Source organism: Humulus lupulus, chromosome 4 (genome assembly GCF_963169125.1).
Source record: "Humulus lupulus chromosome 4, drHumLupu1.1, whole genome shotgun sequence".
Classification (NCBI taxonomy): Eukaryota; Viridiplantae; Streptophyta; class Magnoliopsida; order Rosales; family Cannabaceae; genus Humulus; species Humulus lupulus.
The window spans coordinates 221,579,686-221,651,774 of record NC_084796.1 but is presented as its reverse complement, the minus strand read 5'-3'; the positions used below and the strand labels follow the sequence as shown (position 1 = coordinate 221,651,774).

Sequence of the window (72,089 nt, the reverse complement as noted above, 5' to 3'; positions counted from 1 at the left end):
CGAGCTCCCACCTCCCCAAGAAGAAAACCCTGAGGCCATTGACGGGGAAGAACAAGAAGAAGTTAAGGTCCATCTTCTAAGGAAGAGGCGGGCTCCCGACGATGCCTGGGGCCCTGATCTAGAACAAGCTGCATCAGGGGCAGCCGCCGGTCCCTCTAGCCAAGGTAGCCCATATCCTTTTAGGGAATTAGACAGGGTTGTCGCCGATTTTAGGTAAGTTAGATTTAACCCCAACCAGCTCATTCACTGCCATCCTAGTAATCCAGATCGTAAACTAACCCTGCTCCAGTGTGTGGACCATCTAGTGTTACATTATGATATGGGTTATCCTAAGGGTACCGTTGTATTAAACAACACCTCAACCTTTAGGTCAGCTATTTTTGAGGAATATGGGACCAATCGTAGGTCGTGGCCTTCTTTGCTCCAAGGAATCTTTGCCCCTGGATTTAGGCAATATGTAGATGAGTCTAGCCCAGAGGTAGGACTTGAGCCTGTGTAACGCCCTACTTCCTTAGAGTCATTACTAAGTGAGTTTGAAATGTGCCAATCACTCGCTAGTCGAGGTTTTTGGTTAAAATGTGTAGCTAATTTAAATGCAACATGTTAAAATAAGGTTTTGGTATAAAAAGGTCAGTCGTTCTTTTAAATCATGAAAAAGGCTACATTGGGATCCCATATATATTATCTGAAAACATATTTACAACTCAAAAGATTACTTTACAGTCGGCCTAAGCGACAAAATCAATGTCCATAACCAGTTCCTCAAAATACCCCAGCCGTGGTGGCCAGTTAGGCCAAACATCTATGCACCACTCCATGCCTTCTAACTCATGGTTGATTAATCTTTTCCTTGCCCTTACCTATACCACAGAGCACCCGTGAGCCGAGGCCTAGCAAGAAAACCTTAAAGCACAACATACTATAATTTATCCCAGTAATTAAACACGTATTTAAACCGTTATTAGAATACCAAAGGCTCAGTAGCACGGCAACATCATACCATAGCAGAACAACATCACATAGGAACATAAACATAGCAGCATATTAACATATAAGCATCATAGCACAACATCTTAGCAGCATGATATCGTAGCAGTTTAGTAATACAACAACGCATAACGAAGTAGCCAACAAGCTAAACACATAGCGGCCATACCGTCCCAAGTGCTTTACCAAGCCCTGGGTCCGCTCTGGCAACTCGCACTCCGCATGCTAACGCTGCTCCCGGCCCCTTGTCGTTCTCGGCTTTTGCCACTCCCGGCTCTCGCCCCTTTCGGCTCTTGCCGATCCCGGCTCTTGCCTCTCCTGGCTTCTGCTGCTCCCGACTCTTGTCGATCAGTCACATTCACATATATGACATGGCAAACCACAAGCAATACACACAGTACAATACACCACATAGCTCTACGGGTACAAAAAATTCTCTTACCTGTGTCCCGAGCTTCCAAGTACCGATATTCCTAGTCACAACACATCAACAATATACATCCATCAAGGTCTAATCCATTAAATAACTTTAGGTTACCACTCTAATCCCTGGTTCCTTGAATTCTATCAATCCGGGTGATAAAATCCATTCCGAGCCTTAACAATTAGGTTCCCAAGCCAAGAACCCTCAAGTCACCCAGCATTTTGAACTAAGGTCGCGGCCCAACCCCTTAAGGGTCGCGGCTTGCCTCAAAACAGAGGCAAAACACATCCCTGGAAAGAGACATGGGTCGCGGCATGCTTAGCCAAGCGCCGCAGCGCGCCCTGAAATTAGAGGCTTCCCCCAGGCCTCGCATGCACGCGGGCCGCGGCATGCCCCTCCTAGGGCCACAACTCGACCTACAAACCCAGAAAAACCAACGTTTCTTTCACGTTTTCCCCGAGCTTAACCCTATATCTCACACCCCAAACTTCATAACTAAGCCCATAATTCATACTCATATGGCCTAAACATCCCAACAAGCTTATAAACTAATTCTTGAATCCATCACAAAACCAATCTTGAGAATCAAACAATGCAAACCTAAGTTCTAACACTCAACACCAGCAGAATTTCAGCTTGCTCATCAAGTTTAAAAGCTTACCTTTGAGCTTGATTAAATCCCTAAATTACTCCCCTAAGTTCCAACTTCTAGCCCCCAAAGTCCAGCTTTGAATTTCTCCTTTGTTCCCTATGAAAATCAGCTTCCTCCTCCCTTCTTCTCCTAGCTTATGCCTTCCTCTAGAGCTTTCAAAAACAATTAAGATATTTGCCTAAGTGAAGAGAACGTGGATGACTTCTCCTCAGCTAAGTTTATCCGTCCCCAAAGCCAAATTACCCTTTTGCCCCTTAAACCTAACCTTAACCCTTAAGTAACCCCAACGACAATTTAGTCATTTCCCAAATCCCGTTAAGTCCTCGAGGCCAACATAGTAAATTCCCCCGGTATTCCTTCCTAAGCATTCTAACCTCAAATATATCTCCAAATATTTATTTTTATAACCCTATATTCCCATAAAACGTCTAATGCCCAAAATACCACTCGACTCGCCCCGAGTCGGGTATTCGACCCCGTTGTGACCTTCTAGCCAAACAGCTCCCTAGGACTATCTCAGATCGTGCATCACAGATATATCACAATATTCACAATTATCACATTTATGCTCTCAATGGGCTAAAATCATAAACATGACCCTCACAACCAAATGGGGCCCATATGCATATTTAATTCACCTAAACATGCATCTCTAATCACATACTCATAAAAATTTACATATTATAATAATAAATCACTTATTGCCCTCCAGGCACGCTAATCAAGGCCCTAAGCCTTATTAGCAAATTTGGGTCGTTACAACTATCCCCTTCTTACAGAAATTTCATCCTCGAAATTTATTCAAACCTCCCAGGGTAATAATCCCAAGACCTTGGCTATGACCCAAAAACCAAATTCTCCACATTATCATTGCTTGCAATACTAACACCAAAAGAATGATCTAAGTTGTATGTTTCCATCTCTCGTGTCCAGAGTTTTACCAACTTTCTTTTGTACAACCAGTTCCTCTGAACCTCCAGGACCTCCTTGCCTGATCAGGGGTAGTGCTCACACTTCTCCTCTTAATTGGTACCGATAATATTTCATGAGTCTTTACTCTCCCATGTTGGAGTAAGGCTAGTTGTAGGCTCCTAACCCAACCCTTTCTCCAACCGAGGATCAAAATTTCTTCCTCCTTTCTCCAAACTCTTTTACCCTACTCAACTCATAATATTCTGTGAAGTACATAATCCTTAGTCTTGGAATCCTACGTTTCCATACTCAAATTTTCGAACTCTACATCCTTCGGTAAGATAAACACCCAAACCCTGAGTTATTCTTCCAAGTGAGCCACGTATAACTGTAACAGTTAATTCCATTTTTCCCTCATATACCCATCACTTTTTACGACTCTTTCCCAAACATGGGAACCCAAAAGTCTTAACCTAACATCTTCGACTTGGTGTCCAGTGGGGAGATATGATCTTCCTCTATACATACCCCCTCCTTGACATCTTGCTCACACCAACCATCGTGTGTCAATCCAATAAATCTGGTCATAGCTTTTCGCATTCAATCACCTTACTTACAAACTGAGGTGATTTACCTTTTACGGTCCATAACTATACTTCTTCATACTGACCTTAGGATATTCTAGAGTTATAATAACCCTTTCTGGCTTCTAATTATCACTTCCCTCTTACCAAAAGATCAAATCGTGGGCCTCCCAGTACTCGACTTCCTAGATACACTGGTTGTAAAGAGGTAACCCAACGCTCATTCCGTGTCTTATCTTCAATACCATCACCCACCGAATCATTCACCCAATTCACATATCCTAACTTATGTGTGCCACGACGATGAAGTTCTTAACCCTTTCTTACAAAATCTTCTTCCTGTGTTCAATTGTTCGCTCCTAAAGGTGTACCCTTTATTCATCGATCCTAGGCTTCGGGTCAATCTCACTCATTTCTCCCTCCTTACTGTGGCTAACCAACACCACTTGTCAACTTGACTTCCCATGTAGAACATCTAAGTCCTTACCCGTGCATCTATTATAGGTTCGGACAACTACTCCTTTAATGTGTACACTGGTGCACGCCCAGTCCTTGATGTACCATATTAACACCCCATGTTCCAGACAAGGATAGTGCCCACCATGCCGTCCCCATGTACTTGTCCGTCCTGTGCAAACCCTCATACCACGACGTGCAGATCAACCCCCTTATTCCCATCTCTGGAAGTCCATCACACCACCTTCCACACAAACAAATTCTAGATTTCTATATTACTTCTATCTTGGGTATAACCATTCCCAAGGATGTCTCAAACAGAAATCGTGGTGACTCACCGGTCCCACAGTATTCCTTTAACAATTGCCTTGCGGTCTTAATCCTGGCTGATTCATGTGTAACCCCATCATTTCCCATTAGATAATCTTAACTATCAACTAGAGAATTCAGATATTATCCTTTCTAATTTCACCTGCAATCTCTACTTTCCCATCCTCGGTGATGACAACCCAGAAATTCCCATATTATGTTCTTAACTGAAAGTAGTCCCCAAACCATTCCTGACAGTGTTACGTATAACTTACCTAAATAAAATCCTTTATTCTTAGCAGTGGATAACCGCTCCTAAAAATTACCTTATTTGGCTTCCACATACGGCGTATATTCCTGCAAACTTGACCTTCTTCTTCACCCATGACGTTGGCATGGCCTGTTGTAAAATGTTCTGTCTCATCACCTCTAAGTTAAGAAACTCCCTTGACTGAACCCTTAAGTTTAACTGTTCAATTAACGTCATTATTCACGATGTCTCTAGTGCTAGCTTTACTCTTGCCTTATTCCCGTAGTATGCTTTATACCCTAGTCATGACAACAATCTCGACGAACCCTTGCATACCCATTGAAATTCCACTGGCCCATCCAGTTCCCTTTGACCTCCCTAGCATAACCTTAGTGGTACCTTCTACTGCACTGGACACTCCAAAGTCACAGCCGAGTCCCTTTATCAGCCAACTGATTCAAACTTACGACTATACCAGGGCCATCGCATAACTATCCCAACCAGTTCTTACCACAAATTTTCTGTCTGCACCACTCTATTTTATTCCTCAGCAACTACCCACTTTTATCAGACACAAAATCTCAAGCCCCATAATATTATGTTCATTCTGTAGGTATTCCATGTCTATATCTCCATTAAAAGGTACGTAGCACCAAACTCAGTTATCATAATATAAAGAACAAGAACTAGAAAACCAACCTGTCATTTCTGAGGAACCAACTTTGGGCTCTGGCCGCTCCCAAGTAGACTCTCGAGCCGAGGTCAAGCTATCTGTACCTCTAGATTCTTCTGTCTTCGATTCTGGACAATGTTTCATGATGTTCCCAATTACTCCACACAGAAAACATGTCTTCGCTCGACACTTACCCAAATGGTGTCTCCTGCACCTGACGCACACTGGATAACTTTTCCAGACCTCATTGCCGCCCTGACGACTATTCTAATCATCATGTCTGACCGTGGTAGAATTATCAGAGGTCTTTATCTTCTAACTACTAGGTCCTCCGCCCCTACCTTCTCTTACGAATGGTGAAACCCTTGTTTGAGCTTCCTTCCCCACAGCACCCTCGCTCTGTATCACACCTCCTGCGTCTTCCATGGCAAGGGCCTTCCCTACCATCATAGCATAAGTGGAAACCTCATGAACTGGAGCGACCCTAACCCTATGGGCCACCCCAGGGTTTAGCCCTCGAATGAATCGTTCCTTTCGGGCTACATCTGTTGGCACCAAATCAAATGCGAACTTGGCTAACTCATCAAATTTATCAACATATTCTGCCACGGTCTTACTGCCTTAATAAACCAAGTTCATAAAATCATTGGTCTTCGCAATTCGGACTGCGTCACCATAGTACCTCTCGTTGAACAATTGTTGGAACTCCTCCCAACCCATCATAACAACATTTTGGGTCTGTGATACCACCTCCCACCATGTTCGGGCATCCTTTCGAAGCATGTGCGTGGCACAAACCACTCTATCATTGCCTCATGCTCCTATATAGTCAAGGATGGAGCTAACCATGCCCATCCACCGCTCAGCTCCGAACGGATCTAAGCTTCCTTCAAAAATTGGAGGATCAAGCCTTTGGAACCTTTCATACATCATTTTCCACCTGCCTCTACTCTCAGGCTGAACCAAAACTGATGTTAAAGTCGTAGAAACACATGGAACAACATTTCTAGGTGGAACCCACTGTCTCAACCACCTAATCTCTTCCTCCTGCTTTTGTAACCTAGCCTGCATATCAATGAACACCTGCTGCCAACCCCCAGGAACAGATGGAGGATTCTAGTCCCGAATACTATCTGCAATCCCAGTATTAACAATGCTTGCACCCGTGGACTATCTCTGATGCATAATTTCTAGATCTGTCTGCAGTCAATGACTCAATCCATCAGATATGATCATCCATTCCGGAACCACTCCCGAGCATGGCTAGGTAAACAAAAAGAATAACAAACACAAATATATATTTCTCATGCTCCCTACATTAATAAGCAGATAAAGTCATTTTATTAACCAATTAGACAAATATTTCGTTCAATACCAACCGACCCTGAGTCGAGCTTGTCTTTGGCAACGAGCGCGTACATGTTCAGTCAATTTTCCAGGAACTATAAACCTTGGCTCGCTCTAATACCAAGTTGTAATGCCCTACTTCCTTAGAGTCATTACTAAGTGAGTTTGAAACGTGCCAATCACTCGCTAATCGAGGTTTTTGGTTAAAATGTGTAGCTAATTTAAATGCAACATGTTAAACTAAGGTTTTGGTATAAAAAGGTCAATTGTTCTTTTAGATCATGAAAAGGGTTACATTGGGATCCCATATATATTATCTGAAAACATATTTATAACTCAAAAGATTACTTTACAGTCGGCCTAAGCGACAAAATCAATGTTCATAACCAATTCCTCAAAATACCCCAGTCGTGGCGGCCAGTTAGGCCAAACATGTACGCACCGCTCCATGCCCTCTAACTCATGGTTGATTAATCTTTTCCTTGCCCTTACCTGCACCATAGAGCACCCATGAGCCGAGGCCCAGCAAGAGAACCTTAAAGCACAACATACAATAATTTATCCCAGTAATTAAACACTTATTTAAATCGTTATTAGAATACGAAAGGCTCAGTAGCATAGCAACATCATACCATAGCAGAACAACATCACATAGGAACATAAACATAGCATCATAGCAGCATATTAACATATAAGCATCATAGCACAACATCTTAGCAGCATGATATCGTAGCAGTTTAGTAATACAACAACGCATAACGAAGCAGCCAACAAGCTAAACACATAGCGGCCATACCGTCCCAAGTGCTTTACCAAGCCCTGGGTCCGGGTCTACACCGTGAGGATATCCCAGGTATCCTTTAGGGTCTCGCTCTGGCAACTCACACTCCGCATGCTAACAATGCTCCCGGCCCCTTACCGTTCTCGGCTCTTGCCTCTCCCGGCTTTTGCCACTCCCAGCTCTTGCCCCTTCCGGCTCTTGCCGATTCCGACTCTTGCCTTTCCCGGCTTCTGCTGCTCCCGGCTCTTGCCGATCAGTCACATTCACATATATGACATGGCAAACCACAAGCAATGCACACAGTACAACACACCACATAGCTCTACAGGTACAAATAGTTCTCTTACCTGTGTCCTGAGCTTCCAAGTACCGATATCCCGATCACAATCCCCTAGTCCGAGCCTCGCCAAAACCCTAGTCACAACACATCAACAATATCCATCCATCAAGGTCTAATCCATTAAATAACTTTAGGTTACCACTCTAATCCCTGGTTCCTTGAATTCTATCAATCCGGGTGATAAAATCCATTCCGAGCCTTAACAATTAGGTTCCCAAGCCAAGAACCCTCAAGTCACCCAGCATTTTGAACTAAGGTCGCGGCCCAACCCCTTAAGGGTCGCGGCTTGCCTCAAAACAGAGGCAAAACACATCCCTGGAAAGAGACATGGGTCGCGGCATGCTTAGCCAAGCGCCGCAGCGCGCCCTGAAATTAGAGGCTTCCCCCAGGCCTCGCATGCACGCGGGCCGCGGCATGCCCCTCCTAGGGCCACAACTCGACCTACAAACCCAGAAAAACCAACGTTTCTTTCACGTTTTCCCCGAGCTTAACCCTATATCTCACACCCCAAACTTCATAACTAAGCCCATAATTCATACTCATATGGCCTAAACATCCCAACAAGCTTATAAACTAATTCTTGAATCCATCACAAAACCAATCTTGAGAATCAAACAATGCAAACCTAAGTTCTAACACTCAACACCAGCAGAATTTCAGCTTGCTCATCAAGTTTAAAAGCTTACCTTTGAGCTTGATTAAATCCCTAAATTACTCCCCTAAGTTCCAACTTCTAGCCCCCAAAGTCCAGCTTTGAATTTCTCCTTTGTTCCCTATGAAAATCAGCTTCCTCCTCCCTTCTTCTCCTAGCTTATGCCTTCCTCTAGAGCTTTCAAAAACAATTAAGATATTTGCCTAAGTGAAGAGAACGTGGATGACTTCTCCTCAGCTAAGTTTATCCGTCCCCAAAGCCAAATTACCCTTTTGCCCCTTAAACCTAACCTTAACCCTTAAGTAACCCCAACGACAATTTAGTCATTTCCCAAATCCCGTTAAGTCCTCGAGGCCAACATAGTAAATTCCCCCGGTATTCCTTCCTAAGCATTCTAACCTCAAATATATCTCCAAATATTTATTTTTATAACCCTATATTCCCATAAAACGTCTAATGCCCAAAATACCACTCGACTCGCCCCGAGTCGGGTATTCGACCCCGTTGTGACCTTCTAGCCAAACAGCTCCCTAGGACTGTCTCAGATCGTGCATCACAGATATATCACAATATTCACAATTATCACATTTATGCCCTCAATGGGCTAAAATCACAAACATGCCCCTCACAACCAAATGGGGCCCATATGCATATTTAATTCACCTAAACATGCATCTCTAATCACATACTCATAAAAATTCACATATTATAATAATAAATCACTTATTACCCTCCAGGCAAGCTAATCAAGGCCCTAAGCCTTATTAGCAAATTTTGGTCGTTACAGCCTGAACCCTCATAATTCAAGAAATTGTAGACTTAGACTCCCCCTCTCCTCCAGCAGTCCCAAGGCCAGAGGTCGTGACAATAGACTCCTCCCCTAGCCCGGAGGGTAGGACCTTCATTTATTTCTTTTATGTAAATTGATGACTTTACTTGTATATTAACTTCCTTCTCATTCTTTTCAGGTGAAGAAATGGCACAACCAGGAACTCTCAACCTCCGCACGGTTTTCCAGGAGGGAAAAACCAGCTCAAGGCCTGTCATAAAGAAACCCCAGTACACAGGAAAGAAGACGCCCCTTGCGACAAGGAATACTTCCAAATCTCTGGCTAAGGGGAAAGGCACGAACTCGGTAGCTTTGAATCCCATCGTGATGGAGAAATGGGGTCCTCCTCCGCCTCCTCCTCGATTTCTACCTGCTCCTACTTGGGATCAGACAGTACAAGCTGATCCCCCAGCTCATATTGTCCCTACCACCAACTTGCACATCCCAGTCAATCCTCAAGATCTGGAGAAGATCCCCGAGACTTTTCGGGGGAATCTCTATGAGACGGCGAACCATGTGGTGGAGCATATATACAAATCCAACCTGAGGGACCTGAGGGCAATAGAATAGAGGAGCCCAGAGAATGTCCTAGAGTCCGCCTTGGGGATGACCCTCACAGTAGGATAGCTTTCCTCATTTGAACATATATATATATATATTATTTTTATTATTTTACCCCAGTATCCATCTAACTTGTTTCTTTATTTTTGCAGTTGATCCTAGCTCAGCACCGCAGTATAGCCCGGGTCAGGGCTAGGAATGAGGAGCTTCAGGCTGAGCTCCAGGGTTCCCAGACCGCCCTGACTGCTGCTTAGGAAAATGAGCGAGTTGCCAAAGCTGCCCTTGCAACTGCTCAAAAAGGCGACCTCGATGCCAAGGCTGCCCTTGCATCGTCTCAAGAAAGCGAGCAGGCTACAAAGGTTGCCTTGGCCGCTCTTCAAGTCGAGGTCACTGAGGCCAAAGCCAAGCAGATGGAGGTCGAGGTTCCTGTTAAAGAGGAAAAAGCGGCCTCGCTGTCCTCCAGGGAGAGCATGTTGTATCACTGTTGGGCCTCTAACCAAGATGGTAACTTCTCCTTCCTGGCTCCTGAAGTGTGGGATCCATACCTCGAGAAGTTCAAAGCCCAAATCCTACAAGAACAACCTGAGACAATGGATGCTTCCACTGCAGGCGAGCAGGAGACTGGAGAGGTTACATCCTCAGAGGGCCCTGGAGGAGCTTGATGAAGTTGTCCCTTCTTTTCTTTTTCTCTTTGTAAACATTCGCCTTTTGGCCTAGTTTGAGGTTATTTTTCCTCGAGACAATTTTTTTTTAATTCACATATATAACTTTTAATCTATTTGTCTTTTCCTTGATTGTCTCTCATGGTTATGCTTTTTTAGACTTGCACACTCAAAATCTTAGGAATCAATTTTTAGATTGGGATAGATATTTTGAATTTGGTTATATCCAAAATTAATGTGTTGATTTATATCATACCTATTACGTGTCAGGCCTTGGACCCGGTTATATCCATGGTTTGAAATATTTCAAACTTAGTTCTCATTAGGTTTATTGATATCTTGAGCTTCTATGGAAGCCATCGAATTTTCAATTGTTGCTAACTTCTAAGTTTAAGACCTGGTTGTATCCAGGGTTTTAAATGATTTAAACTTAGTTCGTGCTAGATTTATTGACACCTCATGTTTTTTTTAAAAAAAAACATTGGTTAATCAATTTTGCTAGCTTCTAAGTTCAGAACCTGGTTGTATCCAGGATTTTAAATGTTTCAAACTCATGCTCCTTTGGCAACCTTGTCTTGATCTATAACGGGTTCTATGCCCACCAAGTAACCAGAATGTGAACTTGCTTGGTTGCTTGTATAAATGCTATTACCCGAACTTATATATATATACACTTGAGAAAGGACAAAGCTTAAACTATATATAAAAAAAAAAGAAATACATGATGATCCCTTCATTTAGGTGAGAAAGGACAAAGCCTTGCATAGGATGGCATCATCATTGATAATACTTCTTTAGGTGCATGGCATTTCAGGTACGTGGGACTGTTTCTCCACTAGGTCGAGCTAATTTGAAAGTTCCTTCATGCATGACTTCCATGATCTAATAGGGTCCTTCCCAGTTCGGGCCTAAAGCACCGTCTTTAGGGTCCTTGTTTGCCAGAAAGACCCTTCGGAGGGCTAGATCGCCCAAACCAAAACTACACCTTCTAGCCTTAGAATTAAAATAACAAGTGATTCTTTGCTGGTAATGCGCAAGTTGTAGTTGTGAATCCTCATGTTTCTCATCGATCGGGTCCATAGAAGCATTAAGTAATTCATCATTCCGCTCCTGGCTAAATGTCTGTAGCCTGTGCATGGTCACTTTTGCTTCAATGGGAAGGACGACCTCACTTCCGAAATTCAGGGAGAAAGGGGTGTGCCCCGTAGAGGTCATGTGTTAAGTTTGGTATGCCCAAAGTACCTACGAGAGCTGCTCAGGCCAGACTCCCTTGGCCTCATCTAACCTTTTCTTCATACTCGCTTTAAGGGTTTTATTCATAGCCTAGACCTGTCCATTGGCCTGTGGGTACGCCACTGAAGAGAAACTTTGAATTATACCATGCTTTTCATAGAACTCGGTGAAGAGATCACTGTCAAATTGAGTTCCATTATCTGACACAATCTTCTTGGGTAGCCCAAACCGGCACACAATACTTTTTACCACAAAGTCGAGGACTCTTTTTGAGGTGATGGTTGCCAAAGGCTCAGCCTCTACCCACTTCGTGAAATAATCAATGGCCACCACCGCATAACAAACTCCTCTCTTTCCCATAGGTAGGGATCCTATTAAATCAATCCCCCATATTGCAAACGTCCATGGGGATGAAATCATCGTTACCTCTACCGGAGCAGCTCGCGCGACTGTGGCGAAGCGTTGGCATTTATTGCATTTTTGAACATGAGAGATGGAATCCTTTATTAAAGTGGGCTAAAAATAACCCTACCTCAATAATTTTAAGGCGAGGTTTTGCCCCCCAACATGATCCCGGCAGAACCCTTCATGCACCTCCTGCAGAATGGTTTTGGCCTCCTCCGGCAGAACACACCATAGAAGGGGTAAAGAATGGCCACGTCGGTACAACGTTCCATCCACAACTACATACCATGGGGCTTGATAGAGTATCCTTCTCGCTTCCTTTCTCTCTTCAGGTAGCTTTCTTATCATAAGATACTCCACTAAGGGGGTCATCCAGGTCGGCCTAGTGTCAATCATCTCTACCTCCATCGCGTTACCTGCCACGCTTGGGCTTTCCAAGAATTCCACTAGTACTACGTTCAAAGTCTCAGCTTCCTTGGAGGTGGCGAGCCTCGCCAAATCATCTGCGCTAGCATTCTGCTCGCGGGGGATCTGTTCGACGGCGCCATACTCAAATTTTGATAGTTCTTTCTTCACCTTGGCTAGATAAGCCGTCATCTTGGAACCCCACGCTTGGTATTCCCCTAACACTTGATTGACCACGAGCTGGGAGTCGCTATAACATTGGACAGCCCTGGCCTTCAATTCCTTTGCCACTCTAAGCCCAACTAACAAAGCCTCATACTCGGCTTCGTTGTTTGACGCTTCAAATTTGAATCGTAGTGTCGAATGGAATCGGTGCCCCTCTGGAGAGATCAAGATGATCTCAGCTCCGGATCTGTTCTAATTAGAGGCGCCGTCCATGAAGATTCTCCACAACTACTGCGCCGGTTCTTTCAAAGACTCTACTTGGAATCTGGTGCACTCAGCCATGAAATCAGCAAGGGCCTGTCTTTTAATCGAGGTCCGTGGTACGTACATTATTTTGAACTGGCTGAGTTCGATCGTCCATTTTAAGAGACGTCCCGACGCTTCAGTTTTTTGCAATACCTGCCTAAGCTTCTTGGAGGCTAATATCAGGCAGAATGCCATCTTTTCCATCAGGGGTACTATGATTCATCTCCGAGAAGTATTTTTCTTATATAATATACTGGTTTTTGAACTCGGTCTTCTTCCTGAACCAACACGGCACTGGCTGCATTTTTCGTCACAGCCAAATAAAGGAATATGGGCTCTCCTACCACTGGCTTAGCCAATACTAGGGGCTCGACCAAATGCGTTTTTAGATCGAGAAATTCCTATTCACACTCCACAGTCCATTCAAATCTCTTATTCCCTTGGAGCAAGTTATAGAATGGAAAGAATTTGTCAGTGGATTTTGAAATGAACCGATTAAGGGCTGCCACCCGTCCAGTCAGGCTCTAGAATTCTTTACGCGAGCTGGGTGAAGGCATTTCCAATAGTGACCTGATTTTATCTGGATTAACCTCTATCCCCCTTGTATTGACTATGAATCCTGGAAAATTTCCCAACGCCACTCTGAAAGTACACTTCTGGGGATTCAACCTCATGTTATATTTCCTCAGGATCTCAAAACATTCATTTAGGTCGAATACATGATTATTGACAGTCTTGGATTTGACTAGCATATCGTCGAAATACACTTCCATGTTTTTTCCAATCTAGCCAATGAACATTCTGTTAACTAACCGTTGGTAGGTAGCCCCGGCATTCTTTAGTCTGAAGGGCATAACTTTATAATAGTATACATTTGTTGGAGTCATGAAGCTAGTGTGCTCCTGGTTTTCAGGATTCATCGCGATCTGGTTATATCCAGAATACGCATCCATGAAGGACATGAGTTCGTGCCCCGCAGTGGCATCTACTAACTGATCAATTCTCGGCAATGGAAAGCAATCCTTAGGACAAGCTTTGTTCAGGTCGGAGAAATCGATGCAGGTCTGCCACTTTCCGTTTGGCTTCGGGAACAGGACAGGATTCGCGACCTAGATCGGATATTTTGCTTCACGAATAAACCCGCACTTTAATATCCGAGCTACCTCTTCTTCCAAGGCCTCAGCTCGGGTTGGTCCCAAACGTCTCTGTTTTTGGGATTTCGCAGGCATTCTTTTATCCAAGTTTAGGGTGTGCATGATCGCACTCGGGCTTATTCCCACCATGTCTTCATGGGACCAGGCGGAAACGTCTAGATTCCCTTCAATCTCCCATTCTTAACGACTAGATCAGCTCCGTTTTCCTCTCATCGTTAAGAATTTTCCCAATCTTAACGACTCTCGAAGCGTCTTTGGGATTGATATTTACCTCCTTGAGCTCTTCAATAGCTTGGAGCTCAGATTTATCCTCACCCACTCGCGGATCAATATCATCACTTGAGGCGATGCCTCTATCCTTGGCTTCCTGAGGTTCTTCCATTCCAGAAGCAGCTTCTACTTCCTGGGACTCCTCGCCTCTGTCATGTATGGTCATTGTTTGCTGCCCAGGTTGTGATTTTCCCTTCATGGAAATGCTATAGCATTCCCTGGCAGCGAGCTGATTGTCTTTGACAGTGCATATTCCCACAGAGGAGGGGAATTTGATTGCTAGGTGGCGGATAGAGGTTATGGCTTCAAATGCCATCGACGTAGGTCGGCCCAAGATCGCATTATAGGCTGCTGGACAATCAATGACTACAAAGTCCAGGAGTTTAGAGACAGTTCGTGGTCCTTCACCCAGTGTTACCACTAACTCAACTGTCCCGATGGCCGCTGACCTATCACTAGAGAATCCATATAGAATCAAGGAAGTTTCCTTCAGGTCTGTTACAGACAACCCCATTTATTCTAAGGTGGACCTAAAAAGTAGATTCACAGAACTTCTGTTATCTACTAGTGTCCTCCTAACTCTCTGGTTGGCGTGCTGAACCGTTACGACCAGAGGGTCGTTACGCGGGAATTGGACATGACTGGCGTCTTCCTCCGTAAAAGTGATTGGTCGCTTCTCAAATCGCTGAAGCTTTGATGATAGTAGCTCCAGAACAAATTCCACTCCATTGTGGGATTTTAGCTCGTTGATATACCTCTTCTGGGCACCCCTACTCGTGCCTGCCAGATGAGGACCTCCTGAAATGGTGATTATATCTCCTCCTGTTATCAGAGGAGGATTTTCTTGTTTCATCTAAGCTCCATTTTGGCTTATTGGAGCCTTCGGGGCCACTAGAATGTTTTGTACAGCGGGCTGCCTGGGGGTTACCCGATTTCGGGCATACTGGGCCAAAGGTCTTGCCCTGATGAGAGTCTCAATCTCATCTTTCAGCTGTCTGCAAACATCAGTGTTATGACCGATGTCATTGTAGAACTGGCATAATTTTGAGGGATCTTTCTTCGCCCTTTGATTCTTTAGCAGCTCGGGTTTTTTCCATGGAAGGCGACCAGAATTCACCAAGAAGATGTGCTTTCTAGTATCAGTGAGGTCGGTGTAAGTAGCATAGATCAGTTTAAACCTCTCCATGGATTTGTTTTTCTTTAATCCGCTCTGATCGCCCTCGCCATTTCCCTTTCTCTTATTACCCCCTTGGTTATTCAGAGCAACGCCCTGAGTTGTAGCCCCGGCCACATTTGTTGCTGCTCCAACGGGTTGAACAGGGACTTGACTGGTATTAGCAACTGAAGCTCGTGTCTCTTCCAGGTTAATCCACCTTTGAGCCCAGTTCAGGAACTCATCCATAGTGTTGACTCCCTTTCTTTGTAGTTCTTGCCATAGGTCGCCTCCAACAAGAATTCTCGTTCTCATTGCCATGAGCTTAGAACTTGCATCAACGTCTCTAGCTCATGCGGCAACGTTGGCAAACCTACTCAGATATGCTTTTAGAGGTTCTCCGGGCTACTACTTTACATTTGCGAGGGAGTCCACCTTGATACGAGCCGCCTGAGAAGCCCGAAAATCTCTCTTGAAATCAGCAGAGAAACTCTTACACGAGCTAATAGAGTGTTTTTTGTATTGTTTGAACCATTTTCTAGCTGGCCCGATTAGAGTCGAGGGGAATATCAGGCACCTTAGTTTGGGTCCAATGTTGTGGGCCATCATTAGGGTGTTGAACATCCCTATGTGGTCGGACGGGTCCCCATGTCCGTCAAATTTTGTAAATGGGGCATCCTAAAACCTGGCGGGTATGTCGTCGCCGCAATGCTCGGGGCGAACAGCTCAAGCTCATCCCCTGAATTGTACTCGCCCTTCTCCTTTTTCGATAGGAGTCTTTTCATCAGTTCCTCCATCTGGGCTAACCTTTCAAGGGTTTAGTCCTTGGTTCCTTGGTTGTTATGGGGTTGTTCAACAGCTCCCATCCTATCGTACGCGTTCGGTGGGTTATTGTCCCTCTAAGCTCGAGCTTGGTTTGGCGGGACATTCCCGTTATCGCGTACTTCAAAAGGACCTCCCTCTTGATGAGTGTAACTGACTCCATCATGGGCTGAATTTCTCCTCTATGAGTTTAGGCGATCTCGCAGATCAGTCTGTGGATCGACTCGAGGGCTCTGAGCCGAACTCAGACGATTTCTCAAATCTGTACCGGACCTACCACTTCGACAACTCTCAATCCAGTAACTCTTGTTAGTGAAACTCAGTGCTCACGGGTTGAGGTTGAGGATCTGGGACATTGCCATGCGCCCAGGGGACATGGTCAGTGGCAGCTGGAGGAGGATTTCTCCTGTTGTCCCCATAGGCAGGAACATTTCATGCAGAACGGGGTGGCATTGGATGTCTTATAGGTGACGGGGATGTCTGATTGGCGAGGTGATTCTCGTCCCATTAGGGCGGATTAAAATAGCCCGTGATCGTTCTGCTCCCCCACTTCTAGCTTTTTGCGTCTGGCGATCTGATCGTGACCCAGGGATGGAATATGTTGCCTCTGCAGGTTTCCTCTAGCCCTTCCCCGCAAATTGTCGTGAATATTCCCAGGCACATGCAACGATGGTATTGAACTTGGGGTCGAGGTTCTAACCGATCGGTTGTCTTGCCGACGATCCCTAGGAGGACCACCAGGTTGAGCATTTGGGCGATTTCTTGCTGTGGGCACAGAACTTGGGGTGGCAACTCTACCTGACCGATTTGGTTTGGACCAGTCATTCCTGTGGATCTTACGAGACCCACTTTGCCTCTTTCCGACATTAACGTCGGTTGAAAGAGGGGGTAACCGAGCCAAAATCTCATCGATTTGCTTGTTTGCCTTAGCCAGATGGCTTCTTAACTGCATGTTCTCCATCTCTACGGCGGTCAAGTAATCGAGGTTTGGATTTGGAGGCAGTGACGCCGAACTTCCGGTATCGCCATGACCCATTGGTTGTTTTCCCAATCACTGTTGAACTTCTGGGACATGCTCATCGAAGATAGCGGTATGGTGGGCCTCCTACCCACCAAGCTGTTCCATCTCATTGTCGTGCCTCGAGCGAGTGACCACCATGATGAACTTTGATTTGGACCTTTATAAAAGCACTAATCTTTTTCCTCTCAACGAAAGCACCAAACTGTTGACACGATTCTTCACCAACAGTGAATTAAGAATATATATATATATGGGATGAATTAGTGCTTAATGATGAACCATATTAAGAAACTGATTCTCAAGAACACTCGTCTTTTTACGTGGTTCAGTGGTTAAAATCCACCTAGTCCACGAGACTATATTATTACTGTTTTTCTCTCTCAAATTTGACAGATTTTTTGCATTACAAAAAATTATCTCTCTTTTCCATATCCAAGATCTTAGCATTTATAGAGAAAATCCTTGGCCAGGCCTTGGGGTCATCACGTGACTTGACCCCCAGTGTTACCTACCACACTAATTATAAATATTACAATTTTTGCTAAGGCATGGTCTGATCATTAAGTAAACTGATCTTGGAACCTCAGGGATACTCGGACATGCCATGCCTGACCATGCACGATTATGTAACGTGTCCGGGTTTTCAGGGATCCGCGGACATGACATGTCTGACCATGCACGTCTATATAACATATATGGGATTCTAGGGATCCAAGGATACGTTAGGTCTCTAGCGTACCCCGAGCTGAATGCACCGTGAGCTCGTGTCACGGATACTATGCCTTATAATCATTACAAGCTCATACTTATTGCTTTGTATTCCCCAGCTCGTGTTATTGACCTGGGGAACCGTGCTGCCTTTGTGGAGAAAATATAGACTTGTGGATTATCTATTACAGTCATTTACTCGCTAGCTGTACACGAGCTAAATTTTAGGATGCACAACATTTTTCCCCTAAAAAATTATATATATATATAAGTAAATATAAAACTTGTTCAATAATAATAGTTTAGAGTTACATTACATAAATTATCACAACGATGCCAACAATCTTTTAATATGTATTTATATATGTGCATTTGATGAAATTACACCATTTCCCTTTCAAAAAATATAAAAATAAAAATAAAAGTACACCATTTAATAAGTTTGGTCTTTCAAAAATAATTTAACAACCACCAATTTTTCTTATTTCAAATATCCATAATGTGACATGATCAGTGCATCTAATAATGTGAACGTGAAATCACTGCAAATACTATATGAGACATGAATAAATTAAAGTACACATCATCATCACATATAAGATTGCATTATGTAGTCAACTTAAACAAAGTTTTTAGTCCTAAACGAAAACCCACTAAAGCATATAAACGAAGAAAATGAATCCCTTGAAATTTAATGCAACTTTCACCAAGAACCCACTCACTCGGCTGCATGGTTTTCGAAAAAGATAAATGTTTTGTTTTTGTAATGGTCCATCATCCCACGAGTCAAATAGAATAATACTAAACACAAAGAAAAAGAAGAACAATGTTCCGACCATTATTGTAGTCAATATATATATATATATATATATAAAAATTATTAGAAATCATCTGCAACTTCTTTGATAAAGAAGAAAAGGCAAAGCTCATGGGTTACAGATAATATAATTAGGAATAGAACTTAAGTCATGAGGAGTTACAAACAATTACAATTCAAAGACCACTTAGCTAAATTGCCATTATTGTAGTCAATAAATATTGATATAATTAATTTATATGTAATATAATTGGATTACATTAGTTTACCTATACATAGTCAATAACATTTGATATAATGAATTTTTATGCATATAATTCAACTTAACACCTCTTTTTTCTTATTAGACTAAGTTGTGCCCTTGAAAAATGTGATTATTAGTCGTCCAAGATGCGATTAATTTCGTCAAATATTACAAATTGTGTCAACTACAGGATAATAATTTTTTTTGTATTAAATTTCAATGTGACATATATATAAACAATTGAGTCTTTAATCAATAATTATAATTAATTTAAAAGCTTTAAAAAGTTTAATATGATCAAACAACTCAACATTTAATATTAATAACAACGAATAAACATTAAAACTCGTCCATATATATAATTATATAACTCAATTATTTTAGGCACCCATATTTCGAAACCACCTCAACAAAATTATTTTAATAATAGATTGATTGTACAGTGTGCTTACAAATAAATATATATATTAAAAATATGTCACAATACATAAATTTATAAATAATTAAATACATATAAATACAAAATATATAGTGAAGACTTCTCAATTTAGTTACTTCTTCATGGTTGTTAAATTTTTTAAGACTTGGTATATAAAGTTACGATAAGTTGTTAATATATAAGTTTTTACTTTTTTCTTAAATAAAATTTTTATTTCTAAATATAGAAATTATTAAAATGGTAATTATGTGATTATAATTCCATAAAATTCTGCAAATAATCAATCCTGTTAATTTAAATTTTTAAGATTAGAAGTTCTTTTATTTTTTATGGCAAGATTAGAAGCTTAAGGAAAATATTTTAAGAATTTTAAATAAAAAAAGTTATAAGAGCATAAGAGCAACTCCAATGGTGGTTATCTCACCCGTTGCCTAAAATGTATAAATCATCTTAAAATATAATTTTTTATTTTCTCTTTCATCCACATTATTTTGACAACTTTTTCCATAAAAATACTTCATTGCTAAGCCACCCAAAATTTGTCAACTATGGTCCTACAACTATGGTCCTACACAAATATCTTCATACTAAATTTTTTTAATTCATATATTAATATAAATAAATTTAGAATATTGAAAATTTAAATTTTGGGGATTAGTAGAGGGTGTATTTTGAAAATTTTGATTGAAATGAGAATATTGAAATTTTTGATTTTTGGGGTTGGTATGTACATAAAATGATGAATTTTGAAAAACTTGAGAATATTGAAAATTTTGATTTCGAAATTGGTATTTGGAGAATTTGTAGAATTTTGGGAATCCATTAGTAAGAAAATAAATTTTGTGATAATGATAATTTGGAACTAGAGTGTATGAAATTGTGTGAAAATTGAATGAAATAGATGAGTATTTATAGAAAATAATAATAAATAAATTGTGCCAGACTTTAGAAAAAAGGGTAATAATTTGAACCGTTCTTTACAAAGAGAAATGTTACAATAATGATATGTGCACCCAAAATATGTACTCAAACATTACACACAGTTGCTAGTCACTGTTTTTTAAAATAGTGGGTCCCAGTTTTAATAAATGTGATTGGCTAGACTAAACTGCCACATCACTTTGGGTATATATTTTGGGTGCACATATCATTACTCATATATATATATATATATATATATATATAAAGACTATCCAATGACAAAACCACCTAACTTGTCAGACTTTAGTCAACAGGCTACTGGTTAGCAAAGGCATTGTTGTTGCTCTAATAGTATTAGTTGATATCATAAATAAATATATTGTTACGGACAACAAACAAGAACAAAATGCTATAAATGCTTGTAAATATTATAAGAGTTTGGAGAACTAGTGAATGCATCTTATTGGATGTGATGATGATTTTGCTCGGATGATTTTTTAGAATAAAATTGATTCTTCGGTATAATAATTATCTTCATTTTAATCTTAAATTAATTTTAAATTAGTTTTCTAATTTTAATGGTATAAAGATTCTCTTGTTTTGTTCTTGATATTTTCTAATTTTGTTTACAATAATAGACAAAGTAAACAAAATTAAGGGGATTTTTAAAAAATATGGTTTTTTAGCTATCAATGTGCAAAAATATGGGAGTTCAACTTTCTTTAATTTGTATGGGAAAATTTAATTAAGAAAACTTAGTTTATGGAAAACTAATCCCATATTGGAAATCAAAATTAATCAAAACAAATGAGCAAAAAGGAGGGGTACTATAGTAATTAACATAGCCAAAACTCCTTCAGCCAAGTCCATCTTCTCTTTCATTTTGCCCTAGCCGCCTCACCATCTCCACCATAGCCAAAACTCCTCCACTCGGCTGCCTCACCATCTCCACCATCATCTCCGGCCACCCACCCTCACTACCTACCAAGAACACCCTAGCCACACCTCCGTGAAACTCAGCCACTTCTCCACTCGGCTGCCTCACCATCTCCACCATCATCTCCGACCACCCCCTTACCACCTGCCAAGAACACCCCAGGTGCACCTCCGTGAAACCTAGCCACCTTCACCACCTTAGGCGTGCACCTCCATGAAACTCAGCCAAGAACACCCCAGTCGCACCATTGACGAACACAAACTCAATTCGCGCATCTCTGCGCGATTCCATTCGCGAGCCCCCAAATCCAAAACGACGAGGATAGGCTGAGGTGAGGGATGTTCTAGTGGTGGTCGGAGGCGAGGAAGAAGGGTGGCGCTTGGGCTGTGTGCGATTTGTGGTGCTCGGATCTGTGCAAAACAACGGGGATGGCTGGGTTTGCGACGGGGATTTGTGCATAAGGGATGGGGGTTTCTGGTGGTGGTCGGAGGTGAGGGAGGAGGTTGGTTCGTGATCAGATCTGGTTTTTTTTTTTTTTTTGTCTTGAGATCTGAGGTAACTGGTTACCTTCACGTTGTTTGTTTGTATATTTTAGGAGGTCACTGGTTACCTTCACATTCTGATGTGTGTGTATATTTCTGGGTTCTACATGGTAACTGGTTACCTAGGTTACTAAATCATACTTACTCTTTTTCTTTTTTTTTCCTTCAAATGTGATGTTTTTTTTTTTTCATTTCTAATATGAGTGACTCGTCAACCTCTTATGATAACTGGTTACCCCTCCTGATACATGTTATTTAGCCTCTAAGATTATTTTTTACATAAATATGAAAAAACACAAACAAGTAACTCGTTACCCCTCTAGATAAATGTTATTAAAGCTAGCTGTAGGATTTTTTTACATAACTTTGAAAAATTAAATAAGTAACTGGTTACCTTACCCAGGTTTTAAAAAAAACGTACAACCTAAAGAAAAGGAAAAAAATGTTTAAAATAAATAAAAATAATAATAAACACAATTCATATTACAAAAAAAAAAAAAAATTTGCAAAACAATCATGGAAAATTTTAATATAAAAATAGTTATATAAAATTAATATAAAAAAATAATCAAATAAGCTAAAAAAATAATCAAATTACAAACATACCCTTCAAAATTCATAAAACTTGATTAAGAGTGAAAATATGGCATAAACAAACTTTTATACAAAAATATGGGAAACTAAACCCATAAAGGTGAAATTAAAACAAAAAAAGCCATAGATTAACTTTTTTTGAAAAAAAGCCATATTTTTGCACAATTTATTAAAATTCCCATATAATATGTAATTTTCACCAAAATTAAAGCTCAAATAATCAGCTTGTATTTATAGACTAGTGTCTGAAGTAGTGTTTATGAGTATTCCCGGCGGTTCTTAAATGCATATTTAATGGAGTTTTATATTGGTGATATATTGTTAAAATATAACTTACTTAAGAAAATATTTACTCTAATAGTGTGCCAAAAATTGTGTGAAATTTGGCACATACTAAAAGTTGTGCTAAATTTAGCACACAATATAGCATAACATCATCATAAATGCTACACTTTTTTATTTACTTTATGTCATTTTTATTATTTTAATACTATCTTTATCTATTACCATTAAATACTAAACTTTTATCTTATTATTTTATTATTACTATCTTTAACTATCAACAATAAAATATAAAAGAAAATTATTACATTTTGTATATTTTCAATAAATATCAAATGAACATTAATGAAAGATTAATTTTTACATCAACTTTATTTATGCATTGAAGCATATTGCTAAAAATTGTGTTAAATATATCACATATTGATTTTTTTATACCAAATATAACACAATATTTACTTCTCCTATTACAGATGTTATTAGAGTGTTCGGGATTTTGTTAATTATTTGGTTATTATTTTTAGGTTTTTGATTCGTTTCTCTTTCTCGTATTATTACGGAATTCCCAACAATAGGAAGACTTAATATTGATTATTATTTGTCTTTACAAAGTTTTATCATAAGATTATTATGATTGGTGATTGGTGATTGGTGATTGGTGATTGGTGATTGGTGATTGGTTATAGGTTATTGGTGATTAGCTATTGGTCACTCACTGTGGGGGACTGATAGGAAAGATGATTTCTATCCTCCTCACTATAAGAAATAGAATCATTTTTTGAACTAGCACAAATATCCAAATGCATGCTTGAACTTTATAACATGCATATTCAAATTACTTGGGGGAAGAGAAAGAGCTACTTGGGGTTTTATAATGGATTTGCATATTATAGACTTGTATTTACATGTTCTAATCTAAACATGTTTGATCAAGTTTAAACTTTGGAAGCAAAATTAGAGTACTGGTCTACAGTGTGAATGGTGGTTACCAACACTTGTAAACAAATGAAATGAAACCCCTTTGAGCAAAAGCAGCCCATCATTTTGAAAAGCATTCCCCAAAAGGAATGAGATTCCAAACATAACCTAGAAAGTGGAATGGAAAAGCAGTGCCAAATGAAGGGCTATGGAGTAGTCAAAAAGCAAAGATATCTAAAACTTCTAAATAAAGAAAACACATACAAAGCAAATTAAGGAAAAGAATAATATATTGTGCAGATTTATAATGAAGCATCCATTATTTGATTTCCATTGATCATAATTCAATAACTCTTGTATTTAACACTTGCATTTTGTGGTGTTCATCATCTCAAGGCCTGTAAAAGAATCATTTTGTTGTGTTGTTTTAGTATCAAGAGGAGAGCTCAATATCAAAAGCAGAGATCATGAAGCCATTGATCTTCAAAGCTGGTATTCCTCTTGCTTTATCTGTGGCTGCTTTTGTATATGCCAGGATTGTGGCTAGGAGAAGTGTTTTCAAAGACACCATGTTAGAAAACACTAAGGTGAATTCCCTAGAGATTGGTTCTCAATTTGGAAGTGAGAAGAGTTTTCATAGCCTAAGTTCTACACGTTTGCCTTCTGTTGAATGTAATGAACCATTAGTTATTGAAACCAATTCCATGGAAAGTTCAGAAACTCAAAATAAACCTGATTTGGAAGAAGAGATTTTAGGCCTAAAAAGCCGACTAGATGATTTGCGAAATATAGAAGAGGAACTAGAGATGAAGTTCATTAGGTACAACAACATGAAAGAGCAAGAATCTGTGCTTATGCATCTTACGAACATGTTGTTACTGGAGATGGCTCAAATTGAGTTCTTGGATAGGGAAACTTCCTTAATAGAGGATGAGAGCCGAAGGCTTGAGAAGTTGTTGGTTGAATCTTTGAGACTTTTGGAGCAGCTTGAGTATTGGAAATCAGAAAATGGATTGCTTCAACGAAAGGTAAAGAGGCTTTTGAGGATTAAGAAAGTGCAATCTAGCCTCATAAAAGAGAAGGAACTGAAGATTAAAGCTAGAGAAAGAGAACTTTTGAAAACTCAGGAGGAATTAGAAACTAGAACTAGTCTAATCAAGGAATTGGAAGATGAAGTTAGAGAGCTGAGGATGGTTTTGCATCAAATGCAAGAAGACAAGAATGAGCTTATGCAAAAGTTGGTTTTGGAAGAAACTTTCACCTCATCATTATCCAAGGTTTAACAACTTTTTTCTCTCTATTTGAATATGATATATGTAATATGTTCTTAACTTGTGGCATTATTTGACCATTGTATGGATTTTCCATATTTCAGATTGCAGAAAACAAAGGAGTTTTGAGTGAACTCGAGCAGCTAAAGAAGGATCGAGCAACCGAAGTAGAGGAGATAATTTACTTGAGATGGAGTAATGCTTGCTTAAGGCACGAGTTGATGAAGAATCAAACACAATATCAAGACAAAAATCAGAACAAATATCAGTGGGAGCTTGATATTCAAGGAAATCTAGAGATGGGAAATTCTGGGTTGGAGCAAGAATTGGCTAGTATGGTTTTGGGACACAGTGAGAATGGATTTGGTGAGCAAGCCTCTACTTGTTCTAAAAGAAAGAAGTTAGTTCAGAAGCTTAAGAAATGGGTTGAAGGGAGTGAGAAGGGAAAAAGAAAACTAGATGAGAAAGTAAGGCATGAAATTAAGTGCTTTGGAAGGCACTCTGTTTCAGATGATAAAGAAGAACATCTTCAAGGAAGGAGATCTTGCTCCAGTGCATGACAATACAGCTAAAGATGGAGATTTTTATTTTTTCAGTAATCTCAAGATGGATTTTGAAACAAAATAAACTAGTAATAATACGGCATTCAGTCAGAAAAAATGTACAATTAAAGGCTGGAAAATCCATTTGTATCAGCATATTCTTCTAATTCTTGATGAACAATAATATATACATATAAATATATATGTATGTATATAAGAAGACTTCATTTATTTGTTTTATGATGTTTTTTCAGGGTTATTATATTAGAAAACAGGCATCATTCATAGATATATGGTCACTAACTTACAAAACACATGAATATATTAGAACTAGGAAATGATTCAACATTCATGAGCACAATGAAGGTAAAAATGAGTATCTAATATTAATAAAATTATCTTTTGTTTTCTCTTAAAATCAAATGGAGATTAAAACAGTCTAAATATAATTTGACATGTTTGAATGAAAAAAACTTCTCATACACATAGTTGTGGTGGAGCCCGGATTAAGAATTACAAGGGTTGAATGAAGGTCTGTTCTATTGTGCCACACGTTGTGATTTTGAGTCATTAAAGTTGTGGATGAAATTTAGGATGCTATCCTCTCCCTCTCTCTCCAAACCAACAAAAAGACTCCATTTTTCAGCCAAAATAAACAATGCAATGATATAACCAAATAGTTTTAATACTCTTTTTTAACGATCTTATTAGTTATTCCGCAGTACACCATGGGGCATCTCCTTCTTCCTTGCTACCAACACAACCCATCTCAACTGTACAAGCCCCTTCTCTCCATACCCATTACAAGTACTCTCTCTATTAATATATTTGTGTGTGTATATACATATATGTTTGGAATACATGTATTTGGGGTTCATTCAGGCTAAAGTGAACATTTTTATTTGAACCAACAGGAAAAAGACCGACTAGCAGGAATTCATATGTGTTGCCATGTCAATGCTCATTGTCTTCTTCCTCAGATGATGTTTCAAAAGAAACAAAGCAATTTTTTCAGTTTGAGGGAAGGAGGGCCTTGGTTGGTTCTCTCCTAGCCACAGGTTACGTTCACCCCTTTATCTTGCAAATGTACACAATTTGAACTTTTTTCTTTTCTCCAATTATGCATTTCCATTTTATCTGGGTTTCGAAAAATAAAATAAAATTGCAGTGAATGTGATTGTTTTGTATCAATTGAGTTTTGAAAATCTGGGATTGTTTCTCCTCCTTCCACCCCCTTAGCCAAAAATTGTATTTTCTTATATTAAATTTTTGTAATGGATCAGCTGCTGGAATGTATCTTTGTGATGTGGCTGAGGCAGTTAGCACAAGTAGAAGAGCAGTGAGTTGCTTCATTTTCGTTATCTAGTTCTTAGCTATATCTTTTGTACTAGTCTCTCAAATTAGCAAAACTATAAATTTGATCGTGGGAATTGTTCAAGAAAGACAATTTACAGTTTCTAATATATTTGTAAACTTATTTCTCTGCTCTGCAGCTTAGAGGAGCTAAAATACCTGAAGAGGAATTTACAACACTTCCTAATGGTTTGAAGTTAGTAATCACTAACTTATGTTTTCTCTACCTACTTGTTATAGTAATTTTGTTTTTGATTTTCTGGTTTTCTCTATGTTCCTTCATGATTGGTTAAACTTGGAAAATTGTAATTGTATGCTCAAATTTTGATGGAGTCATTCACTTTGGAATCTTTTATATCTCACCACATCCAAAGCCAAGAGAAAATTACGTTTAAAAAGATTGTCATATTTTTGTATGAAGAAAACTATTCTGACTTTGTCAAGTTTCTACCTTGGTTAGGATAACATAATACAGTCACAGATTCCAAGTGACTACTCTTATGTGCTAATTTGTTCGTTTGATAATTTATTTTCATTTGTAGAAACTTCATATATTTTCTTTGATATATCTTCACTAAAAGATTTGAGGGGTAATGTCCTTCAGGTACTATGATTTGAAGGTCGGGAATGGAACAAAGGCAGTGAAAGGATCCCGGGTTGCAGTACGATTGCAGTCCAGTTAAATTTCATTATTTTCAACTATATATATGCACAGATACAAGTGTTTTTCCAATTTACTTGGATTGAGCCATGTTAGACACTTTGAGCATATGATAGACTGCACTGAAATTCTGTGAGAAATTATTTCAAAAATTCTTTTTTTTGCTGAAAAGTATTTGAACTAGTTCACTTCCACCAGAAGATTTCTTGGATTCACGTGCCAATTTCTGACATCGTAGTTAGTTAAAATCGTTCTTGAAAAATCCAGGTATAATGAATGTAAGATGATCATGTTGTAGGTTCACTATGTTGCTAAGTGGAGGGGCATCACTTTTATGACCAGCAGACAAGGACTTGGTGTTGGTGGAGGAACTGTAAGATCAGAGTCTTGCTTTGATTCATATCTACTTAGTATAGACAAATCTATAGTAGTGAGAGTAACCCCACACATAAACAGATGAATTAAATTGCTTTGGATATATGTTTTAAAAATATTAATCATATATTATTTCTGACAATCAAGAAGAAGAGCTGTTTCAAGAACGAAAATGTAGTAGCTTTGTGTGTCTTAAGATTTTTTTCTTGTTTCCACAAAAGAACTTAAAGATTGATTCTTGCTTATTGTTTTCCTGCAGCCATATGGATTTGATGTCGGTCAATCTGAGAGGGGGTCAGTCCTTAAAGGACTGGATCTTGGCGTAGAAGGCATGCGGGTAGGAGGCCAGGTGAGACCATTAGTTCTTAGATGAAATTTTCTCATTTGTCTTGTAATCTGCCTTTTCAGCTAAGTTTAGATTCCATGATATCTGATTTTCATGTTCTTTTAATATCAGTAGGTAGTCTTGGAATTTCTTATTCTCTTTTCATAGTAGCATAGATTCACTTGAAACTGCATTTAGAGCATTTTGTTCTCTTCTTAAAAGCTTGTGTAACTGTTATTCTCCAGAGAGTACTAATTGTGCCTCCAGAGCTAGCTTATGGAAAGAAAGGAGTTCAAGAAATTCCTCCAAATGCTACAATAGAGGTAATTCATATAGTTACTCACTTCAAAACTCAGCATGATATAAAGGCTTTCCACATGTTTTATACTTTTATCTCCTTCCTTTTGATCATTCTGCCACCCTTTTCAATGGACTCTTTTCATTCTCCATGTTTACTGAGATGCATAAGCTTTGAATCTGCAGTTAGATGTTGAACTACTAGCCATCAAACAGAGTCCGTTCGGGTAAGTAATGGATACTGGAATCTGTAAAATTGTCTGACATTGTTTACAGATGATGATATGTTCTTTGTGACAGTTTACTTAAGTTATTACTATTCTGTTATGCAGATCTGCCGTAAAAATTGTTGAAGGCTAATGAAAATCAATGTCTTCCCACGGCTCGAATTGTCTTGTCTAGTTTCTGTGAATGAAAATTTTAAGCTCACATATGGTGGTAAAAAGGATTGCCTCTCTTTTCTGATCTTTATGTAAATAAACTGGCCACTTTGTTCCTGGGCTAGAAATATGTAACCTGCATAATACAAGACTAGTGTTTTTTTTAGTTATTTGTACAAGTACTATTTGAAGCTCTTGAAAAAAAATCATATTTTTAGTTTTTAGTGATTATTCTAGTGTAGTATTAATTCTTTTTTGTTTTTTTAAGAACTTATTCTCCTTTGAAAAAGATGAGAAAGTACAAAACTCTGTCATGTGGTATCAAAATCATTTTTAGGTTTCCAGGATGAATGTTTTAAACCTCTTTTCCTCTTTTTAAGAAGGCTGATTCTTTGCAGTGATTTCCAAGCAAATGGATTCTTTAGCTGATTCACTTTATACACAAACAAATCATGGAAATCATACAAATATACAATGAAGTTAGTGGTGCGGGTAAATAGATAGAAAAAAATAAATAATGGGGACAAAATTAAAATAAAAAAAGTAAATATATTATTGGAAATAAAACATTTTATAAAGAAAAAAATGAAAATAATAATAGAACATACATGTAATGAACAGTGATTTCCCATGTATAAATCTTTGTTTTCTTTTATTATTTGCATTTAAACAACAATTAATTCTTGATGGCAGAAGAAAAAGGAAACAAAAAAATCTAGAAAAGTAGAGGATACATGTGCACATGTAGATGTAGGGTGTTATGCGTTATAACAAGCTATACATTAATTAAAAGAATATTCCAATGAGATAGAGCAATGATACGTGCACCTAAAATATTAATCAAAATATTACACATTAGTTTAATCTAGCCAATCACATTTATTAAATTAGAACTCATGGTCCTTAATGTTAAATTTAAGTAATTACAAAATGTTTACATAATTTATGTTGAGCACCATATCATATAGGAGTTTGGTGTTAAATTTAAGTAATTACAAAATGTTTACATAATTTATGTTGAGCACCATATCATATAGGAGTTTTGTGTTAAATTTAAGTAATTACAAAATGTTTACATAATTTATGTTGAGCACCATATCATATAGGAGTTTGGTGTAAAATAATTCTTAATGGTGCATGAAAGTAAGTAAATATTCATGTTTTTAATTTTGTAGTAAAATAGTCTAACCATCTTTTTAATATTACATATAACAAAATATGTCATTTACCAAATTACTATTTTATTATAAATATTTTAATATTATGGTATATGTATATTAGTTTTGTTTAATTACTTTTTATTTTAAGTTATTTTGATTTTTTTTCGTTTTTTATGGATTGTTGAATAATATATCATACCACAAAATACATATACTGAGTTGAAAAATAATATACCAACAAAACTTACAAAATTATTACTCAAAAATGTATATACTATACTAACAAAATTATATACTACCATTAAAATGTATATACCGTGATACAAAATTATATACTACCATTATGTATAATAAGATAGAAACTAAATATCATAAAAAAATGATATAACATACTACAAAAAACATATACACTAGTTGAAAATAATATACCAACAACTCATAAAAATCTTAAAAAATCAATATAACTTTAAAATAAAAATTAATTAAACAAAATTAATATACATATACCACTATATTAAAATCATACGTTTTTAAATAAATAAATAAAATTATAGAAAATGGAAATTTAGGTAATCAACAATGTAAAATATGTTAGAATTTTATATGGACTAATATAATTACAAACATAATTCCATTATCACAATCATTTTCTAGAGTGCCTATGAATAGTTAAAGACCATAATAGGATGGTTAATATTAATCTAACTGCAATTGAGGCACATGGTAGCACCCTAAAGACTATAGATTGGCCCATTAAACCATAGTCCACCATATCTAATAATATAAACTCAATAGGCCCAATATACCCCTTAGGGTAAGAAGGCATACGAGACATATATATAGAACATATGTGTTGTTGGGTAAAGATAGATGTATGTGGTTTTGGTAAGGGTTGCTTTCCATAAGTTCTCTCTTGCATTGTGTAGATCGTGAGATATTCAAGGATGAACATTGGAGACTCAATGTCAGGTATGTTTCATCTCTATATATTCAATTAAATGCTCTAAATAAAATGTGTTCCTGGATTGTTGTATGAGCATGTAATGTTGATTTGAATCTGATTTATGGATTTAATGTTCATAATATTGTTTCATAATTTATCAATTGGTATCAAGAGTCAGGTCTTTTGATTTTAGAGCTTATTGTCATATACCTCATTTTTTTGTCAAAATTTTTTTACAATGAAATTTCGAATTGGGCTATGAAGAAAATTAGTATATTAATCATCAATGGGTTCAGACCATTTTTTTTTTTACAAAATTTTGGGGAATTTCTTGAGTGTTTTCGGCCATGTATACCCATTTTTTTCAAAAAAAATTCATAGAAAAATGTATATATGATTGTTGGTTTTGAGAGTTTTTTTAACCCAAATGGAGGCCGGAAAGTGATAGAGGATGAGATGTGGAGCAAAACCCCTCAAACGGAGTCAGATTTGGTGGCCGGAGATGGCCTATCCGACCGGGTCACGAACCGGGTCGCGTAGACCCGAGAAGCAGACCCACGGGTCAATTTTGGGTGACAGGGACGATAAAAACGATATGTCGTTTTGCCTCTATCAAGCAAAAAACGACATGTCGTTCGTACGGACATTAGCCTCCCTTCAAAGAAAAACGACACGTCGTTTGACGTGTGAGGGTCGATTTTTATAGTGAAAACGACAAGTCGTTTTTGGTAAACTACATGTCGTTTTCTGAAACGTTTTAAAAAAAAAACCTTTTTTTTTGGGGCGCATGGGAGCGCGTGAGGGGTCTTTTTTGGCCAAATTTTTACCATTTCACTCCTATTCTCATATCCTACTATTTGTATATGTTTATGCACAAGATTAATCCATGAATTGTATTCATAATTGTATTTGTATTTAATTTTTTGTGGCATGAATCTTATTATATATTGTCAACAATTATTGTTTATTTTCTTGTCTGTCGTAAGAATAAGCATGTGAATTGTTTAGTAAAGAGGAACATTTAAATAATTATTTATTTAAATTTTGTGTTTTTTCCTCCAAAATTACATTAAGATCTATATAAGTAATTAATTATCCTATCGATAATAATTGTTTGGTAAGGATGCTTAATATGGTGAAGAAAATTTATTAAACATTATGAATCACAATTTATCTATCCTTTCGATAGTAAATTAATGTATTTGATTATAATGTTTAATAGATTGTTCTTACCTGTGTATGAGTTCTATTTTGTATGTTTGTCTAAGAACTCTAGCATACATAATGATCATTTGTTATTTTGCGATCATATATTGATGAGAAAAGAGCACAAATGACATGGTTTATCATAACATGTATTTAATAGTTATTGCTCTTGTTTCTCATTCAGCTGTAAGCATTCTTAGATCTCCTGCCGTCTTGACACTGAATGCAACCAACCACAAGCAGTGGATTGAAAATATCACGATGAACTTGACCTTCATGAAAATGGACTTGGCCTTGAGAATTGATGAACCATCTAAGCCTGTTGATGATGCTACTGAGAAGGTTAAGAAATCTTACGAGGACTGGGAACACTCCAATCGTTGTTGCTTGATTCTTATGAGATATCACATGGACGAATCCATTCGTGATAGTATTCCCAAGTCTGAAAATGCAAAGGATTTTCTTGCTGCCATTAAGGAAAAGTATAAGAAATTCTCAAAGAATGAGAAGAATGAACACTTGAACATGTTGCATCACACTGTTTACGATGGTTCAGGTGACATTAGGGCCCACATTGACAAGCTCATGGGCCACTATCATAAACTTAAGGCCATGGATATGGACCTTGGTGAGGATTACATGGTGTGGTTGGTGATGGAGAACATTCCATCTCAGTTTGATTCAATCAGATCAATCTACAATGCTCAGAAGGAACAATGGACTGTTGGGGAGATGTCTGCTATTATTGCCAAGGAAGAGGAGGACATGAGAAAAGGTAGGGCAAGAAGTATCTCCATGGTGACGAACCCAAACAATCCTCACAAGAGAAAGTTCACTTCCAATATCTCTGGTAACCAAAGACCTCCCAAGAAAAAGGCACTTAGTCCTAAAGGGAATGGACAGTCCAGCTCATCCTCTAATGGTCATAAGAATGAGTTTTTCAAAAGGAAGTGCAACTTTTTCCAGAATTTTGGGCACAAGAAAGCTGATTGTAGAAAGCTCAAAGCTCACCTAGAGAAGAAAGGTAATTGTCTTGTGATGGTTTGTTTAGAATCCAATATTATTGATGTGCCCTCAAATTATTGGTGGTTAGATACTGGAGCCACAATTCATGTTACGAATTCCTTGCAGGCAGTGACAAGTCGAAGAAGACCGAGTAGTCTGGAGCAGAATGTGTACATGGGAGACGATACAAAAGTCCAAATGGAATTTTTGGGGACAGTTAGATTGCAGTTGAATACAGGACATTTTTTGGAGTTACAGGATGTTGCTTACATACCCTCTTTTAGGAGGAATTTGATTTCTGTATCTATTTATGATAAGCTTGGATATAGTTTTCTTTTTGGAACTGGAAAACTCACTTTGTATCGTGACTCTCTTTTGGTTGGAAATGGAACTTTATGTGGAAATTTATATAAACTTGATTTGCATGATGTTACTCCTATTGTTTCTACTTCTCTTAATACTGTTGTTGGTTCTAAGCGTGCAAGGTTAGATGTAAAATCTTCTATGTTGTGGCACAAACGTTTAGGCCATATCTCTAAAGATAGAATGCAAAGGTTGGTGAAAGATGGGGTTTTACAAGGTCTAGATTTTTCAGATTTTACTGCCTGTGTTGATTGTATTAAAGGAAAGTTAACAGCCAATGTTAGAAAAGGTAAAACAGATAGGTGCACACGATTGTTGGAGTTGATCCATACTGATATTTGTGGGCCTTTTGTTCCGCTTGCTATGGGTGGTTATAAATACTTTATCACCTTCATTGATGACTTTTCCCGGTATGGCCATGTGTGAGCTCATTCGTGAAAAATCTGAATCTTTAGATGCGTTTAAGATTTTCAAGACGAAAGTTAAGCTTCAAAAGGGGAAGAAGATCAAGGCAGTTAATTCTGATAGAGGTGGAGAGTATTATGGACGTTATGATGAAAGTGGAAGGAACCCCGGGCCTTTCGCTAGGTACTTACAGGAATGTGGCATTGATGAAAGATATACAATGCCAGGAACACCCCAACAGAATGGAATTGCTGAAAGGAGAAATCGCACTCTTCTTGACATGGTGCGATGTATGTTGATTCATTCTAGTTTGCCAGAGTTTTTATGGGGTGAGGCATTCAAGATTGCAGCTTATATCTTGAATCAAGTGCCCAGCAAGTCTGTCCCAAAGACGCCTTATGAGCTATGGTCAAGTAAGAAACCAAGCTTGCGTCATTTTCATGTTTGGGGTTTCAAAGCAGAAGTGAGGCCCTATAATCCACAGTCTAAGAAACTTGATCCGAAGACCATTAGTGGCTATTTTGTGGGCTACACCATTGGACCAGGATTATAGAATCAGATAGGGCTGTCTATTTTGAGGATGAATTTGATTCAAGTCAAGGGTCAAGAGAAATTGTTTTCAGGGAAGAACGCATTTTTGTCCCTGTACCTGTCGCTTCCGCTCCTATTGATGACCCTGTGATTGAACAGATTCCGGTAGAAACTCATGATGAACCTCAAAATCAAGAACAAGGTGAAAATCTTGATATTGGGGATGATGAAGCTATGGTGAGAAGATCACAGAGAACCCGCAGGTTTGCTATTCCTAATGACTACCTTGTCTATTTACAGGAACATGAGTTTGATGTGGGAGACACTTTTGAGCCAGTTACCTATCAAGAAGCTATGAATAGTCCTCAATCTGTGTTGTGGATTGATGCAATGAAAGATGAGTTGAATTCTATGTCACAAAATGAAGTTTGGGAGTTGGTTGAATTACCCAAAGGTTGTAGACCCATTGGATGCAAATGGGTGTATAAGATCAAATGTGACTCGAATGGGCAAGTGGAAAGGTATAAGGCTAGGCTTGTGGCTAAAGGCTATAGCCAGAGAGAAGGTATTGTTTTCAAAGAAACCTTTTCACCTGTTTCCACCAAAGATTCGTTGCGAATCATTATGGCTATAGTTGCTCATTTTGATCTAGAACTCAATCAAATGGATGTGAGGACTGCCTTCTTGAATGGAGATTTATTTGAAGATGTTTACATGAATCAACCTATTGGTTTTGAGAAGTCTGGCAAAGAACACATGGTTTGCAAGCTCAAAAAGTCTATCTATGGGCTTAAACAAGCATCAAGGCAATGGTATCTGAAGTTCGATATGATTGTCACTGCAAATGGCTTCAAGGAGAATGTAGTAGATCAATGTATATACATGAAGGTCAGTGAGAGCAGCTTTATTTTTCTAGTATTGTATGTTGATGACATCCTGCTTGCATCTAATAATTCTGATCTGTTGTCTGAGACGAAACAACTTTTGTTTAGCCATTTTGATATGAAGGACCTTGGTGAGGCTTCCTATGTGCTTGGGATTCAGATTCTTCGGGATAGGGCTAATGGTATTCTTCGTTTGTCTCAGAAGACTTACATTGATCAGATCTTGAAAAGATTCAATATGCATGCATGTTCTCCTGGGAAGGCACCAATAGTGAAGGGTGACAAGTTCTCAAAGGCTCAATGTCCACAAAATGATAAAGAGAGAGATGAAATGAAAGTCGTTCCCTATGCATCACTGGTTGGTAGCTTGATGTATGCTCAAGTATGCACACGCCCTGATATTGCTTTTGTTGTCGGCGTGTTGGGTAGATACTTGAGTGATCCTGGTCTTAGCCGTTGGAAAGCGGCTAAGAAAGTCATGAGGTATCTTCAGGGTACAAAGGATCATATGTTGACTTACCGGCGAGCTGACACTCTTGATATAGTTGGGTTCAGTGACGCCGATTATGCAGGATGCGTGGATGATAAAAAGTCCACTTCAGGCTACATTTATATGATGGCTGGAGGAGCTGTTTCATGGAAAAGTGTCAAGCAGACACTCACAGCTTCTTCTACGATGGAGGCAGAGTATATGGCGTGTTATGAGGCTACTTGTCAAGCAATATGGCTGCAGAATTTCATTTCAGCATTGAGTGTTGTAGACTCTATTTCGAGGCCACTGAAATTGTATTGTGACAACTCTGCAGCAGTAGCTTTCTCTAAGAACACTGGGAGTACTTCTCGCTCAAAGCATATTGATATAAAGTACTATTTTGTTAAAGAGAAAGTCGTTGAGTCCCTCATTTCTATTGAGTACACGCCTACCACTAGCATGTTGGCAGACCCACTAACGAAAGGCTTACCTATATGTGTGTTTTTAGAACACGTTGCCCGAATGGGATAGTCAGGAGCCTAGCTTGTTGAGCTTAGTGGGAGTTTTGTTATTTATGTATTGAACATGCTAGTATTTTGTATGGATTGCTTATAGCTTGTGTTTTATTCTGAACATGCATAATGATAATTGAAGCAACTTCTTCTTGTTGCTATTACGTATATATGTTTATATATGTATATACTATTGTTCAACGAAGTGACAGGTACAAAAGAAGATGAATGCGCATAGTCTCAATCAATTGTGCCTCATGCATGTTTGGTTTGATAGTTAATGGTTGTTATGATATTTAAATGTCTACAGGGCCAAGTCATATGTAATATTTGTATCCTATCGGTATAATATTATGTATGATTTATTTGATTGCCATATATGTGTTAGACAATATTATGGTGGTTTGATTATATTGTCCAAGTGGGAGAATGTTAGAATTTTATATGGACTAATATAATTACAAACATAATTCCATTATCACAATCATTTTCTAGAGTGCCTACGAATAGTTAAAGACCATAATGGGATGGTTAATATTAATCTAATTGCAATTGAGGCACATGGTAGCACCCTAAAAGACTATAGGTTGGCCCATTAAACCATAGTCCACCATATCTAATAATATAAGCCCAATAGGCCCAATATACCCCTTAGGGTAAGAAGGCATACGAGACATATATATAGAACATATGTGTTGTTGGGTAAAGATAGATGTATGTGGTTTTGGTAAGGGTTGCTTTCCATAAGTTCTCTCTTGCATTTTTTTTCTAATATTGTTTTGTGTAGATCGTGAGATATTCAAGGATGAACATTGGAGACTCAATGTCAGGTATGTTTCATCTCTATATATTCAATTCAATGCTCTAAATAAAATGTGTTCCTGGATTGTTGTATGAGCATGTAATGTTGATTTGAATCTGATTTATGGATTTCATGTTCATAATATTGTTTCATAATTTATCAAAATGGTCATTTCTCTACAATTTTGAAAATGAGGACATTAGCTTATTCATGCCATTGTTTTGGGTCATTTACTATAATTTTTTTATTTTTACTTATATACATATAACTAAGGCTTATAAGAATTTTTACCCCCAAACTATGACATATATCGAATTGTGCTCCCAAAATTTTCCAGGCAGTTAAAAATTCCCCCAAACTATTTACATTGTTGTAATGAGGGATTTTTGTTAAGTTTTGTCCAATGTGGCTAACAAATGTTGACGTGGCTTTTTGGTCACTAATGTGTCATTGTTCGAGGGACAAACATCCTAATAAGTTTATAACTAACATTAATTACAAAAATCATCTAGGAAATTTTATTTATGAATAAATCTTGCCACATCATCAAAATATACTTGAATTCAAAATAATATTACCTAAAACTAAAAAAAATGGAAGTTTACCAAGTCAACATGGAAAAAGAGGCATCAATCTCGTTGCCCGAATTTTTCTGTTTTTCTAGATTTTAAAAAATAACATTTTGGTTGCTTACCAATAAGATACCAATAAATTACTGATCGCAAAAAATATATATATAAATATACGCAAGTGCACGTAATCGATTCAAGTAATATATGATAAGTAGAGTATCGTTTCCACGAAGATTGTTTTCCAATTACAAACAATTGTTCTTTTAAATTCTATTTGGCAACTAAAATTTTGATTTTTGAATTTAATTGTAAAATTTAAAATAACTTTAAACAAAAATAACTAATTAAAAGATTAAAATCACTATTAAAAAGACATAGGGTGTTAATTTCATCAATTTTTCATTCTACTAATTTTATTAATCAATTCTAGAATTCTTTCTTCCTATTCTAATAGTAGGTTAATTCTTTTTCAAGATATAAGATCTCAACCTATATGCAGGTTTTCTACATCTCTGTAATAAACTTAAACATATAGAAGGCATTAAGCATGGAAACCTAATTACGACACAAGTTATACATGTATTTTCATCCAATATGCAACCTATGTCTATATAATGATAACATATTCAATTCTCATCTTTCAAATTTTGAATCAAAATCAAGCAAATATTGATCAAGTATTGATTAGTGGTGAAAAATACACATTTATTGATTTTAATAGTCAAAATAAATTAAGTTTTAATTAATATTTTCATGGAATTAATATGATTTATTTTATAAATGAAAATATTTGATTATGATTTAATTTATTGTTATTTTGTAGGAATTAAAAGTTGTACTTTGGCACTTTGAAATGAAGAGAAAAAAAAAACAATTAAATCTGAAAAAGTGAAGAAAAAAATGGTATTTTTCTTGAAACAAATGGCCCAATCCAAAGGCCCCAGCCCATCGAAGCCAGCCCGAGCCGAGTCGCCTGACGCAAGCCGAGCCGCCTGATGCTGCCAGCCAACCGCCTGACGCCACATCAACCTCCCAACTGCCTTTTTGTCTCCCTCTTCCTTCAACCCAGCCAGCGCCCACGTGGCGCACTCCCATTGGTTCAGAATTGGCCAAAGTCTTCTCTGCAGTAGCCACCCATGAGCCCAATCTTTTAAGCACTTTGGGTCTTGCACATTGCCATTTTGAGCTTTAAAGCTCATCTTTTTTTGGTGTTTTAGAAAAATAGCATATTGACCATGCACCAAAATAACTAGGTTAATATTTATAATCATATTTGATTTTTCAAAATCATATTTTATTATTAATATTTCAGAGTTATTTTGCAAACCCCATTTTGTTGTTTAATTTCTTTTTAGTCTTTTTCTCCCTCTATAAATAGGAACCCTCATTTCACATTTTCTATGTAATTTTTAGATAGCAAAACTCTACAAAATCTTAGTCTTATTTCTCATTTTTTCTCTATAGAATTTCATGAGAATGTCTAGCATAATAGGCTAACCTTCTTATGAAGGTTAGGATGATCCTATATGCACTATGACTTTGTTTGATATTTTTGATTCACCATGTGCTTAAAGTTTATATATTTGAGTGATTTATTTTCTTTCATCTCTATTTCTTCATCTTGTTATCTTTATTTATGTTTACTAATAGTATATAGATTTTGTCAAGCACTTTCTATGTATTATCAAACTAGTGAAAATAATAGAGATAATATCTTTATCATTTTCTCCACCTCATTCATATATATTTACTTTTGCTAAATCTATATAGAATTAGTCATGCTTTTTATATATATTTTATAAATAGTAAGCGTAATATTTGTGTTAGGTTTTATGTCCAATCTTTTATTGCATTATTGTCAATGGTATAATGTCATTTTTAGATTTCTTATAAGATTTATCTCATCCTTCCATGGTAAATTATAGTAATCACTTGAATACATTTTTGTAAAATACATTTGTGCTTCAATGTTAAATCTTCCAAATGAATAGTTGGGATGTGAACTATCCATTTGTGTATTTTTTTGTGAATTAAAGATCCAAATAAATAAGTATGCATATTGGTGACTCTTGATCATTCCTACTTGTTACATATTGTTACATCACACTTTAGTCTATCTCTATTTCTAGTCTTTAAATCTCAAAAACAACAAAAATATCACTTGTTCTATTTTCTTCATATTATTTATCTCTAAACTTTATTTATTGATTAACTTTATTTCTTTCCCTCATTGTGGAATCGACCGCCCGATCTATACTACAACCACCACTTAGTGGATGCACGTTTTGGGCGTTAAACAAATTTTGGCGCCGTTGCCGGGGAGGTAATAGTGAAAAAAAAAAGATTTTCAATAAATTTTGCAAAGAGGTAAGTAATTCTATCATTTTCTTTTTGTGTATATTTCTCTAGGGATTTCTTTTTTAGATTTATCTTATTTACTCTTAAAAAACCACTATCATTAGTTTTTTTATTGTTCATTTTTAGTTAGTTTTTCATTTTTCTTTTGTCATTGTTGTGCAAAAAGAAAAAAAAAATTGTTATCCTTTCTTTTCCTTAGTTTTTTTTTTTTGTTATTTTTCTTAGTTTTATTTTGTTAGTTTTTTTTCTCTCTTTTTATTTATTATTGCTATAAAAAAATAAAAATAGAAAGCTTGTTATGTGTGTATTTAATTTGTTGTTCTCTTGTTAATTTATAGTAACTTATTTCATCTTTTTTTTTTCTTTTTGTCTCTCTCTCTTTCCTTTTATTGTAGTAAAAAAAAATACTTTAAAAAACAAATTTGGTTGCTCATGTTTTGTTAGTTTAGTTTTAATTTATTCCTTTTGTTTTTTTTATTATTTGTGTTTAGGATTTGTTACATTTTTTTTTCTTTCTATCTTACTCTTGTGTTATTTTTTTATGTGTTTGTATGATTACTTCTTTTTTTTGGTTACTTAGATAGTTTTTCCTCATCTTTCAAAAAAAAAATGTAACTTTCTTTCTTCATTTTTTTAGCCCTTTTATTTATTAGTGTTTTTCTTTTCCTATTATTTTTTAGGTTTAGTGAGCATCTTATTTCTTTTGTTTAAATAACTTTTGTTTTTCTATTGTTACATTTGTATCTTTTTCTTTTTTTTTTTTTTATTCAGAAAGAAACTTTATTGAACCAACTAACAAAATACAAGCACAAGCTCAAAAAGAGCTCAGAACAAACAGATTACAACTGAAACAACACAGAGAAGAACAAACAAATTATAACTTATCCATAGAATCAAGAAAATTCTTCTCAAGAATTCCAAGTTTCTTCCTAGTAAAACCCAGCAATCTAGCCTTTAAGCTAGCCTTAATCAGACCAAGAATCCTATTACTAGAAATAAATGCGTAATTAAAAATTCAAGAGTTACGATTCAGCCATATGAAATAGACAGTAGCAGCAAAAGCAACGACCAAGATTCGTTGGGAAAGACCTTTGGGCCGCCCATCCATCCAAGCAATCCAATCATAGAATTTTGAAGGCCAAATAGCAATTCCCAACCAATCAGCAATCTTATTCAAAACCTGCTGAGAGTACAAACAGTCAAAAAACAGATGAGCATGTGATTCCAAATCTATCTCACAAACTGGGCATAAGGGAGAATCAAGAGGGATCTGCCGAAGAATAAGATTGTCTTGGGTCAGAAGGTGACCAAGGACAGATTGCCAGAGAACAAATATGTGTTTCGGAAGAGACATGCTGCACCAAACCACTTTGGCAAACCTCACTTTACTCTGCTGAAGCAGCAACATATACAGCTTGTTCAACTGAAGCTTCCTACCTGAAACCGCAGCCTCCAAGGTACCTCTGGGCAGAAAGGATCTCAGATGCACCAACTTCCTCCAATACCAGCTCACATCAGCCATGAGGTTGTACTCCCAAAAATCCATACCTTTGAGATAGATATTATTAACTCATTTAACCCAAAGAAAATCTTGTTTGGATGATAACATCCAAACAAATTTGGCCAATAAGACTTTATTCCACTTCGGACCTTCCTTGAACCCAATGCCTCCCAAGCTTTTCGGCAAACAAACATGGTCCCAAACTGTAAAATGCAGCTTACTACGATTACCTTTCAAACCCCGGAGAAAATTTCGACAAAGCCTATCAATCTCAAGAGTGACACTTTGAGGAAGTAAGAAAATACTCGTCCAATAGGTTCTAATACCCAGTAAAACAGAATGAATGAGCTGAGCTCGACCCGCAAATGAAAGGTGACGACTAGCCCAAGAATGCAACCGAAGATGTATCTTTTTTATGATAATTCCACAGTCACCAGCTGTAGAGTCCAAGAACTTTACTTAGCTAGTTAGATAGTAGTATAATAGTAATAGTAGTAGTATTTTTATGACTGTGGACTTTGGTTCAGACCGGGATTTATTTGGACACTCATAGTAACACTTGTAGATTTTCTAAGTTTAACCTATAGTTTAAGAATATTAATTTTAACCTAAGGTCTGATTAATATGACTGATATTGGTGGTGATAAATATTATATTATAAGGTTTAGATAGACCCAATAAGAAAGTAACACTTGTCATGTGTATGTTTAATGATAATTAAGTATTTTTGAGGAATAAGTTTATTAAGAGTAATATTTGAATATCCTAGGGTCTATCAGCAGCTTTGAAAATGTTAGGGGACTTAGTCAAAGCTGTTTACTCAATTCAAATTAAGCTAAAATTGTGTAATTTCGTGTTTAAATATTCAGCATATGCCGATATATCGCAGCTATAGGGGGCGATATATCGCAGTACGGGGATACGAAAAACACGAAACTTCGCACGATTGCCTCGAGCATGCTGGCCCAGGCGATATATCGCCTCCTTCAGTGCATTTTGAAAGTTTTTGAAAATGTTCTCAATTCAAATATTTAACCTCTTGAGAAGTCCAGCATCTTTCTGAACGAGTCTTCAGCCTCTGCTGAACGATAATTCAAATATTTTTCACTTAAAAAGCCATTATTTTTATTCAAGTTAAATGAAGATCTTTTCATTCATAAACTCTATAAATAGGACCTAGTACCCAGCCATTTATTCATTCATCAAACTAAGTTCAGAGGTTGCAAGTTGCTAGGTTATTGTGAGAGTGTAAACACTTGGGTTGGGGGTTATAAGCTTGATCATTATAAGCTTACCAAACACTTGGGAAGTAAGGTTTATAGCACATTTCGGTTCAAGATTTAGATTGGTCATAGAAGCATTCAAGGTATTCCAAACTCTATCTCATTTGGTATTATTTCTCTTTAAGTTCTTGTAGTTTTCTATTCAGCACCCTAACTTTATTCTTTATTCTTGGATAGGAAATCTAAGATCTTGAACATAAGGTTTTTGGTAAGTATATTCTCAATGGTATAGTTCTTCCATTATTTTCATCTCATTCTCTTTAGTATACTCACCCTTCCATTTATGGTTTTTAGGAGTGTTCCGAAGTCCCAAAACTGTTCTCATATCCCGGTATTTTTGGTAAGGAAAATAGGATAGGATTTATGTGTTATATGATTTATATGTTTGATAAATGTTATCTTATGATTATGTGTTATGTAATATGCTATAATATGTATAATTGTAGACTTGGGCATATGACCCGTACAACTAACAAGCCCCAATAAATTATGGGCATATGACTTGCTTAGCTAGCAAGCCCCACTAATCTAATGGGCATATGACTTGTTTAGTTTATGGGACCCCAAGTAATAATGGGCATTATAGTATGTATGTGACATATGTGTTATATGTTACATTATGAGATTTATGTATATGGTTTATGTGTTAGATTTTCCTTGCTGGGCATTAGGCTCACTCCTTTTATGTTTATATGTGCAGGAAAATAACTTTGATGGCGGGAAAGGTTCTTGGTAGTTTGGGCATGTGTATTGAGGCGGAATGGAATCAAAGGGCCGAGAGTTTGATTCGAGAATGAAGTTTCTTTACTTATGGTTTTATGTGTATTTTTCCGCACTTTATTATGTAATCCCTTTTAATTACAATTATGTTATGTTTTGATTTTAAAACAATGGGATCCCATATCCTACTTTAAATTTTATGTAAGTTTAACATTTATTTTTACAAGTTTTAAATAAAGTTATGATCATTTCACTTGTAAGTTTTATTAAGGATTAGTGTCTATGGATAGTTTTCGTTAATGGTCCAAAGTCTAGAGTAGTTGGTTCATTACACCAGCCTTCCACTTGGTAGGACAGAGAGGGATACCGAGATACTTCAAAGGAAAAGACCCCTCTTCAATGTTAATACAATCCAGAATATCCTTCTTAGTTTCAACTGTCAAGCCACCAAAATAAACATGAGATTTAGCCAAATTCATAGCTAAGCCCGAAGCTCTACTAAACTGAGAAAAACCATTCTGAAGAATTTGGACAGAGTGAACATTCCCTTTACAAAACAACACAAGATCGTCAGCAAAGCAGAGACTAACCAAGTTCAGATTTTTGCACATGGGATGAAATCTAAAATCCTTATGATGCGATGCTTGAATAAGGAGTCTAAGCCTTTTTTTTCCCAATAAACGTCCCTTGAATCCTTCCATTCAACGTAAGAGAGTAGGTGGTTCCCCGCAGACACACCATAATCCAATGAATAAACTTACTAGGAAAATAGAACGCTTTCAAAAGGTTCTCTAAGAACAGTCAGTCAATAGTATCATAACTTTACTCAAATCAATCTTCAAAACACACCAAGGAGAAATATTCCTACGATTGTAACCTTTAATAAGATCCTGAAATATGAAGATATTATGAGCCAAAGAACGATTCTAAACAAAAGCACCCTGATTTTGGTTAATTAAAACTGGTAACACCCTAGCCAATCTCATACAAATCATTTTCAAGATACACTTATAAAGAGTATTATAGTAAGCAATTGGCCTAAAACCCACTGCCTTAGAAGGATTCTCCACTTTGGGAATGAGAGAAAGAGTAGTATTATTTATCTCAATAGGCAGCTTACCTTTTTCAAAGAACCCCAAAATAGCATTCGAAATTTCATCTCCAATATCCTTCTATAAGAACTTATAGAAACCAGCATTAAAACTATTCAGACCTGGACTTTTAACAGAGTTGATATGAAACAAATCAACTTTCACATCTTTCTTTGTGAAAGGCTTTAACAGACCCAGCTGCTGGTCCAAATTTAAGACAACACCATTAACAAAACAATTCTGCTGAATATCAGTGGAAGTCGAGCTAGAACTGCCCATAATGCTTCTAAAATGATGAATAAAGTGACTAACAACATCCTCAAAATTATCATGAATCTGACCAAGATCATCAATAAATGAAGTGATCCTGTTAGCAACTCTTCTCTGCTTCAAACACGCATGGAAATAGGCTGAATTTTCGTCGCCAAAGCGAAGCCAAGTAATTTTGCTCTTTTGCCTAATGAAACTATCATAAATCCTGGAATGAATAGACAGTATAACACTAGCAGTTCGAACAAAATCTTGGAGGGTCTCTGAATGAGGATTTTGCTGAAGTGAAAGTTGAGCCTGCTGAAACTGTTCCTTAGCAGCTGAAAAATTAATCGTCACATCTCTAATCACCTCTTTATTGAACTTACGCAACACATGCTTAAGTCTATCCAGTTTCCTCAGAATACATAATAAACCTTGAGCATGTAAAGGTTTATACCAGCTACTCAACACAACACTTCTGAAGTCCTTATGCTCGGTCCACATGTTATAAAATCTGAAAGGTTTCACCCCCAACAACTCAGTAACAAAAAATTTAATAAGACAATAGCAGTGATTAGAAATTAAATCCCAATTAGTTAAAACTTCAGAATGAGGGAACATGTCCATCCAAGCTTCATTCTTAAAAACTCTGTCTAACATAGAGAAAATTCTGGCCCCAGCCTCCTGATTATTAGTCCAAGTGTAGCGATAACCAATGGATCACATCTCATCCGCCAAACCAAGAGTTCTCCACGGTTGAGCATCAGGCATATCAAACTCAGTAATAGTACGCCCCCCAATTCGATCATCATAGTCAAACATCGCATTGAAGTCGCCAGCCATAGGCCACGACTTCACAGGGAACACCAAAGAAGCTAAATCCTGCCATAATACTTGCCTTTCCTCAATCGAAATTTTACCATAGACAAAGGTCATACAAACAGCCTGATTGCTATCCCTAAAATTCACTTGGCTATGAATAAACTGCAGACTGACTTGAAGAATATTTATAGAAACAAACCCAGGATGCCAAACCAGCAACAATCTACCCTCACAGACCGAGCTGGTATAGTACTCCCAACCAATAAAAACATTCTTCATAAACTCCTCAACTTTATTACCTCGAAGCTTTGTTTCAAAAAAAGCTCCTAGGCCAACCTTATTGCAATGACAAAAAGATAAAAGGGAGCTTTGTTTATTCTTATTGTTCAAGCTCCTAACATTCCAACTAAGAATAGACTTACCCTCCATTGAGTATGTTGGTAGAAGTCAATCCCAATTTTGTTACCTCCACTGCTTGATCTTGTAGCACTTTGAAAGAATTCAACAATGTAGATTTCTCTGTAGCAACAACTGGTTTCTTGTCCCCAAACCGTTTAGGAGTTGTCCATTTTGTATCCTTGTCAATTTGAGAGTTATAGCCCTGTTTAGACATATGTCCCTGCATCTCCTCAATATCAAAACCATCTTTCTTAACTGTAAGAACAATATCATAATTGGTAAGCTCTTTTGTTCCAGACTTATTAGTGGATTCTACTACAGCAATTGGAATTTCATCCGAGTTTACAGGCCCTTGCATCACTTCTTTTTTCCGCCAAACACCTGCCTGATTCCTCTTGCAAAAGGAAACAGAATGGCAGCCCACTCAATGCTCCTGTTGTATCTTTCTTTTTCATTATTAGTCTTTTTTAGGTTTTAAATCTTAAAAAAATCATAAAATACAAAAATAAAATAATAATAATAATAATACAAAGCTTGTTTTGTCAACATAAGCAATTTTTGCTTAAAGGCCAATTTGAGTGAAGTTTCATCCATGTTTACTAAGTAACAGTTCTAGTACGTATTGGATGTAAGAGGACCGTTTTTATGAATTGTGACCCCTCCACAATTAACTATGAACCTCGAGGAGCTCTAGATAAAGTGTGAGTCTTAAGTGGGACCATTCTAAAAACCTCATATCGACCTGGAAACAAGTAAAACAAAAAAAAAATAACAAAATAATAACAAAATAACAAAATTAAAAATCATAAAAACAAAATTAAAAAAAAAATAATGATGTAGAGAAGAAACATTTCAAGCTGTATTTTCCAATGTATTATCCTTCAGTTAGAAACAATCGTAATTCTAGTGCTACTGAGGGTACTAGCCGTTTTAGGAGTGCATACAAACTTAGTGTAAGAGAATACCGAGAACTTGAGGTCTTAGAAACTAAGTTTGAAAGAAAAAGTTACGAGGTTCCCGAGCTAGATTATGATGAACGTTATTGTAACTTTGCAAGAGTCGACCATAGGAATCATAATTCTAGTTGGACCAACCCCGTAGATTTTAGTTGGAAGCCTGAGTACAACTACCATGCACCGCCTCACATGAATTTTGAGCAAAATTTTCCTAACTTCGCACATGCACCTCCATATAATGTCTGCACTAATACGAATTCTTTAGAGGACACTTTACATACATTTATAGAGGAGCAAAGAGAATTCAATAAACAATTTGTGGAAGGTTTTAGGGAAACTACTACTCAACTTTCAGAATTGACCAACGCTATTATTTTACATAATTTAAGTCAATTCTCATCCCAACCTGAGGCCATAACAACATCCCCTACCTCCAGTTTTAAACCCGATGAGGATGATGTTATTCCTATTTAGAGTGAAACTCTTTCCCATATATAAATTCTTCCAACTACTCCAAAGAAAAATGAGAGCTATCATATTGATGTGATTGACTTAATCATTAATGAAATCATAAACATATTTGCAATGAAACATTCACCTCATTTCCTCAATGATTTTGAACCCAAACATTTTCTTTATTATGAAAATGTTACTAATGCTTCTATTTTTGAGACACATGATAAAAGAAAATTCATTTTTGATACAGGATAGTACGCAAATATGTAGTTGGTAGACTTGCCTGAGAGCGATGCTTTTGTCTACCAAATATTAATCAGGTTTTATCTATCTTTTTAGTGTGTTTTTATTTTAATTTGTGTCTTTATTTTATGTTGCGAATTTTACTTTTTGGGGTTTTTTTGGTTAACATATTCCTTTTTTCTCACACAATGGGCTTAACATTAGACATTGAGGACAATGTCTCAATTAAAGTTGGGGGTAGTAGGCATATTCATGTGTTGACATATACTTTGATTACCATTTTGAAATTTTTAGTTAAATGTTTGCAAAACTCATGACAACATAATTTTTGTGATGTAGTATTTACTATTTCTACTATTAGGAAGTAATTTTTTAGAGTAATTTCATGCACAACCAAACATTGAAAAAAAAATCACACATTCAATTCAGAAAAATCCTAAAGTTTAAAGCTTTTAATTTTTGTGAGATGTGAGAATGAGAAAACAACTTTGAAAACTTCTATTAATCATTTGAGTTGGTAAAATTAATTTTTTGGATTTAAAACATGACATGTATTAGAGGGATAATTTTTGTTTTAAAGAGCCTTTGTTGTATTTTATTGTAATTTTCCTTTTAATTTCTTGTAATTTTTGTATTCTTATGTTGTGTTTTGTCAAAAAAATTATAAAAAAAAAAGAAAAAGAAGAAATATATTAAAAAATGAATGAAAAAAGAAGAAGAAAAAAGAGAACAAGAGCAACATTTTTCATCAACATTTTTTGTAGTTTTGTTGACAAAAAAAATTGTCAAATAAAAAAATCAACATTAGTACATTTGTTTTCAATTTATGTCATAAAAAAAAGTTTGTGTATTTTATTTTTGTTTTATTCTTTATTTTGACTCTTAATATCATTTTGTAAATTCCTGAAGTTTTTTATGTCATTTAGATTCCAATCAATTGATTAGTCTATCTTTTGATCAATATTCGTTAACATTGTTTGTCCTAAAACGATATCATCCATTTTTTTAGTGTTAATTGATAAATTTCCAACTCCAAGAATGTCAACCATCTCCCATAAAAATACTTTCAATACATTTGTGAGGATTTGGAGTTGAGACTTTATTCTTTGGTGATTTGTCAATATTGTTTGTGTTGTAAATTTTGGAAAGAACGATATGGTTTGGTGCACACACACAAAGCTCTTGAATTACAACTTCGATAGTTTTAAATAGCATTTTCTAAATTCTCACTAAATATTTTGTTAAATGATTTTGCTTATTTAGTTCACTAATTCATCTTGGTAATAATTTTATTTTTCGCTTGAATTGCTTGGGACTAGCAATAAGTTAGTTGGAGGTTGTGATTAGTGGTGGAAAATACACATTTATTGATTTTAATAGTCAAAATAAAATAAGTTTTAATTAATATTTTCATAGAATTAATATGATTTATTTTATAAATGAAAATATTTGATTATGATTTAATTTATTGTTATTTTGTAGGAATTAAAAGTTGTATTTTGGCACTTTGAAATGAAGAGAAAAGAAAACAATTAAATCTGAAAAAGTGAAGAGAAAAATGGCATTTTTCTCGAAACAAATGGCCCAATCCTGTTTCCTCCCCAGCCCACTGAAGCCAGCCCGAGCCGAGCCGCCTGATGCCTGCGAGCCGCCTGACGCTGGCAGCCTGCCAACCAACCGCCTGACGCCACATCAATCTCCCAGTTGCCTTTTTGTCTCCCTCTTCCTTCAACCCAGCTAGCGCCCACGTGGCACACTCCCATTGGTTCGGAATGGGTCAAAGTCTTCTTTGCAGCAACCACCCATGAGCCCAATCTTTTGAGCACTTTGGGCCTTGCACATTGCCATTTTGAGCTTTAAAGCTCATCTTTTTTTGGTGTTTTAGAAAAAGAGCATATTGACCATGCACCAAAATAACTAAGTTAATATTTATAATCAGATTTGATTTTTCAAAATCATATTTTATTATTAATATTTCAGATTTATTTTGTAAACCCCATTTTGTTGTTTAATTTCTTTTTAGTCATTTTCTCCCTCTATAAATAGGGACCCTCATTTCACATTTTCTATGTAATTTTTAGGTAGCAAAACTCTACCAAATTTTAGTCTCATGTCTCATTTTCTCTCTCTAGAATTTCATGAGAATGTCTAGCATAATAGGTTAACCTTATTAGGAAGGTTAGGATGATCATATATGTACTATAACTTTGTTTGGTATTTTCGATTCACCATGTGCTTAAAGTTTATATATTTGAGTAATTTATTTTCTTTCATCTCTATTTCTTCATCTTGTTATCTTTATTTATGTTTACTAATAGTATATAGATTTTGTCAAGCACTTTCTATGTATTATCAAACTAGTGAAAATAATAGAGATAATATCTTTATCATTTTCTCCACCTCATTCATATATATTTACTTTTGCTAAATCTATATAGAATTAGTCATGCTTTTTATATATATTTTATAAATAGTAAGCGTAATATTTGTGTTAGGTTTTATGTCCAATCTTTTATTGCATTATTGCCAATGGTATAATGTCATTTTTAGATTTCTTATAAGATTTATCTCATCCTTCCATGGTAAATTATAGTAATCACTTGAATACATTTTTGTAAAATATATTTGTGCTTCAATGTTAAATCTTCCAAATGAATAGTTGGGATGTGAACTATCCATTTGTGTAATTTTTTGTGAATTAAAGATCCAAATAAATAAGTATGCATATTGGTGACTCTTGATCCTTCCTACTTGTTACATATTGTTACATCACACTTTAGTCTATCTCTATTTCTAGTCTTTAAATCTCAAAAACAACAAAAATATCACTTGTTCTATTTTCTTCATATTATTTATCTCTAAACTTTATTTCTTTGCCTCCTTGTGGAATCGACCGCTGGATCTATACTACAGCCACCGCTTAGTGGATGCATGTTTTGGGTGTTAAACAAATTTTGGCGCCATTATTGGGGAGGTAATAGTGAAAAAAAAAGTTTTTCAATAAATTTTGCAAAGAGGTAAGTAACTGTATCATTTTCTTTTTGTGTATATTTCTCTAGGATTTCTTTTTTAGATTTATCTCATTTAATCTTAAAAAAAAAAAATCACTATCATTAGTTTTTTTATTGTTCATTTTTAGTTAGTTTTTCATTTTTTTTTTGTCATTGTTGTGCAAAAAGAAAAAAAAATTGTTATCCTTTCTTTTTCTTAGTTTATTTTTTTGTTATTTTTCTTAGTTTATTTTGTTGTTATTTTGTTAGTTTTCTTTTTCTCTCTTTTTATATTATTATTGTTGTAAAAAAAAATAAAAAAATAAAAATAGAAAGCTTGTTATGTGTGTATTTAGTTATTTTTCTCTTTTAAATTTATTTTTGGTAACTTATTTCATCTTTTTTTTCTTTTTGTCTCTCTCTCTCTCCATTTATTGTAGTAAAAAAAAAAGACTTTAAAAAACAAATTTGGTTGCTCATGTTTTGTTAGTTTAGTTTTAATTTATTCCTTTTGTTTTTTTTTTTTATTATTTGTGTTTAGGATTTGTTACATTTTTTTTCTTTCTATCTTACTCTTGTGCTAATTTTTTTTTGTGTTTGTAGGATTACTTTTTTTTTTGGTTACTTAGATAGTTTTTCCTCATCTTTCAAAAAAAAAATGTAACTTTCTTTCTTCATTTTTTATCCCTTTTATTTATTAGTGTTTTTCTTTTCCTATTATTTATTTAGATTTAGTGAGCATCTTATTTCTTTTGTTTAAATAACTTTTGTTTTTCTATTGTTAGATGTGTATCTTTCTTTTTCATTATTAGTTTTATTTTTTTTATTTTTTTAGGTTTTAAATCTTAAAAAAAATCATAAATAATAATTGATGGACCCAAAACGGGTATGTTTTAAATATTTATAACTCGCAAGCGCACGAATCGTATATAAAATATAGTGTTCATGTAAGCACGAGATCGAACCCAAAGGAGTTGTCTAAAATCGAAAAGAAAACTATGTTAAACCAAAATTAACAAATTCGAACCTAGCTCCAAAGATTGATGAGAGTTTTGTATAATGAAAATAAAATAAAAGACAATAATAAAGATATTAAAGACAACTATATAAACATAAATTAAAAGTAAAAATTAAGATGGTAAAAGAAAGATTATTAAGATAATAGAATCCACAAAAATATAAGTTCAATAATATTTAAAAGTACATTGATTCCCAAGTTGTAGTAATAGTAGAAATTAATCAAACCATCACTTATTCAAACTAGATATTCTATTTAAGCACAAGTTTTCATAAAAGTATAGGATTTATCTTCACTTTTAAAATTTATAATTTCAAAGCATTTAGTGTAAATCAATCTAATGAAATAACAAATAAATCAATGAACATTATTTATAAGGCAAAACATAATATTTTTGTTGGATGTGTACAATTTAATGATACATCTTACACAAAGAATATTATGTTTTTGCACTAATGAAGAACAAAGTGTAAATATAAGCTAACAATCCAAAATACATGATATTTAAGATGAAAGAAGATATATGTAGCAGAAAATTCCATAAGCTTTGTTGCATAAAATGGGAAATCAACATACAAAATAAATTCTATCTAGTTACAAATTGTTTCATCATCACCTTAATAATCTTAAAAAGATTAGAAACTCATAACTAGAATAGCAAATACACACTAAAAATTACAAACATAAATAGGAAAATTTGGAGGAGAAACCCCCAAATTTTTCCTCTAAAAATACATAGAAAATAACCAAAAAGAAGAAGAAGATGAAGAGAATAGAGAGGTTTTGAAATGTGTAGAATTTGTGGTATGGTAACCTCCCCTCCAATTCACCCCCTAAATGGTATTCAAAACTCCATATTTATAGCCAAAATGAGGTATTAAAATAATCAATTTAAATTAATTTAATTAATTATAATATGGCAAATAGGGGTAAAATATAGGGTGTAATAATGATGTTTTGGGGTAAAATGTGTAGAAAGTGAGGTAAAAAGTGACATTTTTGAACATAGGGGACAAGAGTACATTGTGGCATTTTTATGGGCTCAAGAAAAATTTGTTTTGTGGCTTTTGGTGGCTGTGTGAAGACTGGGGCTGTTTTGGCAGATGGGCCAGGCAAGATGATGGGTGCATCAGGCGGCTATGGAGGCTAGCCGTGGATTTGTTGATGTTGAAGGAAGGCTTGTGAGGGAGCATCAGGCGCAAGAGGCAGTTGGAGAAATTGCAGGGGAGTTGAACGTGAGCTGGGTGTGGGGTGGTGGTTGGGCTGAGGAGCTTCATTGGGCCTGGGGCTTGCTGGGCCAGGCGTGTTGGAAGAGAAACGGGCCCAGCTGGGCTGAGACTTGGGCCATGCTTTAAAATCACCATTTTTTCCTTTCTTTTCTTTCAAAACTACCACTTTTCTTACACATGCAATAAATTCCCTACAAAAATAAATATAAAAATAAATCATAATAAAATATTTTCAACTATAAAATAAATTAATTTAATTCTTTGAAAATATTAATTATAACTTGATTTATATTTAACATTTAAGTTCAATAATACAACATTTTTTCCCTCAAACTAAACAACAATAATTCAAATAATTAACTACAACATTTTACAACAAAATAACTATAAAAACACACAAAAATCTATAAAATTAAAATAAACCTAATAAATTTAAAATTACTTAAAAAATTAATAAATTACTTAAAAACTCAATAATTAAGCAACAATTAGCACATAAAAAGTAGTCAAATAACTCTATTTTGTAGAGTTATCAATAATAATAATACAAAGCTTGTTTTGTTAACATAAGAAATTTTTGCTTAAAGGCCAATTTCAGTGAAGTTCCATCCATGCTTACTTAGTAACTTCGGAGAGTTCTAGTAAGTATTGGTTGTAAGAGGACCGTTTTTATGAATTGTGATCCCTCCACAATTATCTATGAACTTCGGGGAGCTCTAGATAAGTTGTGAGTCTTAAGTGGGACCGTTCTAGAAACCTCATATCGACCTGGAAACAAGTAAAACAAAAAAAAAAATCAAAAATCAAAAATCATAAAAAAAAATTTACAAAAAAAAAAAAGAATGATGAAGAGAAGAAATGTTTCAAGCTGTATTTTCCAACGTATTCTCCTTCAATTAGAGACAATCGTAATTCTAGTGCTACTGAGGGTACTATTCGTTTTAGGAGTGCATGCAAACTTAGTGTAAGAGAATACCGAGAACTTGAGGTCTTAGAAACTAAGTTTGAAAGAGAAAGTTACGAGGTTCTCGAGCTAGATTATGATGAACGTTATTGTAACTTTGCAAGAGTCGACCATCGAAATCATAATTCTAGTTGGACCAACCCCGTCGATTTTAGTTGGAAGCTTGAGTACAACTACCAGGGGATTTTACGTGGTTGGGGCGTTAAAAATCCTTAGTCCACGAGTCAATTGTATTAGAGCTTTAAGGAGCTTTAGTAATGAAGTTTCTCTGAATTTGAGCAGATTGTATGCTTACAAGAGAAAAATCTGGATCCCCCTCCACTGTGCACAACTGTTCATATTTATAGGTAGTTGAGTGCTCTGGGTTTGGGTCGGACTAATCCGGTCCTAACAAGGGTTTAAACACTATTTTGTCACTGATTGAGGCTTAATACAAAGGATTTTAATAAATAAAATGCATTAATCAGGGCCCCATTGGGCCGACCTGAGCGTAACCACGCTTCAAGACTGACAACATTACACATCTTTAGTCTGGTTCGCGTGGGCTTCTAAGGAGATCCGGGGGACAAGATCCTTCAGAGTAGTGACATTACAGTTCTAAAATAACGGCATACATTCCGTATATAACCTCTTCTGCAGGTTAGTTATGGGGACAAAAACTCCGTGTTTCTCGGAGTGATGTCAGTATCGAGGACAACTTATTACGCCCAACCTGGTCGCCTGGTCTGGGTTCATTTACTAACATCCCTCTTCATTTAACAAAACCCTGGTTCGTTTACCAGGATCCAGGTTCTTCCACTAACGTCCCGGTCCATTTTTGGACTTGGAGGAAATAATATTCTCGTCGCATCCCAGACAACACCGAACAAGGGGTCCGGGAAGGTGAAACGTGCCAACTTTATGGTCCAGGCTTTTATTCCGGGACAACGTTTGGGCCTTACTGATATGTGGGCCACTAGGGCGCACTCCTTCCTCATCTATTGGGCCCAATTTGGGCCCTAAGTCCCTTCAGAGTGGCCCATGGACTCAATATGCGGAGCCGCGAGTGAAAGGAGGAAACGGGGATAACATTTACCCCCAAAGCCTTTATCTATGCTTGCGCAGTGGATGCTTGTTTCCTTTCCCAGATCAATTCTTGATATCCCGGTTCGTTCCCCAGGAGATGAGTTCGCTTTCGTGGGGGATCGATTGCTGGGAACTTGTATACAAATGTGTCTGCATCCCCAATCAAATCCCAAAGGCCCAGTCCATTTACCAGGACCCTGGTTCATTTACCAAAGCCTAGGTTCATTTGTTTCAAGGTCGTTTGGATGACCCTCTACCTTTCAACTTCATCATGCTACACACACGTGTTTCCCTATAACTAGTGCATCAATAATACTCGTGCCTGACAGGTTTGGAGAAGATCTCTTGGTTATCGTGTTGGCAACCAAACGTCAGCGTAAATTCTGATGCGTCTTATCCGCACGAACGAATCCTTTAATATTTCTGCATCAATTAAGATCATTGGATGGGACAACTTTTGAAATTCCTTTCCTTTGGACCGTTAAATCGAGGTGGTTCGGATCGCGACTTGGGGAACCCGCAATTCGATACTCAAGTGGGATAATTAAAATCCCTACATTATCCGGGACCATCCGATGTGGGGGGTCGCTCTGAACCGTTGGATCAAAAATACGCTCTTGGTTCTTATAAATATGCCTCAGCTCGACCATTAGACGAACTCTTGTGTCGTCTCCGCCTATTCAAGACCGTGATTCTGCCGTCCCTGTCGCCAGAAACACGACACCCTCCACGATCATCACTTTACAGTAAGTTTTCCAAACCTTTTAACTACGATTTCTCGTGCTTATCGTTTTGTGGTATCACATTTGTGGCTATAGGGCTGTTAGAGTCGGGGCCACCATCTATGGTGGCTTTGGGTATACCAGAATAGTAGAACAAATTGTCTGGGTCGTCCCGGATCCTCTCAGGTTCGTGTTGTCCCTGAACAAGCGACAATAGGCCAACTTGGGAAAACTTTAGAAAAACTCTTCTTATTTGTTCCCGATTAGGGTTCTGGGGATCTTTGGTGATCCCCGATCTGATCCGGAGGGGACTCTTCCAAGCAGTTCATAGGAGAGCCCTCGTACCTTAACCAACCTTTTTGGGTTTTGGTGCTAACTGCTTAGTTATTTGCTTCCTTTTCTTTTGTTCCCAAATCACTAGTCATGAGTCACGACATTACCCTCCATCCGGAAGAGTACGTCCAATCGGCCCCTTTCGTTCTGGAAGGACACAAACCCCCCAGTGGCAACACATGGGAGATGGACGGGGAGAAGAATTTGTTCCAGAACTAACGAATGCTGGATGTTCTGGAGAGGCACTTGGGAGTGGAGTCCACTCCCGGACTCTTTTATACCCGTCTGGCCAGGAAGGAGGAAAAGGCCCACACCAACGTGGGTGAATTCATGGCCTATAGCATGGGCCACATCATTGTGGGAGCCACTCTCCCGCTTCACAACTATTTCGCATAGTTCCTGTAGTTTGTGGGGATCGCGCCCTTTCAGCTCCTGCCCCAAGCCTACCGACTTCTTGCGGGATGGCATATCTTTTACGTGGCGAGGGAGATACCGGAGCCGACCCCAGCAAAGGTGTTGTACTTCTATAAGCTGGAGCCGCAGCTTAATGCCAAGGATAAGACCCGAGATGGCTTCTACAGACTGAAGCCTCATGGAAATTATCCTACCCCCACCAGCTCCTGGAAGCACTCGCTGGATGTCAGACACTATTGGTTTATGACATTCGGGTTCCTCTTGGATAAGAACCCCACGCTGGTGCTGGACTTCCAGCGAATGGGTAAGTAATCTCTTTTTTTCTTAGTACAATTCGCTCTTTTCATTCATTTTGTTATCTGCTTTCAACTTACAGTCCTGGATGACATAACCCTATCCCTAGACCCCCCTCACTCAGTTGATCCTTGACCGGAAGAAGTTCTACGCCACTTTAAGCGCGGAAGATCTGGACATAGGGAGCTATGTAAATACCAACAACCTGCGAACAATTGAGATGTTGGCGGCCAATCAAACAATTGTGGCCCCTAGCCTCCGGGGGCTACAATGCGAGAAGGACCCGACCTTGAGGGAAGAGTTGGCCCTCATCCATATCGAGGCCGTGGAAGTCGCGGCCCGGGCGGACGCGCCGAATAGGAAGAGGGACCAGGCCCAACAAACAGAGAGGGCCGCCTCCGAGGAGCTGGATGCCCTCTTCGAAGAGGCCCAGCCGAACACGGGGGCTCCCGGGGCTAGTATATCGAGGAAAGGTAATTCGCCTTTGCTTTTGACTTATGCTCTCCATTTTGGGGACTTAGTTAGGGATAGACTAGTTTATCGAGGTCACCTGTTCGGGGTCGTTAGAGAAATGAGACCTTCATTACCCATCGTCGTAGACTCGGAGACTCTCATGTACTCGTCTAGGTTCCTTCAATATGGTAACTTCCTGGACCTGGATGACATGGGAGACCAAATTCATTCCTTCGCTTTAGGAGAGTTGAGTTGAGCCCGAGTTCTAGATAAGGGTTCGTCCCGAAGGTCCATAGACTTATGTTTGTCTATTTTAGAAGATTCCGACATGTCTAATCCCGTGGCCAAGATGAAGCAGGCCCTTGAGACCCAGGCGACCAAGGCCAGGGCGTCAGCCAATAAAGCCGCCAAAGACGCTCCCAAGAACAAGGTGCTGGACGCGATTCTTGGGGGCTAGGTACCAAAGCCGAATGTGGTCGGAGAGGCCTCAGCCGCGATCCCTCTTACGATGGTTCATTTCAAACCTGTCCCGTCCCATCCTGCTCAACCTCCAGTCATTGACCTGGAGCAGGAGTCGCTGGCGAGTCGAGGTCAGAGAGGAGAGCTGCGAACCCGACTGCTGGTGAGTCCACGAATCGGGCTAAGACCAAGGACCTTTCCTTGGCTGAGAATTCCTCTGGGGAAAGCCAGCTCACCACTCGGGAACTTCCGGAGGCTCCCATTCTCCCCATCAACCTATCTCTCCCCAAAGAGGGGGACATGATCCTACGGGAAGAGCGATCAAAGATGGTGTCTTGGACATGGGAAGACAGCCGGGGAAAAAGGGAGGAGTTTTACCGGGCTCTGACGATCTGACGTAAGGTTGAGCTCACCGAGCCCCCAGTCGCTTTCAGTGCCCCTCAGCCGATCGTGGATCAGCTCGTCGCTGAGACTGGGTTTCGCCCTAAACTGGGGCAGGACACAGCCCCATTTTTTGCAGATTTGCTGGAGCAGGTTGGGACTACTGTGTCCAATCTTCAACTGAAACGGTACATCACCTTGGCTAACCAGGACGCCCTATTCATCTCCCAGGCTATCCGTCACCAGGCCACTGCTGTAAGTTATCTGCCCATATCTTCCTCTGCTTTTCATATTTTTAATCCGTATATTTTCTAACTTTGATTTGTTCCAGGATGCCTTACTGTCCCATCAGAATGCCGACTTGGTGGTTGAGATGGCGATGAAGTTGGAGACGGGTCAGCTGGAATTGGAGGGGGCTATGAACCAACGGGAAGCCGCTAAGGAAGCCCTGGCCAAGGAGGTTTCCCAAGCCATAGTGGACCGTGAAGAGGCCGCCCGAGCTCAGCTCCAGCTTGAAGAAATTTTTCCAGGAAGGACGCTGACCTCAAAAAGTTGGTGGACAGTTTGGAGGCAGAACTTCTCCATGTTTGGGGCTCTGAGGCATCGTCTAAGATCCTCCTTAAGGCAACCAAAGCCCAGTCTCGCCAGGATTGGGAGAAGATCACCGCTCTTGAGTCTCAGGTCCAGGCCCTGGACAGTCTGTTTCAGCAAGAGTGAAAATGCACAGGGAGGCCCGTCAAGGGAAAGAGCAGGAAGATGCCTTGTTGGAGGTCACCTTTGACGAGGCTATCTACATGGCCTGGCTCCAGGACAAGAACATGAACCTCCTGATTTACCCCGATCCCATCGCAAAGAGAGTCGAGTTTGAGGCTAAGGAGAAAGCTGACGCGGAGCCCTTGGCCAAGGAGGAGACAGATGGGGCCAACCTGGAGGCATCAGGACATGACGAAGCCTAGGCCTGGGTCTTTCTCTTTTTTTTTTGTAACACTTTTATGGACGTGGGTGCATCCAAGATAATCTTTATGTGTATCTATTTTTTCTTTTGCACAAGTTTTTCCTGTTCCATTCGTTAGAATCTCACTAAGTGTTTTACCACCTTGCATGAATGAGTCGAATGTTCGGTCCTGGTTCCAACGGCTGGGACCATTGGAAAATTTGTAGAAAACTTTTATCACATCTGGGGAACCATGTCCGGGTCTCTATGGCCTGGAATGAGTCATCCTGACTTCATAATACGGGCTTCAACGGCTTGGACTATCAGAGATCTGTCTTTAGATTTTAATTTATTAACTCACTTTAATCCTCTTGTTCAGGTTCCAACGACTTGGGCCACTAGAGAGTTAACAATTGTCACCAAACTTGTTTGTCCTGATTCTTATGTTCAGGTTCCAACGGCCTAGGCCATCAGAGATCAGTTGATCAGCTTATTTTGGACCTCTGGGTAAGGTTCCCACATTCTGGGCCATTTATAAGACTGATTTTAGATAACTCATACCTAGGACTCACGTTTTAACGGCTTTGGGTCGTTATGGCGAAGACATGGACAAGTATCTGGTTATATGGGACTATGTTTGGTCAACCGATTTTCATTTTTTTTATACTCCTGGACCATGCATGTCCGAGCAAGGACTAGGCTTGAGCCTTGCGTCCTATCCGGTTTGTACCCCTCAGACCATGTATGTTCCGGTTGGGACTAGGCCTTAGCCTTGTGTCCTTTTGTTAGGAGTTGGGTTTCTGCTACCCCCAGTTTGTATGGTCCTAACTAGGACTAAACTTTGCATTTTGCATCCTATTTGTTTTTATTCCTGGACTTGTTTGTACGAATGGTTATACCCCCCCAAGTGAGCGAAGACTGTAGTCTTGGGTCACTTGTTTATGAAGACGGACGCAAACTTTCATTTCTTTACAATATTTCTTTATGATGTTTTGCAAACATCATTTTCATTAAATAAGAAACCGCCCTGAGGTGTACATTGTTTAAAAGAAAAATTAAAAATAAGAACATGCCCTCATGACTATTGATAGTATTTACAGAGGTGTTCCGCGTTCCAGGCCCTTGGGACTTCCATTCCGTCAAGTCGCCTTAAGCGATATGTTCCCGGACACACTTCATGTTGGATTTCGTATGGTCCTTCCCAGTTTGGGCCTAGAACCCCCACTCCCGGATCTTGGGTTGCAGGGAAGACTCTTCTCAGGACCAGATCATCGATTTCAAACCTTCAACTCCTAACTTTAGAGTTAAAATGTCAAGCAATCTTGCCTTGGTACATCTTCAGCTGAACCTAGGATTCTTCCTGGATCTCTTCAATCAGGTCTAAAGATTCTTGGAGTAGAGCGTGGTTTTGGGCGGGATCATACGTGTCCCGTCTGTGGGATGGGATAGCTGTTTCCACTGGGATGACTGCTTCGCATTCGTATACCATGGAGTAGGGAGTGTTTCTGGTAGACGTTCTTTCGGTGGTCCGGTATGCCCATGATACGCAGGGCAGCTCTTCCGGCCACTTGCTTTTGCAGGCTTGAAGCTTTTTCTTCAATGTTCCCTTCAAGATCTTGTTCACGGCCTCTGTTTTCCCATTTTCTTGAGGCCTGGCGACTGCAGAGAAGCTTTTGATGATTCCATGCCTTTCACAGAAATAAGTGAAGTGGACGTTGTCAAATTGATTCCCATTGTCAGACACGATCTTGTAAAGGAGGCCATATCAGCACACAATGTTGTTGATGACGAAGTCCAGGGCCTTTTTCGAGGTGATAGTGTTCATGGGTTCCGCCTTGACCCATTTGGTGTAGTAATCGACGGCCACAATGACATATTTCACACCACCCTTCCCGGTCGGGAGCGATCCTACTAGGTCGATACCCCACACCGCGAAAGGTCAGGGACTCGTCATCAGGGTTATTGCCGTTGGAGGGGTTCGCAGGATCTTCGTGTACCTCTGGCATTGTTCGCACTTGCAGACGTAATCGATACAGTCCTTCTTCATGGTTGGCCAGAAATATCCTTTCCTTAGGATTTTCTTGGACAAGCTGAGTCTGGTTGTGTGATCTCCGTAGAAACCTTCGTGTACCTCATGCATGATTGCACTCATTTCAGTCCCAGATACACATCAGAGGTATGGCATGGATAGCCCTCTGCGATAGAGTTTACCTTCCATCATGACGTATCTAGGGGCTGGGAACTGAAGCTTCCTGGCCGCTGCCTTGTCCGTGGGCAATTCCCAGTTGTTAAGTATTGGATGATAGGCCCCATCCAGGACATGTAGTAGTCTATAGCGTTGATCGTGGATGCTTGAATACTTGGTGCAGGAAGATGGTTGATTGGGACAAGCCCGAAGAGCTCCGCCTCGGCATCCGTGGCCAGTTTTGCCAATGTGTCTGCAAACACATTTTGTTCCCTAGGGATCTGGCGGATGGAATACTTCTTAAAAGACTGAAGCAGCTCTCGATCTCGTGTCACATAAGCTACCATATTTTCCCCTTTCGTTTGGTATTCTCTCGAGATTTGTCTAACAACCAATTGGGAGTTGCTATAGTCCTCCAGACTCGTTGCCCCTACATCCCGGGCCAAGCGCAATCCGGCCAACATGGCCTCGTGCTCGACCTCGATGTTCGATGCATCGAACTGGAAACGCAGGGCACTTTGCAACTGGTGTCCTTGTGGTGACACTAAGATGATCCCGGCCCCTACTCTATTTTCGTTCGAGGCCCCATCTACAAAAACCTTCCATAAGGTTGTTGCGGGGTCGATGGGATCGTCATCTTCAATGATCCTGGTGCACTCCACGATGAAGTCGACCAGGGCCCGCCCCTTGATTTATATTCTGGGGACATACGTAATGTCGAACTGACTCAGTTCCATGGCCCACTTTAGGAGTCTCCCTGATGATTCGGGTTATTGTAATACTTGCCATAAGGGGTGGTTGGTCAACACTCTTATAGCATGAGCCTGAAAGTAAGGCCTAAGCTTCCGGAATGCAATCAGCAAGCAAAATGTCAATTTTTTGATTAGTGGGTATCGCAACTCCGCACCCCAATAATCTCTTGCTTACGTAATAGACCGGGAACTGGGCCTTCTCTTCTTCCCGTACGAGCGCGGAACTAATGGCGTGTTCAGTCACGACCGAATAGAGGTACAACGACTCTCCATTCACTGGCTTTGCTAGGATCGACCCTTGGGCCAAATGCTCTTTAGTCTCTGAAAAGCATCTTTGCATTCGGCGGACCATTTGAACCTTTGGCTTTCCCGAAGGATGTTGAAGAACGGGATGTATTTGTCCGTGCCTTTCGAAATAAATCAGCTCAGAGCGGCTATCCGCCCTATCAGGCTCTGAACGTCTCTATGCTTCCAGGGCAAGGGCATGTCGATCAATGCTTTGATCTTATCTGGGTTGGACTCTATTCCCCAGTAGCTTACTATGAAGCCCACGAACTTCCTGGATGCTACACCAAAGGTGCACTTCTTGGGGTTCAACTTCATCCCATACTTCTGAATGATGGCAAACGCTTCTGCCAAATCGTCGGTGTGTCCTCTGTAGGTTTTGGACTTGACCAGCATATCGTCTATATAGACCTCCATATTCCTTCCCAAATGGGCTTGGAACATTCTGTTGACGAGCCTTTGATACGTGGCCCTGACGTTTTTGAGTCCCAAGGGCATGACGATGCCCCTTTGTCGGTCTGGAAGCTGTTGTGTTCCTGGTCTGCTACATGCATTGAGATCTGGTTGTAGCCTGAATAGGCATCCATGAAGCTCAGGATCTCATATCCGGACGTTGCATCTACCATTTGGTCTATCCGGGGTAGAGGGAAACAATCTTTCGGGCAGGCCTTGCTGAGGTCCGTGAAGTCGATGTAAGTTCTCCACGTCTCGTTTGGCTTGGGCACCAGCACCGGATTGGCTAGCCATATGGGGTACAAAGCTTCCTGAATGAAGTTGTTCGAGTATAACTTCTAACTTGAGGGCCTCTACCCTCTCCGCCCCTAGAGGTCTCCATTTTTGGTTGACCGGAGTCGCGCCCTCGTCGATGTTCAAGGCGTGGAAGATGATGTTGCGGTCTATCCTGGTCATATCCAAATGAGACCATACTAGGAAATCCTAGTTCTCCTTTACTCGAGCGATGATGGCGGCCCGGACTTCCGCATTTAGGTTCTTCCCGACCTGGATTACCTTGGTCGGGTCGGTGTCGATGATGCACACCTCTTTAATTTCTTCCGTGGGATCCAACGCACGGTCTGCCCCTATCCAAGAATCCAATTCATCCTCTTCCCGAACCATACTTCATACCGGGGGAGGAGGCAGGATTGGATCGATGTTTTCCTCCTCAAGGGGCTCTTCGCGGACCATATAAATAAGTCAGGCGGACACGTGGTAACACTTCCGGGCGCTCTTCTGGTCTCCCCGAACCGTTCTTACCCCTCCGTTGTCACAGGGGAACTTCATACAGAGGTGGCGGATTGAAGTGATAGCACCATAATTGACTAGTGCAGGCCGACCAAAGATGATGTTGTATGCAGTGGGGCAGTCCACCACTACGAACGTACAAAATTTGAACGAGCCTTGGATCTCATTCCTTAGCGTTACGGGCAACTGGATCTTCCCCATTGGGAGTATCGAATCTTCGTTGAACCCGTAGATCTGAGTTAGGCATGAGGCCAGATCTGCCTCAGTCAAGCCAATCGCGACAAAGGCTGGCTTGAACAAAATGTTGACAGAGCTTCCGTCATCCACCAATATTTGGGACACCATCTTGTTAGCTATTTGGGCATCGATGACCAGATCTGGGAAGTAGACGTTCCGGGCGCCTTCTTCTATGAAGGTTCATCAACTTCAGGCATTGAGTCGGGGCTTGGACCAAGGCGCATACTTCTTGGTCCTGGTCAAGCTCGCTGAGGTACCACTTTTGATCATTCCGGAATGGTCACCCCAGGTGCAGCCTGCCCAAGATGGTGGCTACGTGACCATCTATTTGCGGGGGTGCGGCTCCGGAGGGGAAAGGCATCCCAGGCCTGGGTTCCTGCACAATCAAGGCCCCCTGAGGGACCTGTGCTCCCGGGCCTATTGCATACCCTCCTTAGGGAGGTTGGTACAATCCAGACGCACCCAGGATCGCGGGTTGTCCGGGAGCCGCTGACAGCCCCAGAACACCCATGGGCATCCTGACCCACTGGTGGAGATGTCCCAACTTGATCAGATTCTCAATCTCCTCTTTCAACTGTCGACATTCCTCGGTCGAGTGACCCACGTCTTTGTGATACGCACACCTCTTGTTGGTGTCCCTTGAGTTCTTTCCCCCTTTGAACATGGGGGTGGGCTTTCGATAATGAACTGTCCTCACCGTGGCCAGGTATATGTTTTCCCTGGTATCCACCAAGTTGGTGTACTTTGAGTATTGGGGCTCGTAACCCCTCTTACCCTTCTTAGAGGGCTCAGATCAGTTCTTTCCTTTCCCCGATCTTTTCCCCCGGGAGGGATTTATGCTTGCTTTTGTTCCCCACATTTGGGGCAGTTGGGCTCCACTAGGAGCAGCACTGTATCCGACTAGTGCCATCCCATATCCAGAAAATGGGGTGGACTATGTCAGCGCATATCCTGAGGACTTAGGACCATAGACTGTTGGGGTTGCAAATGTCATTTCGGGAGTATCCGTCGATCCTGGCGCCATCGGGGGTGTCGAGTAGTGAGGGGGCGGATATTGTATCCCGTACCCGAGAAAAGTTTGGGCACTTAGCTGGGGAGCGGCTGCCATCCGAATGCTTGGATTCGGGCCTCCTCCCAGTTTAAAGCCTTGTGCCCTCCTTATGAATTCTTCGAGGGTGGCCGCCTTACTGCGTTGCATGTCATCCCAGAGAGGGGACCCGGCTCGGATCCCGGACTGTAGGGCCACCAGGTGCTGCCCATCTCCACCTTGGTTTTTGAGGCTTCCTCCATGAAGTGATGGATGTAGGCCCTCAGAGTCTCCATGGGGAGCTGTTTAATGTTAGCGAGGGCGTTGATCTGCACATCCATCCTCATGGCGGCCACAAACTGCTTGCGAAATGCCGACTGTAGTCCGGACCAGGACTAGATAGATCCTGGCTTAAGCCTCTTCCACCATTCCTCTACGGGTCAATCTAAAGTAATCGAAAAACAAAGGCATTTGTTGTTGTCGCAGACTTGGGCTACGATCATTAACTGATTGTAGCGCGATAGATGGTCCCTGGGGTCTGTGTTCCCAGTATAAGCGGGCGGATTCGGCATCTTGAACCCCTTAGGGAGCACCACATCCAGGGTGTGTTTGGCGAAGGGTTCCTTTTCCTCTTCTTCAGAATTGGAACCTCCTCCCTCCTATTTACGGACTAGGCGGTCCATGAGTTTCTTTAATGTGGCCAGTTGTTCCATGAACTTTCTGGCCATTCCATCGTCCAGGGGGACCCCCTCATTCCTCCTGTCGTTGAGGTTATTTCTTAGATCTCCCCATTGGGGACAAATCTTCTCCTTACGAGCCCGTTCCTTTCGAGCATTTAGCCTGTCACGCAGGTCTACTCAAGACGTGTTGTCCCTTGAACTAACATCGTCTGGCTCGTCAGCGTGTTGACATCCTCAGTGATTTTTATTCATGGAAGCGTTGGGATGGAAATGTTGTTCCCGTCCAGTCTGTCTAGGGACAGCCCAGGGCCTGGTACTGTGTGGGCACATCCCCTACGGATCGATTGGGTGATCCCGTCCTGGGATGGGATACACCTTCTCTCTCCTAGGGAGCGGCCCTGGGTTGGCCCCAGTTTTTGGAACAGGAGGAGTTTTCCTCTAGGGGTTTGCTTTTCCCACAGGATGAGCCACTTTGGTTTTCCCTTTTTCTTGAGCCAGGTTAGAGGGGCCGTATCCGGGATCTTGTCCCGAAGGAGAGATTGGCCTCGCGTTTTTGGGCATGTTGGCCCTAACTGGCAGGACAGACGGCCATGTTCCTGGAGGCGGAACGACTAGAGGGTTGGCCGCCATCCCTTGAGTAGCAATGAAAGCCTGCAAGACCAGGATGGATTCTTGCATCTGGTGAGTGGCTTCTTTTTGTTCAGCTATCCTGGCCTCTCATTCCAGGACTTGTTGCCTCAGTTTGATCACCTTTGGGTCCTCCTGGTCAGGGTCTACTTCTTCTAGGATTGTAAGATCCTCAGCTTCATGATTGTGGTATTTCCATTCATTTCCCTCATCTTCCTCGTAGTAATCTTCCTCATAATCTGCCCCGTCTTCATAGTTTTGGGACTCGTCAGACTAGGGAATTTGATAAGGTGTATCCTCAGGTTGATTTTGAGGGAGAAGTTGATTGGGCAGTGGCTCTCCAATGTCTTGTTCTTGGTGAGTAGGGTCGAACATAGTATGTCTCATGTTTACCATCATTATAGATATTCGATAACTTCTTCAAAAGCTTTATTCGGGTCTCAATGAAAGCACCAAAATGTTTACCGAGTTTTTCAGAATCTAGAATTATAAAAGATAAGAAAGCTTGGAAAGAAAGGATTAGAAGTTATCACACAGGGGATTTGACGTGGCTGGGGTGTTAAAAATCATTAGTCCACGAGTCAATTGTATTAGAGCTTTAAGGAGCTTTAGTAATGAAGTTTCTCTAAATTTGAGCAGATTGTATGCTTACAAGAGAAAAATCGGGATCCTCCTCCACTGTGCACAACTGTTCATATTTATAGGTAGTTAAGTGCTTTGGGTTTGGGTCGGACTAATATGGGCCCAACAAGGGTTTAAACACTATTTGCTCACTAATGGAGGCTTAATACAAAAAATTTTAATAAATAAAATGCACTAATCAAGGCCCATTGGGCCAGCCTGAGCGTAACCACGCTACAAGGCTGACAATAGTATGCAACTTCAGTCTGGTTTGCATGGGCTTCTAAGGAGATCCGGGGGATAGGATCCGTCAGAGTAGTAGTTGTACAGTTCTGAAATAACGACGTACATTCCGTATATAACCTCATCTGCAGGTTAGTTATGGGGACAAAGCTCTATGTTTCTCAGAGTGATGTCAGTATCGGGGACAACTTATTACGTCCAACCTGTTCGCCTGGTTCGAGTTCATTTACTAACATCCATCTTCATTTACTAAGACCCTGGTCGTTTACCAGGATCTAGGTTCATCCACTATCGTCCTGGTCCATTTTTGGACTTGGAGGAAACAATATTCTCGTCGCATCCCGAACAACACCAGGCAAGGGGTTCGGGAAGGTGAAACATGCCAACTTCATGGTCCCGGCTTTTATTCTGGGACAACATTTGGGCCTTACTGATATTTGGGCCGCCAGATCTCACTCATTTCTCATCTATTGGGCCCGATTTGGGCCCTAAGTCCCTTCAGGGTGGCCCATGGACTCAATATGCAGAGCCGCGAATGAAAGGAGGAAACAGGAATAACACACATAAAGACTCAAGATTACCTCAAAAACACATTCTAAAATGACCCTAAAATGAAGTTATCAATTACCTTTTTCATAAAATACTTCATTTTTAGATCATATACATTTTGGTTACCTTCAAAACCTAATTGTAGAAAATTGGTTATCTTACGATACTGATTATAGACTTTTAAAAACATGGCTTCATTTTTCGGTTACTTATTATTTAAGATATTTTTACGTTACCTTCAAGCCTACTTTAGAAACTAATGAGTGACAATAAAATTTAACAAGTTACCATATAGCTTATTAGCTAAATTTATTTTTAGTATGCTACATAATAATTTTTAAATGAAAATTTTTAATACACTTTTTTTATCACTCATGTAATTTGTATGTGATAAATAATGGTTTTTTTAATTAACCAAATAAAAAAGAAACTTAGAAATTACTTTCAAATTATAATTAAAAAATACACATTTTGGTGACTTTTAAAGTTGAGTTTTGATTAACCAAACAGAAAATAAACTTAGATCTTACTTTTAAATCGTAACAAAAAAAATACAAATTTTGGATACTTATAAAGTTAGGTTTTGCTTAATTAAACATAAAAGATACTATAAAGTTACTTTTCAAACACAACAAAAACAACTCATTTCAATCATCTTCTTTGGCAACGGCAAATAACCTATGCTTTCCATGTACCAAAATGACCCCCTCGAAGAGTAGGTCGCGATGGTACCACTCTCGAGCCCAAACAACTGGCGCTAATACCGAAAAAAACTTCTAAAGTGATGGATATACTCACAAACTCGGCAAAAAAAGTCCAACAATATAGGCGGAGTGGGTGGATGGTTTTTATTCCTCTCAAAAAGCTTGATCCAATGGTGCCATCCCCGAGGTCCGCGGTGGCCTGAGCTTGCCGAAAAATCCAGTCAAAATATTGTTGGTGCCCCTTTTGACCAGTGCATGCGGTGCTGGCAGCGAGTGACGTTTGATGGAAAAAATCTAGTTGTGAGCTTAGTGATTGTAATGCCCTACTACCCAGGGACCGTTACATTGTGCATTTTAAACAGTGCTAAACTCGCTAATCGAGCCATTTCGTCATAATCGTGTAACTAAGTGTGATTAACGATTTAGTGTTAAAAATTTTGGTTAAAGATACAACATTTCACTAAAACGTTTACTGTATACATTGGGATCCCGAACTATATTTTAAGGTTAATTGCAATAAAAGATTTACAACCAACTGACCTAAGCAGCAAAATAGGGTTTAACCCTAAGCCATGTGACGTTACAGTCACCCGAGCCTTTTGGCCTTGGCTCTATGTAACTAGCCATTAGACTAGACAAGCGCTTTTGTTTTCATCGAACTTGGGGTCGGTCAAGCATTTCATGCTTATGTTGATAATGCTTAAGTCGATTAGATCTAATCTTTTCAGCTTGCGTTAAACACGCTAATACTGTTCTTTACTCAATAGCCAATACCATCTAACCAGTGCTCAGTACTACTGCTAATAAGTCATATCTTCACAACAATATTGACACCATTGACGTTTCTGACTAATAAGTCAGTACCATTCACAGATAAGCAAGATTGCTAAGAATTTACAATTCAATCGATGTCCACATATAGAGTACTCAACATGCTTCATCAATAACCATGCATGTCACATACTGGGTGAAGTTTTCTTACCTCTGGTTCAAGCGTGAAATAATAAAAGAACGACCATTGAGAACGATCAATCCTTTGGTTCCTTAGCGGTCACCTAGTCATACCAAATATGAAATCTCATTAATAAAATATCTCAATAAAAAGTTCATGTTCTAAAACCTCGCTCCCGGGACCTCGAATCCTACTAACACGGTTAGTAGATTCGATCCCGAGTCTTAAGAGTTGAAACCCCGAGCCTAAAACCCTTGAAAAACCCTTCTTAGTTAAAAAAGGAAGGGTGGGTCGCGACTCACCCTCAAGACAGAGAGCACCCTCTGAAGAACCAGGGGCGGGCCGCGACTTGACCCCACGAACACAGCTCCCGTGCCATTTTCTCCATTAAAACCGCCAAAAACCTTCACCAATCAACCCAGAAATCACACCCAAGCATTACCACAAATTATCCATCACTCAACCAACAAAACCTAAGCTTTAAACCATTTAAAACCTCATCAAATTCCCATCTATTCAGTCCAAAATATCAACTAAAAACCAGCTGAAAAACATAGCAAAAACTAGAAAAAACTATGGCTGAAACCTTACCTTAAACTCAGGTTTGAATCCCCTTCAATGGCTGAACACTAACCTAGAACCTCAAGCTTTGATTCCTCAACTTGAATCCTCAAACTAAGCTTCACAATTCCAAAGGAAAGGAGAGAAAGAGATGATCGAGGAAGAGGAAGAAGAGTCTCTGTTTTCAGCCTACCTCTTTCTACAACCTTCTAATTTTAACATATAACACTTGGTCAAAAGACCAAAATACCCCCAAGCCTAATTAATATCCTTAGCAGCCCCCAAGGGCAAAACCATCCTTTCCCGTCTAATCCCGTTAATTATAATTAATGACCTCCAATTCCCGTTATTCCCAATATTCTCAAATAATTAAATCATATCCCATTACCATTTAATTCCCGGTAATGTACTAATCTTCAAATTACCCCGTTATGACTAAACCGCTAACCTGCATTCTAAGATCGTCTCATGCCTAATAGCTCGAACATATCCACATAATAATGTGGCCTAATCCATAAATCCCCAACATGCATAAAAATATACAGATATGCCCTCAACGGGCCAAACTACCAAAATGCCCTTATAATGAAAAGTGGACCCACATGCATGCATTTATCATCGTATAATAATATAACTCACATAATCATGCATATAATCATTTAATTGCATAATAAATCAATTATGGCCCTCCTAGCCCCCTAATCCTGGCATTAAGCCACATTAGGGAATTTGGGTCGTTACAGTGATGGCTTCTCTTTCTAGGTGTATGGCGCATGTACAGAACTTCACCTAAAGTGGTCGACATCAATGAATGGCATTTTGGACGCGTGTGAGAGAGAGAAGGGGAAAAACGAATTATGTAAAAAAAAAAAAAAAGCAGTATACAAAACTAGTATAATTGTAAATGAAAGACTTAACGTTAAAATTGTGTATAAAATTTGAAAAACCATGTGAAGTGTATATATTCCTTATGGTTTTGCGACATAGCTACATATGCTTTTTGATTTTGAGTTTTCCATATAATTTGTTATTCCTTTTGAGATAGTTCTATTATATTTTATGCATTAATTCTATTTATCTAGGTGGCGTAATTTCACTCTCCATTTTATGTCAATTTATAAATCATGTTTTAATATTTGATTTTCAAGATTTGTCTTCATACTATGTATGTAAATTTTGAGTGGTCTTTGTCGTTTGCATTATTGATATAATTACATTTATTAATTGTTGATTTAAAGGTTTTGAGCCATAAATTACCAACACAAACTAGCTTAACAAAACAATAAACTTAAATTACATAAATTAACCCCTAACTTAGTTTGTTTTACGAGCATTGCTATAGAGCACCCATGGTGCCCAACACTACCTTATAGTGATGTGCAATTTAGTATTGGGTCTCACATATTCTATTATAAATTAAAATATGTGGAACCATATACTAAATTTCATCAATGACAGTATGTCATGTAAGGTGGTGTTGGACATTGGTGCCTCTCAGCAACATTCTTGTTTTATTTCTTATAGAGTAAATGTTGTGTATTAGGGGCCTATTATTACCCATCACACAAGCACGAACCTTGTCCTCAAGGTTAAAATGAGAAATATTGTGTGTTTATCACTTCAAATTTGTAAGATCATAAATTGGCATATCTTTAAATATGACCGTTTTTACCAAAAAGTGATGAATCAAATTTGATGTTTTATAAATGATCAATCTGATGAACCAGATTAAGTTTTCCTATCTTGTATCTTTTGCGTTTTTATAACATAAATGTTTATTTTATGACTTATAAAATGCAAGAACTTATTTTTTATTTATATTTAATAAATAAAAGAGTATTTCGATCATTTATTAATTAAATATTGTGGTTTCCTATCTAGGAAACATTTCTTGGGTACATGCACTGTAACTGTAACATCCCAAATTCCCTAATATGGCTTAGTGCCTGGATTAGGGAGCCGGGAGGCAATAATTGTTTTAATTATGTGTTAATATAGTATGAGCATGTCATTATGTGAATTATATTATAATATGATTATGTTGCTTGTTTAGAAGTATTAAATGTGTGAGTGGGCCTGTTTCTTATAAGAAGGGCATTTTAGTAATTTGACCCGCTGAGGGTATAATTGTAAATTTGCGTCTGTGTGATTGAGACAACATTATTATGTGGATATATTTGGGATACTCGACGCGAGGAGATCCTGGTGATCAAGTTAGCAGAAAAGTCACAACGGTGTAAAATACCCAACTTGGGCTGAGCACAAAGACATTT

The 72,089-nt window shown here is 38.5% G+C and overlaps 3 protein-coding genes across 3 annotated transcripts; 2 read left to right on the top strand and 1 right to left on the bottom strand.

The window, feature by feature from the left end:
* Positions 1 to 24,120: 24,120 nt before the first annotated feature.
* Positions 24,121 to 25,779, top strand: LOC133829419 (protein CHUP1, chloroplastic). The gene is made up of 2 exons (XM_062259169.1): positions 24,121 to 25,032; positions 25,131 to 25,779. Exons 1-2 carry the CDS (start codon positions 24,223 to 24,225, stop codon positions 25,584 to 25,586), a joined length of 1,266 nt encoding a protein of 421 aa, XP_062115153.1. The 5' UTR covers positions 24,121 to 24,222; the 3' UTR covers positions 25,587 to 25,779.
* Positions 25,780 to 26,145: 366 nt separating this feature from the next.
* Positions 26,146 to 29,190, top strand: LOC133831234 (peptidyl-prolyl cis-trans isomerase FKBP16-4, chloroplastic). Its single transcript, XM_062261445.1, has 10 exons — positions 26,146 to 26,375; positions 26,483 to 26,626; positions 26,852 to 26,907; positions 27,062 to 27,117; positions 27,526 to 27,583; positions 27,881 to 27,955; positions 28,217 to 28,306; positions 28,528 to 28,605; positions 28,766 to 28,806; positions 28,912 to 29,190. The coding sequence occupies exons 1-10, from the start codon at positions 26,297 to 26,299 to the stop codon at positions 28,937 to 28,939; spliced, it is 705 nt and encodes a 234-aa protein (XP_062117429.1). The 5' UTR covers positions 26,146 to 26,296; the 3' UTR covers positions 28,940 to 29,190.
* An 11,997-nt stretch (positions 29,191 to 41,187) lies between these two features.
* Positions 41,188 to 41,718, bottom strand: LOC133832924 (uncharacterized). The gene has a single exon (XM_062263199.1). It carries the CDS (start codon positions 41,716 to 41,718, stop codon positions 41,188 to 41,190), a length of 531 nt encoding a protein of 176 aa, XP_062119183.1.
* Between the last annotated feature and the right edge of the window lie 30,371 nt (positions 41,719 to 72,089).

Excerpts from the sequence above, each read along its gene's own strand:
- LOC133832924 (XM_062263199.1), bottom strand. The coding sequence starts at position 41,718 with ATGGATTTTTGGGAGTACAACCTCATGGCTGATGTGAGCTGGTATTGG.
- LOC133831234 (XM_062261445.1), top strand. The coding sequence starts at position 26,297 with ATGGGGCATCTCCTTCTTCCTTGCTACCAACACAACCCATCTCAACTG. Across the intron at positions 27,118-27,525 it reads ACACTTCCTAATGGTTTGAA|GTACTATGATTTGAAGGTCG; the intron begins GTTAGTAATCAC and ends AATGTCCTTCAG. Across the intron at positions 28,307-28,527 it reads GCATGCGGGTAGGAGGCCAG|AGAGTACTAATTGTGCCTCC; the intron begins GTGAGACCATTA and ends GTTATTCTCCAG.
- LOC133829419 (XM_062259169.1), top strand. The coding sequence starts at position 24,223 with ATGAAGCCATTGATCTTCAAAGCTGGTATTCCTCTTGCTTTATCTGTG. Across the intron at positions 25,033-25,130 it reads TCACCTCATCATTATCCAAG|ATTGCAGAAAACAAAGGAGT; the intron begins GTTTAACAACTT and ends TCCATATTTCAG.